The 72,089-nt window shown below is 43.0% G+C and overlaps 1 protein-coding gene and 1 long non-coding RNA gene across 2 annotated transcripts; both read right to left on the bottom strand.

Moving 5' to 3' along the window:
* Positions 1 to 33,924: 33,924 nt before the first annotated feature.
* LOC130070437 (polyunsaturated fatty acid 5-lipoxygenase-like) lies at positions 33,925 to 46,148 on the bottom strand. Its single transcript, XM_056234826.1, has 9 exons — positions 45,980 to 46,148; positions 45,667 to 45,801; positions 45,341 to 45,544; positions 45,005 to 45,091; positions 44,455 to 44,624; positions 44,217 to 44,329; positions 37,382 to 37,482; positions 37,103 to 37,273; positions 33,925 to 34,739 (listed from the first exon to the last, which is right to left on the bottom strand). Exons 1-9 carry the CDS (start codon positions 46,142 to 46,144, stop codon positions 34,560 to 34,562), a joined length of 1,326 nt encoding a protein of 441 aa, XP_056090801.1. The 5' UTR covers positions 46,145 to 46,148; the 3' UTR covers positions 33,925 to 34,559.
* Positions 46,149 to 47,939: 1,791 nt separating this feature from the next.
* On the bottom strand, positions 47,940 to 60,467 carry LOC130070446 (uncharacterized). Its single transcript, XR_008803884.1, has 3 exons — positions 60,319 to 60,467; positions 48,131 to 48,329; positions 47,940 to 47,995 (listed from the first exon to the last, which is right to left on the bottom strand). It is a non-coding gene; the product is annotated as an uncharacterized LOC130070446 (long non-coding RNA).
* Between the last annotated feature and the right edge of the window lie 11,622 nt (positions 60,468 to 72,089).

Here is a 72,089-nt window from a genome sequence, read left to right on the forward strand (position 1 = left end):
TCAACCTAAACTGTCCCTATCTTTCTTCTAATCCAGTAAGCCACTCTGCCCAGTGAGCTTGGTTTAGCAATGATTGATCTGATGATTTTGACCCCCTCTATGGCTTTCCCAACTCCTAGGAAATCAGTTGTAGTTGTCAAATGTATTTGAAACTGCCATACTTCACTTCTGTTGTCCGGGCCAATTTTAATTTTCACACTGCCTGTCCCTACAAAAGTTTGTTGTGATCTAGCTCTAACAGTCAGAGAGGTTTCCCTGACATAATGGCTATATTCTCTTGGCATATAAATTGGATATTCTTCCTGAAAAGACATTTCTTTCATCAGGTCAGTAATCACATCCTGCAAAACTGCCTCTTTATATACCCCATTGATTTTATAGCTCATCGAGTAGTCACCCTCATACAATGAATCCCTTATGACCTCTTTCCAGAGGTCCAGGTCACTGTCTCTGGTCAGTGTTTTATCTAACAGTCCACCTTTCACTAATGGGTCTGAGTCCATCGGAACCGGCCCTCCTGAACACAACAATCTATCCCACAGGAAGGCCTTTTCTGTGTTAGAGGCCAAGGCCAGAGGATTCACCTCCCATTCACTCATGATTTTGTCATCGGCTAGGCAACCTAAGCTAGTCTCACTCTTTCTAGTTTGCCATACCCCTTTCTCGCTGGTCACTACCATCCAGCATTTTTAAGAGCAGCTTGCATCTGACACATTTGGCAAGCTGACATTGGTCATTTAATGTACATTTACATTCTTGGCCACGAAAGATTGTATTTCAATCTGCAATCTGTGCAGTTTTTACATCCACAATTTCCTGTGGTCAGTTCGTATTGCCACACATTCCAAAGTTGTCTTTGTGTCCGGCATCTTCCGCAAACAGTGACGTCTCCCAACGCACAAGCCCCAATGGAATTATCTGTGCTGAACCATTTCGGTAAAATTGTCAGTTGTGCTCTTAGCCAAGCCTGACTTTCTCTTATCTCTCTTGGCCCCTCCCAGAGAAGGCTGCAAACTTCTTGTTTGCTACAGAACACACAGTCGGTAGGCTTTTTCCGGGCTGATGGAGTTCCCTCTCGACAGTCCTTGTGCCATGTTTTCACTAGAAATGAATCACTAAAATCTTTACACACCACAACAATGCCTTCTGCTGGGCACATGACGCCCTTTTGAAAAGACACTTTGGCTGTGTTAATTTTATTCATAGTCTATTTATCAATCTTTGCTCCCCACGAGATTTCTGATTGACCAAATCCTGTTCGCTTCAAGTCTAACTGTTGTGTTAGATGTTAACTCAACTACCCTGTCTTCAGTTCCTGTTTTAGCCCTGAACCTTTTGTCTTTGTGTTTTAGTAGGATGTAAACTATCTGTCCTACCTTAAACGGGTTTTTGCTTGCATCAGTTGGTTCGGGCTTTTGGTTAGGTTTGTCGACCCTGTAATTAAGATAATGCACACAAAGATTAACGAGTGAATCTGAGTCACCTAAGCTTTGATTTTTTACAAAAAACTCTTTTGCAAAACGAACAGCACGTTCCGCCAATCCGTTTGATGCTGGTTGGTATTTAACTACTTTGACTAAAGTTATTCCATTTTCTCTGCAAAATGTTTCTACTTCAGTCCCAGTTAAATTATGGGCGTTGTCCCCACTGACCTGCTCAGGTTTCTCCCGATATTTTATCCATTCTTCGAGACTATTAACAACTACCGCGCTCGTCGCCTGTGAACACGGATATATTTGTATTAAATTGGTACAGTTGTCCACTATCACTAAGAAATAAACATTCTTTTTTCTAGTTTGAGGAAAAATTAGCCCAGCTCAGTCTAAGCTTTGTTCTTCGTGTTCCCTCTCAGTTTTGATATGTCCAAAATCATGATGTACACTTGACATCACTTTTCTGCAATCAGGACACTTAAGCTTAATTTTCTGATATGTTGTCTTTAAATTCTGCACATGCAGACCCATCTGCTTACAATATTTCACAACATATGCCGTGGAAGAGTGATTCAGTTTGTCATGCAGCTCTTGCAGCAAGTTCCCTTCACTCGCTTTGGTAATCACACGTATCCTAACATATTGGTCAACTTCACGGTTCCCAACGGCTGCCGGAGTTTTCTGAATCGTATGGCTTGATTGGTGCAACACTCTCGGTTTCACAATCTTGGCATTTTCGTTTATACTTCTCCACAATTCAGCTTGCGCCAACGGTTTACCCTTAGCATTAAAGAATTCATTCTGTTCCCATGTAGACAGGTTTTGAACAATGCCCAGATACACATATTCGCTATCGGTTACCAATACACACTTTTTCCGGTTGTTATCTTTCATGTGCATTATGGCTTTTGCAACAGCTGTAACCTCAGCTTCTTGTGCACTTTTGTCATTGTCTAGCCTGCCTTTTTCTTTGTGAATAATTTTACCTTTTAATTTGACCATAAATCCCCACCATTTTTCTCCTTTTTCTGAGCTGCCATCAGTGAAGTAACAAATCTGCTCAGGGTTTATCTCAGTCTTTTTGTCCTTTATCTGGGTTTTTTCATTTCTAAACTCGAATTGCTTATCGTTGATAATTTTCGTCAATTTCGACCAAGTAAACACATAAACTCGTTTATTTTCATTAATCAAGTTCTTTGCTTCCCTTGCTAAAACGTCGATTCCTTCACCTTTAGCAACAATGATGATTAATTTTTCAGCAGCTAATGATTTAATTGTGAGCAGATTTTTAGCAATTGTGGCCAAAATATCTACAGGTGACATTATCACATGCTTTCTTTGGTTAGCTGGCTTTTCGTGTGAAATGAACATCACAGGAGATTTTGAATTTCCTTCGTTATATAATATAACTTCCATTTCTTCAGTCGTATTATCAATTTTGACTACAAGGTTTTTATCAGGATTTCTCCTGATAATTCGTCCTGAGCACAAAGCCATGTCAATTATATCACATTTGATTTTTTCAAGTTTTTCATTCCAATTAAAATAATTTCCTGCTGTAGCTTTATACAGTATTTTTGCTTTAGCACTGTATCCTGGAATTAAATCTCTCACAAAATTTAACCTTCCTAACAGGCTTTGTAACTGTCTCAAGCTTGTTATTCGTTCATTTTTCAATTCTTCTAGCCTATCCTGAGTTGATTTCGCTATACCCCTGTCTGTTCCTGAAATTTCAAATGCTAGAAAATCAACTTTTTCTTTTCCTAATTCCAGTTTTTTCAGGTTTAAAAGAAAACCAGCGTCCGCTAATCTCTTGATGGTTTCTGTCAAAACTTTCATGTGTTCGTCTTTGTTAGATTTGACTGCGCGAGCTCTCTCTCTGTTTTTGGTTCCGCTTTTTTGTTCCGCTTTTCTATCTGGGCTTTTCTCTGTTCATCTGACATTTTTGCCCATGTTTCTTTGTCTATATGGCTATTTTTCTTTTCAGACATTTTTTTCTGTACTGGTCTGGCCTGCTGTTTAGGCTTTTGATATACGGGATTTTTTTGAGGGTTCGTTTCTTCCTGGCTTTATTCTATCATTATCATTCACTCTGTTTTTTGATGTCCTAAAGCTAGCTTTTTGTTTTAATCCAACCCCCTCTTGCGGTCTATGCCTGCCTTGACCCGAGTTTTCTTCCCTTATTCTTTTAGTATCTCTGTCATACCTTACCGCGAATTTTGACATTTCAGACCAGTCAGTTCCCTTTCGAGGGAACTCGCGATGCGTCATCGACGCTTTGGGAACGCCCCCAGCGTGAATGCGTCTGAGCATCAATGTCAACTAGTCCAATGGAAAGAATGAGCGTTATCTCCTCCCTTTCTACAAGGGATCCAGTGCTCTCTCGCCGGTCTCGGAAGCCCGCGCTGCGGTCTCTTCCGCCCGGGGAGAGATATCAGTGCTTCAGTGCTCTACCTCCGAGGAGGTAGATGTACTGGGCATTGAAAGTGACACAATCATGGGGGAAGTGGATTTGCCATCTCTTCCCCAGCGTATGAGAAATATATATAGCCTATATATATATATATATATATATATATATGATAGTTTATATATTGTATATAAAATAAAGTGAATATATATAAAGAATGTATATATATATATATATATATAAAATAATAATAATAAGCTGGTGGAGGTGTTTACTAAGGCTGTAGATAAATTAAATATTTAATGGCCAGCAGAAATAAGGGGGCACTCGTCCTTAAAATAAATTGAACGAGTTTCCTTCCCTCTATTTTTCCACCTCCATCACGGGGCCTTCCATTTTTCCCGATCTGCACAGCGAGCTGTCTAGATCATGGAAAAAGCCTTACTCATCTTTTAGCCCCTCATTCATGTATATTCAGATATTTGGGGGTTAAGAGAGTATGGCTATGGGGCAATACCCTGGGTAGAACAGACACTTGCGAGCTATCTGTCTCCCGGTTCAGTATCGTCCCTGAAGGCGTCGGCTTCTCTCACTAAACCATTAAAGAAAACTCTTTTTTAATCTAGTTGGAAAAGCATAAATGGCAGTGGGTCTAGCATGAGCCTTCTTGCACACTATAGCAGTGCTGCAAGCATATCAGGCTGACCTGCTGTGGTATTTGGACAGAAGTGAGGGAGTTTGGCCCGATGGGGTTTGAGAACTCCGTCGGGCCACAGATTTATCTCTCAGGGATGGCAGCCCTGTGGTCACTGAGAGACACCTCTGGCTCAGTTTGATGGGAATCATGGAGAAAGATACAAGATAATCTCTCCCTCGCTATGTCCAACCCCCTGGGGCTGCTGGGCGTGAGCAGCTCCAGCCGGCTAGTTTCTCATACACAACACAGCAGCCAAAGCCTTCAAAGCAGAAGCCGGATCCGAGGACCGTTCTTCATGCTGAGAAGACTGCGGCTCAAAAGAAAAGGTCTGGCGCCACCGGCTTCAGACCGGTGAGGGCAGCCCCAACCGGGGTGGAATGGTGTACACCTCATTATACGGTGCCCTTTCCATCTCGGTGCCCTCAGGGGACCGTTCTGCCAACCCCGCCACCCTTGGTGCTTCGGGGCGCAGCGTTCTCCAGCGAGCTTCTGGCGCAGTGTCAACTCGACATTGCGTCGGACTCGCGCCCTCTGAGGGGGGTTCGAAAACAGTCAGTGCGGGTGGTTCCTGCCAGTATGCTTCAGGTCCCTGAACTGGCTGTCTTTATTACACCAGAGGCCAGCCTCGAGGGGCTGGTTCCCTTGGTAGATTTTCTGGCAGCGCGGAAGCTACTGCCAAATATATCTCTATGGGTAATGGTAATCTCTCTGGTAATAGAGCAAGAGGTAAAGGCCCTGTTAGCAAAGAAAGCTATAGAGCAGGTGTACTCACCCGACATTGCGTCGGGTCTTTACAGTCGTTATCTCATTGTTCCAAAAAAGGATGGAGAGCTGCGTCACATACTAGATCTTCGTCTGTTGGAGTGTTTGGTGCTGGAACTCAAGTCCAAGATGCTGACACTCAAACAGATCGTGACTCAAATCAGATCCGAGGACTGGTTTGTCACGATAGATCTAAAAGACGTATACTTCCATATCTCCATCCTCCCTCAGCACAGGAGGTTCCTGAGGTTTTCTTTGGGGCAAAGAACACCAGTATCAGGCACTTCCTTTCGGTCTAGCTCTATCACCCCGCACATTCACGAAGTGTGTAGACGCAGCTCTGGCCCCGCCAGGCTGCAGTGTATACGCATTCTGAATTGCATAGATGTTCTCGCTCATATGCAGATGTTGGGGTTGAGGCTCAATGCGAAGAAGAGTGTGCTTTCTCCAGTACAGAGAACCACTTTCCTTGGTGTGGTATGGGATTCAGTGACGATGCGGGCCACTCTGTCGCCCGTTCGTGTAGCTGCTATCCTAACAGCCACAGAAGAGCTGAGGCTAGGCCAGTCACGCACTGTAAAACAGTTTGAGAGACTGTTGGGTCTTGTGGCAGCAGCGTCCAACGGGATACCTTTTGGCCTGCTGTACATGAGACCTTTACAGTGGTGGCTCAGGACCAGAGGGTTCTCCACGAGGGGAAACCCACTTCGTATGATCAAGATCACGCGGCGGTGCCTTCGTGCCTTGGTTATATGGAGGAAACACTGGTTCTTAGCCCAGGGTCCGGTGTTGGGAGCTCTTTGCCATCGAGTTGTGATCTCGACAGATGCTTCCCTCACCGGCTGGGGAGCGGTATTGGAAGGCCGCTCAGCTCAGGGCTTGGGAGGAGTCATCATCTCGCTTGGCACATGAATTGCCTAGAGATGATGGTCGTCTTCAATGCGTTGAGACATCTCCTCCCAGACCTGAGGGGCCATCATGTGTAGTTCTGAAACAGTGACTGTTAGGCCTCAGGGCAGCAGCGTTCAATGTGATACCCTTTGACCTGCTGTACGTGAGACCTTTACAGTGGTGGCTCAGGACCAGAGGGTTCTCCCTGAGGGGAAACCCACTCCGTACGATCAAGATCACGGGGCAGTATCCCCGCGCCTTGGTTATATGGAGGAAACTCTGGTTCCCTTTCGAAGGGAACTCAACAATACGTCATTCGACGCTATGGGGAACGCCTCAGGCGTGACAGGTGTCTGAAATCACTATCAAATCACGTCAATCATATTGACCGGCGACAGCCCGTGAATCATTAGCGTGAATGATTAACGTGCGACCTGGAAGTATATAAGGGCGCCTTGCAAACATGACAAATCATCTCATCGTCTTCAGGGACTGTTTGTATGAAACGCTATTCAAACTTACGTCAGAAAAAGGTAAGAGAAATGAAACGCACAGCAAAGGCGGATTGTTTTCGTAAGTGTGCCGACCCGTGTCCGAGGTTTCTGACACCGGCTGACACACACGAGCTGTGCGTTTTTTGTTTGGGAGAAGAGCACGCACGGGAGGTTCTCGAGGGAACCTTCTGTGCGAACTGCGAGCATTTTTCTCTTAAAATGCTCCGCTCTCGTCTGGCCCTCTTCTCGAGTGAAGGGGGCTCAGCATCTGTTCCCCGTGGTGCAGGTCCCGCTCGTGCTGAGGCAGAGCGGCGACTTTCATCATGGGGTTCTCAGATGGAGCTCGTCGATCGCCTTGAGAGGGCTGTAAACCTCTCAGATGATTCGACGGCTGACGAGAGCGAACTGCAGGTCGATGATGGGGAAGATTACTCACCGACTGTACCTGCAGTTACGGCTCTTCAGGACGCACAGGAGATGGTTGGGGAGGTTTATGATCAGGAAGATCTTGAACCTCCTCAGCCACCCTGTCCCATGTATGCTGAGCTGGTGGATGTTATGGAGCGCGCTGCTGACAGGCTGCAGTTGCCTTGGCAGCGCGCTAGAGGAGGGGCCGCTCGCGGAAGGCTCGATGATCGGTTTCTCCCTGGCCATACACCACCAGCTCGGGTGAGCCTTCCATTCCTTCCTGATCTACACATGGAGATCGAGAGGGCATGGAAGAACCCATGCTCTGCTCGTATTCACCAACATCAGCGGGCCAGTTTCGCTGATGTTGAGGGGATCAGAGAGCATGGGTATGTGTCAATGCCGCCCATTGACGAGACGTTCGCGAACTATCTCGTGTCTGGGCGGGCAGCGACACTAAAAGCTCCAACCCTGCCATCCAAACCGCTGAAAACGACGGCTCGTTTGAATGGCAGAGCATACACGGCAGCAGGTCAGGCCGGTGCTGCACTTCATACCATGGCGGTGTTACAGGCGTACCAGGCCGACCTGCTGAGGGATCTCGACCAGGGGGCAGGGTTGTCCCCTGAGGCGGTGGCTGAGCTTAGCCGCACCACAGATCTCGCTCTCCGGGCTACCAAGCAAACCGCTGCCGCGATCGGTCGGTCGATGGCGGCGATGGTGGCCACGGAGAGGCATCTGTGGCTAAATCTAGCTGGCATCGGGGAGAAAGAAAAAACCTTTCTCCTCGATTCACCAGTTTCGCCTTCCGAACTCTTTGGCACCTCTGTAGAAGCGGTGGTGAGGAAGTTCAGGGAGGCGAAGGCGCGCTCAGCAGCATTTAAAACATGTATACCGCTGAGATCCGCGTCCGCACCCAGGCAGGCGGGAGAGCCTGGCCCTTCACAGTCTGAGGACCGTAGGCAGGGCCAGCGAGCCAGTGTCGCCTCTCGTGCGCCCCCTCCCTCAAGGAGCAGGTCGCAGAGGAGGCGTGACTCCCGCCACAGAAGAGATTTGAGGGAGGTTATCCAGAACAAACGCTCACGGCGTCGGTAATGGATAACCTCCCCGGAGGGTCACGACATTCTGCCCTCTCTCTTCTGACCCCCAGGCGTTCATTACATCAGGCCTGGGGATGGGCCTATGATGAGAACTATGTTCTGATGGCCCACCCGGGCCTGGTTGGTGGAAACGCCCCTTTCAGGCATGTAAAGTGGCGGTTCCCAGGTTCGTATAGAACTTCTGGCGAGTCTTCACTTTGCACGCCGCAGGTGAGCTGCTGGTCTTTCAAGGAGTATATTTTTTGTGATAAAAAATAACATATTTCTCTTTACAGACCTCGTTCCCTGTATAAAGAGTTATGGGGTCATGTCAAGGTAATAAGGTAAGGTAACTTTATTGGATTATTAGGGCCCTGAAGTTCACCTCAGGGTAGAGTAGTTGGTCTCTCTCTGATAGTATGTTTTACTTAGAGTGTTGACTGACGCTAGAGCTTCAGATAGATCTTATGTCCGGCCCATGGGACCGTTTTGACTTTTCTGAGTATTTCGCCCCTTGAGCTCTGTTGAGTTTTCATTAGGTTGAGCGTTCTGCAGCCCTTTGTATGGAATAATACAGACTATATTCTTTAGTAGGCTGTGGCTCCTCTGAGCCCTCAGATAGATCTATGCTTACAGGTTGGCCCTCACCAGGGCCGCCTCTGTAGCTGGCCTAGGCTGTGCCAGGGATATTAGAGGCGTTCTGCTAAAATTAGCATTTCTTCCTCTGACCCTTCACTTTGTGAATGTAGGTTTTGGCATCCCTGTATAATCAGCCTCCTCCCATGGGAGTCGTTAGGGCAAGGCCCACCCCCTTCTCTGCATTCTGGGGTGACTAGAGTAATGCAGCATGGTGCAGAGGATGGTTTATAAGGACATGGTAGGCCTCAGTTAGGCCTCCGTGGTATATAAGTCCTTTTGAGCAGGGTTAGGCCGTGTTTCGCTTCACGAACAAGACTGAGTCTTCTGCCCGACCCTGCCGTGCAGAACTGGCCTACGGATTTAGGCCGCCAGTGTAGGCTTCACTAATACCTTGCTGAGCTACTGCTCAGGCTTTGGGTTGTAGGTGGTTGGCTTTCATTCAAGCCCCACTCCCCTAGGTTGGGCACAGATATTTTTCTGTTACCCCTAGAGCCGCTGGCAGGCCCGCACCCTGGTAAACTCAGGGTGAGGTGTGAGTATTCCCCTGTGATTCAGGGTAGGTCTGAGCACTTCACTCCCAGTTCTGTTTTTATCCTACCTCGCACTACTATGGCTCGGGTCGAGTATGAAGTAAGCCTTCACTTCTTCTTTGGTCGAAGTTCGCTCCCCTGAAGCCAGAGCATTGCCCTGTGCTGACGCCCATGCATAGATGGTAGGCCCCTGACTAACTGGGGCCTCCAATGAGGCAGAGTGGCGTATGTTGTACTCCCCTTGTTCTAAGGGTATTAGCTCTCTATGCTGAGTACACTGCCATGGGCAATGTGATTAGGCACCAGGATGCTGTAGGCGCTGTGTAAACAGCTTATCTGCCAACGAAGGCTGCGCCATCAGGTAGTAGGCCTCAGCAGGCCTCCTTGTATGAGCAGCCCCCAAGAGGGCGCTATAGGCTACTTCTCGAGAGGATTGGTTGGCCTTGGGGGTTCGGGCAGTTGACTCACCGGTGGGTAGTAGGCCTTAAACAGGCATCCTCGGAGGTGAGTCCCTACATTGTGGGACATGCTTTAATGCCGCTACAGGTAGCTAGCCGTACTAGGCCTCCTGTGGGTGGGCCCAATAGTTACATTGGTGTAGTATGGTTCTCAACAGTGTTCCTTTGTTGCAGATTTGACTTGCTATCAGCTAGTAGGCCCAACCGGGCCTCCCTGATAGGCGAGTCCCCAGCTGGCTGGCCTTAGCAGGCCGCCTTGGAATTGTCACCCGGACTCAGCTACCAGTTGCTATCAGGTAGTAGGCCCCTCAGGCCTTCCTGAAGGTGAATTCCCACTTAAGATGGTTATCAGGTAGTAGGCCTCACCCGGCCTCCCTGAAGGCGAATCCCCACCTACATTGGCTATCAGGTAGTAGGCCTCACCAGGCCTCCCTGGAGACAAGCCCAAGGACAGACAACTGGACAGCTAGCCTGACTTTCTATCGGGTAGCAGAAAAAGCTCCCAGATATTATGGCTGTCAGGTAGTAGGCCTCACCAGGCCTCCCTGAGGGTGAGTTCCCCACGTACTATCGTTATCGGGGTAGTAGGCCTCTCTAGGCCTCCCTGTAGGTGACCACATACTGTTGCTATCAGGTAGTAGGCCTCACCAGGCCTCCTTGTGAGTGGTTCCCTAGCGGTGCTGGGTTCAGGAAGCTAGTGGCCTCTTGCTATCATTTCAGCTTGCCTTATCAGGCAGCTGCTGAAGGCGAGCTTGCGCCCTGGCTCGACTAAAGTGTTCATTCTCTGCTACTGGTTCCCTCTCGGAACCTCTTTCCTGCCTACAGCCTGGTTTTGCCTACCAGGGGGACCATATGCTCCCCTCATTGAGGGTCGCTGTGAGCACGCGGACTCCTGAGTCTGGTCAGACGGTCGTAGGCCTCTCGTGAGGCCTCCCAGTTAGATCAGCCCTTAGGCCTTCACAGGCCTCCTCAGTGTTTGTAACACAAGCACTGGGTAGATCCATGGATCGAGTAGAGAAACTCCCCTCGCTGGTAAGGGTTGGAAAGCACTTGCTGAGTCATACTCTCCGGGATATCCCGTCTCTGAGATCCGGGCCGAGTGGTTCACTGCCAGCTTCGCAGTCCCTCGGGTTGGATGCCTTACTTAAGGCAAGTGTCCAGAGGCTCTGTCTTCGGACAGACAGGAAGTGGCCAGACTAAGTGTCTATGCTCTGACGCCAGGTCAGGCCGTCCTGGTGGCACTTCGGGGTGAGTACGTTCCCCTGAATAGTGACTGGCTGGGGTTCCTTCGGGTTCCCTAGCCACATTCCCTAGAAGGGACCCCTTCTAATTGAAGTTGTGGTCCTAGGCCTTTGAGCAGGCCCAGGTAGTCCTTTCATTTAACTATGTTTATGGAGGTTTTCCTGTGTGGCTTATAGCTTAGGCTATGACCGTAGGGAATGCTGTCACTGACAGCCCAGTGTGACCTGACGGTGAGTGGTTCTAGCGTTTCATTTGAAATTGCTGGTTCTGACAGTTGTCACTGCCTTTGGGCATGCACTCCCTCAGCATGGCGGAGTGGGTATTTCGTTCCCCATAGCGTCGAATGACGTATTGTTGAGTTCCCTTCGAAAGGGAACGTCTCAGGTTACAAATGTAACCTTTGTTCCCTGAGAACAGGGAACGAGACAATACGTCTCCCTGCCATGCCTCGGGGCTTGCCTGCCGTACAGTCCCTTCAGACGATAAGGTGATTTGTCATGTTTGCAAGGCGCCCTTATATACTTCCAGGTCACACGTTAATCATTCACGCTAATGATTCACGGGCTGTCGCCGGTCAATATGATTGACGTGATTTGATAGTGATTTCAGACACCTGTCACGCCTGAGGCGTTCCCCATAGCGTCGAATGACGTATTGTCTCGTTCCCTGTTCTCAGGGAACAAAGGTTACATTTGTAACCTGAGACGTTCTTGACCCACAGACAACACGTTGGTGGCCTATTATTTTGCTCCCTCAGGAAATTATGCTGTCTGAGGGCAGTGTATATTCCAGGGGGGCCAGAATATTGGAGCAGACACCCTGTCGAGGCAGGGGCTGAGGCCAGGGGACTCCACCCCGAGGCGGTGGAGCAAATATCGGAGTTTATGGCCAGGCAGAAGTGGATTTGTTCTCGTCTCAGCATACGACGCACTGTCCACTCTGGTTATCCCTCACTCAACCAGTCCCCTCGGGGCTGGTTGCTATGGTGCAGACGTGGCTGAGGCTACGTCTGTACGCATTTCCCCCTGTTGCTCTGCTCCCAGGAGTTCTGGAGTGATTCCGCCAGGATGGAATAAGCCTATTTAGTAGCACCACCCTGGTCGAGCTGAATTTGGTTTGCGGACCTTATTTTTCTCCTCGACGGACCTCCCTTGGAGGTCCCAATCAGGAGAGACCTTCTGTCTCAGGCAGGGGATGCAATATTGCACCCCCGGCAGGGGATTTGGAAACTGTGGGTTTGGCCTCTGAGGGGGCCCAACTCATAGAGAGTGGTCTCTCAACCGAGGTTGTTGAGACCATTCTAAGCTCCAGAGCTCCCGCTACGAGGAAACTATATTCACTATTTCGAGAGTTTTTCACTTCTTGGTGTTACCAGCGTCAGTGGGATCCGGTTAACTGTTCAGTAATCACAGTATTCGAGTTTCTGCAAGAACGCTTTGTATCAGGTCTATGTCCTTCCACGCTTAAGGTATACGTGGCGGCCATTGCGGCTTTCCACGCCCTGGTGGGTAGTACATTTTTGGGTCGAGACCCCCTGATCACTCGTTTCCTTCGTGGCACTTTGAGGCTGAGGCCTGCAACTTGCACTAGGGTGCTGGCTTGGGACCTTGCAATAGTTCTAGAAGGCCTATCTGGGGCTGCCTTCGAGCCCTTAGATTTGGTCTCAGAGAAGTTCCTTTCTTTTAAGACTATTTTCTGCTAGCTATTTCGTCCCTATAGGAGTCAGACCTTCAGGCCCTTTCGGTCCCCACCTGCCTTGAGTGCACCGGGGATGGCCAAGGCAATCTTACCCGAAACATGGATATGTTCCAAAGGTGCCTACCATTATTCCGAGGCCTATTGTGCTGCAGGTTTCTGTCCTCCTCCTTTGCGGACCAGGAAAGGCTGAACCTCTTGTGTCCAGTGCGAGCACTGGATACTTATGTTTATCGGACATCTTCAATGAGGAAGTCCGACCAGTTATTTGTTTGCTTTGGATCACCTAAGAAGGGTCTTCCTGCTTTTAAACAGACGGTTAGTAAGTGGATAGTTGAGGCTATTTCACTTGCATACGAGTACTCTGACCAGCTGTGTAAACCTTTGGCGGTCAGAGCTCACTCTACGAGGGGTATGGCGGCCTCTAAAGCCTTATTATTTGGAGTTTCTCTTCAAGACGTGTGTGATGCGGCAGGCTGGTCCTCACCGCTCACATTCGTCAGGTTTTACAGTTTGGACCTGGATGCTGCCCCAGGTTCTCAGGTGCTTAGTTTCAACAGACTGACACTCAGGTACTTGGAATTCTGGCGTTTTGGGTATTCTCGTTCCCAAAGCGTCGATGACGCATCGCGAGTTCCCTCGAAAGGGAACGTCTCAGGTTACGACTGTAACCATAGTTCCCTGAGAAAGGGAACGAGACGATGCGTCACCCTGCCATACTTCCTGCATCCCTGTGATCGGCTTGCTTCGACATTTTTGAAGCTAATGCCGGTTTGCACCGGATGTGCTTTTATCCCTTCCTGGTCATGACGTCACCCGCCCGTGATGCTCATTCTTTCCATTGGACTAGTTGACATTGATGCTCAGACGCATTCACGCTGGGGGCGTTCCCAAAGCGTCGATGACGCATCGTCTCGTTCCCTTTCTCAGGGAACTATGGTTACAGTCGTAACCTGAGACGTTTCTGACCCCCACCTCGCTATTTCTTTGCATCCTGGCAGTTCTACGGCCAGCTTTTTTAATTGAGCTAACATTTTTGTTTCAGTCCAACCTTTGTTGGCTCTTTCGGAAAGATATGACCACAATCCTGTAGTTTTCACAACTTCTACTTCTTTTCTCAGTTCTGCTTTTTCGTCTGTTCCTATCACATGTATGTAATGGGATTCTATGGTTTCTAATTTTAATGATATTCCAGTATGATGTCTGATCATTTGCTCTATAAGGCTTGTTGATGCATTTAGGGATTTTCCTAAATCAGCTACCATTTTTGCCTTTTTCATGTTATCTTTTACCCCTGGAAATCTCGTGTTCCCTTTCGTAGTCACTCCGAGTTACGTCGGATGACGGAGAATGGGGGGTTTCGCCAGAAAGCCTATCATCTTCGAGTATTAAAAAACGAGCCTATGGCAATGAAATGCCATGGGTCTGCGGAATTTGCATAATGTATCTCCGCCTCACCGCGTGAGTATTTAAGGAGAGACACCTGCAACAGCAGATCATGTTTTCGCTTCGGAGCCAAGAGCATCTCTTCACTCCACAAGCCAAATCCTGAGTTTTCTCAGTGACTACATCTCTTCGAGACGAGCGAACTCTCCGGTGTTGGTGTGACGGCGGTATCCAGCGAGTTTCATATTGCCTGCGAGCTGAGCAGTGGTCTGCCAGTCTGTGTGTTCTCCCTGGTCGCTTCAACATCCGCGGAGTTTTTCCTCTCACTAAAGAGCTGCACGCGGCACGTCTTTTTAAAGACGCGTCTTTCTAAAGATGATCTGCCCGTGTTTTTCTGAGTGTGGTATTCTGATAGATTCAGCTGATGGGCGCGAGCGCTGTTTTGAGTGTTTAGGCTTTGATCGCGCTCAGACAGCGCTCGTGGGTGTGTCACGTTCTCTCACTGGGAACGTGACCATCGCAATGTAACGGTCGAGACTCGATGAGCTCAATGAGTGAGAGTCCCCTCATCCACACCCCGATCTATTTTTCTCCACGTGAGATAATACTTCGGCTGGTGGCCAGGGTGACCTAAGACGGCAGGTTTGGAACTAAACCGACGAAAAATTCCTCGGTCCACACCCCGTCTTTCACATTGCAACCTACGTGGTCCCAGGTGAGCTCGCCGGCCCGCCCGCGGGCCCGCGGTCTCATTCGGTCACCCGGCTGATGAAATCATGTATCACCGCATCACAAGGTGAGCTGGAGTCCTCTAGAGATGATGGCTCATCTGTGCTGCCGTCCTCGGATGTGCTAGCATAACGAGTTTGATCCAGAGTGCACAGCTATGCTTCCCGGGCTGCCGCGAGTATCGGGCTTGTGTGGAACCTTCTGCCATGTCCCGAGCACTTAAGGCTGTTGATTGGTTTTTGGGGGTGGCGAACCCAAATCCTTTCTACCCGGACGTGCATGAAGAGATCATGAGATTGTGGAAGTCTCCTTGACTTTTCGCGACTGCTCAGTGGCCTCTTCCGCCTTCTCTGCCCTTGTAGAGGCCGCGGCCTAGGGTGCGTGTTATTGCCATCCTCATGGGTGTTCAATGACATGCACGAGGGTAGGGCTGATTCAGGGCTCATCCTTGAGCTGCCTGCCGTCACCGACCTTGCTCTCCGAGCGACGTAGGTGACCGCACGCTCCCTGAGTCAGGTGATGTCCACATAGGTGGTCAGACACCTCTGGCTAACCTGGTTGATGTGCGCGAGGCTGAGTGATTTCGTTTCCTCAACTCCCCCATATCCCAGGCTGGCCTCTTCGGCGGCGCGGTCGAGGACTCTGCCCAACAGTTCTCGGCCGCCCAGAAGTGGACTGTGGCTATTTTGTCTGACCCCGCGGCTTTGCTGCCTCCAGCTGCCGGCTCAGACGCCTCAGTCCGCTTGCTGCCGAATGCGCCCTCCTGCGACTTCCGCCCCCTCCCGCCCGGCCCCCAGCAGCAACGGGCCGCGCCGTGGAGGTGGTCGCAGGAAGGCGCCCCTGCCCGTACCGGTCCCGCAGCCCCGCCAAGGCCAGGCTTGCGGCGCTCCCGTTACGGGCAGCTCAGATGTGGGTTGCAGTTCTTCAGGGAGTGGTTGCAGGGCCACTCCTTCCCCCGGTGGAGGGCTGGGGGAGAATCTTTTCTAAACCAAAGAGCTGCATCCCATCTCTGAGCCCTCAGAGGGCCGGACGACAGTGCGCGACGCTTCCGGGCCTTGCCGCTCTCGTCCCCCCTCTGTCTCTGAGGGCGCGGATGACAGTGTGTGCCGTCTCCGGACCACACCACTCTCGTCCCCCTCTGTCGCCAGACCCCTGGCAGAGCAGACCCCCGTGGAACGCTGGTCCTTCCCTGGTCTCCTCTGTCAGGACGCGGAGCATGACCGTGCCCCCGCACCGGGCCGCTATGCCACCCACGCCTGGGCCGGTCACTCCGCTTCGCTGCCCCTCCGGGGGGACGTCTGTCATTCGGATGTTTCCGCTGGTTCAGTTCTTGGGAGCTTGGTTAGAGCTTCCCTACCTGTCCCGCTGGGTCGCCCGAACTATCAGGTTCGGCTATGCGATCCAATTCGCACGGTCTCCTCCCCGCTTCAGGGGAGTCCGTTTACTTTGGTCGGTGGCAATGCCCCGATCATGAGAGTGGAGGTTGCTACTCTGCTGGCGAAGGGTGCAATCGAGGCTGTCCCTCCAGCCGAGATGAGGTCAGGGTTCTACAGCCCCTACTTCATTGTCCCCAAGAAAACCGGTGGGTTACGGCCAATCCTGGATTTGCGCGTCTTGAACCGCTCCCTTCACAGGCTGCTGTTCAAGATGCTCACGGCCAAACGCATTTTCAAATGCGTGCGGCCACAGGATTGGTTTGCAGCGATAGACCTGAAGGACGCCTACTTTCATGTCTCCATTTTACCTCGACACAGACCGTTTCTTCGGTTTGCTTTCGAGGGGCAGGCATACCAGTACGCAGTTCTACCATTCGGGTTGGCTCTGTCTCCTCGCGTCTTTACGAAGGTCGTCGAGGCAGCCCTTGTTCCCCTGCGCGAACACGGGGTTCGCATCCTGAATTACCTCGACGACTGGCTAATATTAGCTCACTCTCGAGTCCAGGTTTGCGAACACAGGGACCTAGTGCTCCGGCACCTAGCCCGTCTGGGCCTTCGGGTCAACTGGGAGAAGAGCAAACTTTGCCCCGTGCAGAGGATCTCTTTTCTCGGTATGGAGATAGACTCGGTCGCCATGTCCGCGCAGCTTACGAGCGAGCGCGCACACTCACTGCTGACTTGTCTTCGACAGTTCGAGGGCAAGAGTGCGGTCCCACTGAAACTTTTTCAGAGGCTCCTGGGGCATATGGCATCCGCAGCCGCGGCAACGCCACTCGGATTGCTTCATATGAGACCGCTTCAGCTGTGGCTTCGCGATCGGGTCCCGAGGTGGGCATGGCATCGCGGTACGCTCAGAGTTCCAATAACTCCGACCTGCCGTCAGTCCTTCACCTCGTGGCGGAACCTCAGCTTCTACGGGCCGGAGTCCCCTAGAACGAGATTCCAGGCATGTTGTTGTCTCCACAGATGCCTCTGCCACGGGCTGGGGCGCCATGTGCAATGGACATGCAGCCGCGGGATCCTGGACAGGACCCCAGCGCCTCATGCATGTCAATTGCCTTGAGTTGCTGGCAGTACGCCTTGCCCTGCACCGCTTCCACGCGCTGCTCCAGGGTCAACACGTACTTGTCCGTTCGGACAATACCGCGACAGTAGCGTACATCAACCATCAGGGTGGTCTATGCTCTCGCCGTATGTCGCAACTCGCACGCCACCTCCTCTTATGGAGTCAGAAGCACCTGAGGTCCCTTCGTGCTATTTACATTCCAGGAGAGCGGAACCTTGCAGCCGACGAGCTGTCACGGCTCCGGCCAACCTCTGACGAATGGCGACTCCATCCCCAGTCGGTCCAGCTGATATGGGACCAGTTCGGGGACGCACAGATACATCTGTTTGCCTCCCACGACTCATCCCATTGCGCCCTGTATTACTCCCTGTCCGAGGGCACGCTCGGCACGGACGCACTGGCGCACAGCTGGCCGCAGGGCCTACGCAAATATGCGTTTCCCCCAGTGAGCCTTCTCGCACGGACTCTGTGCAAGATCAAGGAGGACGAGGAGCAGGTCATATTGGTCGCCCCATACTGGCCCACCAAGACCTGGTTCTCTGAACTGATACTCCTCGCGACAGCACCTCCTTGGCCAATTCCTCTGAGGAAGGACCTCCTTTCTCAGAGAAAGGGCACCCTATGGCACCCTCGTCCCGATCTTTGGACACTCCACGTGTGGCTCCTGGACGGGACGAGGCAGGTTTGAGTACCCTGCCACCTGCGGTGGCGGCTACCATCACTTCCGCTAGAGCGTTGTCCACGAGACACGTATGTGGAACCTCTTCGTCAACTGGTGCTCTTCCCGGCGAGAAGACCCCAGGAGATGCTCGATCGGTGTCGTGCTTTCCTTTCTGCAAGACGGGCTGGAGCGAAGGCTGTCTCCCTCCACCCTGAAGGTGTATGTGGCCGCTATCGCCGCATATCACGATGCAGTTGAAGGTAAGTCTCTGGGAAAGCACGACCTGATCATCAGGTTCCTGAGAGGAGCGAGGAGACTGAATCCTCCTCGCCCTCCTCTCGTTCCCTCTTGGGACCTCTCAGTGGTGTTAAATGCCCTGCAGAGGGCTCCCTTTGAGCCTCTGCAATCAGCTGAGCTTAAGTTCCTGTCAATGAAGACAGCGCTCCTGGTTGCACTGGCCTCCATCAAGAGGGTAGGGGACCTGCACGCATTCTCTGTTGACGAAGCGTGCCGGGAATTCGGGCCGGCCTGCTCTCACGTGATCCTGAGACCCCGGCCTGGATATGTGCCCAAGGTTCCTACCACTCCCTTCCGGGACCAGGTGGTGAACCTGCAAGCGCTGCCCCTGGAGGAGGCAGACCCAGCCTTGGCACTGCTCTGTCCAGTACGCGCCCTCCGTGCTTACGTAGACAGGACGCAGTGTTTCAGGACCTCAGACCAGCTCTTTGTCTGTTATGGTGGGAGACTGAAGGGAAAGGCTCTCTCAAAGCAGAGGTTGTCTCACTGGATAGTGGACGCCATTGCTTTGGCATACCAGCAGCAAGGTCGACCATGCCCCCTTGGTGTGACCGCCCACTCCACCCGGAGTGTGGCGTCCTCTTGGGCTTTAGCGCGTGGCGCCTCGCTAACAGACATCTGTAGAGCTGCAGGCTGGGCGACACCTAACACATTCGCCAGAATTTACAATCTCCGAGTGGAGCCAGTCTCCTCCCGTGTAATGTCTTTTTCAAGCTAACACGGGAACCGTTAGATGTCTTCGCTTGCTCGCCACTCCACTCCACGGACTGGATACGTGCGATGTTTCCTCAGGTAGCCTTCCTCTCTGAAGCCCTGAGTTCCTCCAGCACTGTTGACGCTGGCGCCAGTGTCTATTGCCTGGGCGTCGGCTAGGTGCCTCCGTGTGCATGGTTCCTCCTCTGAGTAACCCCCACATGTGTATTTCCACTGTAAGCCTCTTTGAGCATGTGTCTTTCCCTCGGCAAGCCACCTTGCCACTCCTGGAGTTGAAAGTAGATGCCACCCCACGGGCTGGTCACTCCAGTGTTCCTTCATATGTAGCCCCCTCGGGCCATATGTGTATTCTTAAGTCCTCCCTACGGGTAGGCATGCTGCGGCATATCTCCCCTGAGATATGCTTCCCAGTGTACCTTGGTATTCCTGTGTTAAGTAGGACTCCTTCGTCCGTGCCTATACCACGACAGGGAGGGCAAACTTCGCAGGGCACTGGAAGACAGCTGTGAAGGTGGCGTGATTACACGGGGACCCCCATTCTCCGTCATCCGACGTAACTCGGAGTGACTACGAAAGGGAACGTCTCGGTTACGGATGTAACCCTCGTTCCCAGAGTAGGGAACGGAGACGTTACGTCTCCCTGCCACTTCCGCTGTACCGCTGGGTAGACGCCTGAGTTCAGTCTCGGCTCCTCAGCGAAGACATGATCTGCTGTTGCAGGTGTCTCTCCTTAAATACTCACGCGGTGAGGCGGAGATACATTATGCAAATTCCGCAGATCCATGGCATTTCATTGCCATAGGCTCGTTTTTTAATACTCGAAGATGATAGGCTTTCTGGCGAAACCCCCCATTCTCCGTCATCCGACGTAACGTCTCCGTTCCCTACTCAGGGAACGAGGGTTACATCCGTAACCGAGACGTTTTGTAGCAGCTGAATTGAGGAAACCCTGTCGCCCTTGGCATGTCTCGACGGACCTCGCCTAGGTTGAGGACTGTCTTCTTCCTCTTCTGAATTAGATTCTCTTCTTCCCTTTTCTTATAATGCCATTGCGGCTGCAAGAGACAAATCTACCATTTGTTTTAGAGGAGAGAGTTTTTCATTACTTCTGTACTCTCTGTGTCGGAATTCAAATAATCATATTCAGACTGAGAATCTGAAGATTCTCCTTCATTTTCTACACTTTGTCTATATGATTCCCTACCACGCTCCTTCTCGGTATTTCCTCTGACAATTATTTTAGGTGATTTGTTGTTCTGTTTAATTGTTTCTTTGTTTCTCTGAGCTTTACCTCTATTAGGTGTTGGCTCCCTATGCGTTGCCTTTCTCATTTTTCTTACGTCATTAATTGTTGGTTCTTGTTTTTCCTTTTTTTTTCTCATCCAACAACAAGTAACATAATGACTATTGCATACAATCTAACTGTTCGGCCAGCATGTCAACTTTGGCCTTGAAGCTAGTTCCTGGCATATCTAAGATTTCATCTGAGGTTGGTCCACTGGCCAGTTTAGCAATTTTTTGTTGTACCCCGGTAAGAGTTGCTAAATACGAATCTTGCGGATCGAACACCAGACCAGGGCAGGTTAGAAATGTTCTACCTCCTAGGCTGTCATGGTCTCTTTGTAGAGAGCTGCTTCGCCTCTCGCAAAATTGGCCTTTAGATCTCTTATAGTTAATTCTCTTTCTTTTAGGTAACATTTAATCTTCGCTATAGTCTGAACTAGAACTAGATCCTTACTCCTCCTTCACCGGCTTTCTATATTTATCTTTTTTCTCGGTGGAAGTCTGACGCGGCCTAAACGTTGACTTTTTCGTTCCCCATGATTCTCCTTCCCATTTCAGGGGATAGAACCCGGTTACGAAGTTCTGGTGTTTAGGAATTGTTCCTGACTCTATTGGTGTCATTTCACTAGCTCTGTCAATGCGGCTGAATTTACAGTATGAACTGAGGGGGATGGAGATCCAGCTGAGAGTCGAGCTCTCTGGTCTGGAATTCCGACTCTAGTTACCTGTATATCTTTTCCTTGAACTATTGGTATGGTAACATCACTGTCCCCAATTTCTACCGTAATTTTATCACTTTGAGTTTTTTCACTAACAACCTGGACTAGTTTTCCTAATCCTTCAACATTACCTGTGTACAAAGTGCAATCAATAGCTAGTAGTTCTTCATTCTCTTCTAGCCCCGCTTCTCTCAGTCGCCTAGTCAGTTTATCTTGCGGGAGCAAAGCGATATGAGTTATTTTGTCCATGACTGTGTGTCTGTTTCTTAGAGTTTTGGTAATTATCTCTTTGTTTTTGAGGTTCTATAGTTTTGGGTACTCTTGTGGTCCCACCGCGCTGTCCTCAAGATTTATTACCACTTTTCGTGGTTAACAGTAGAAATTTTCTCTCAGGCGTCCCTGAAGATTTTCTACAGTTAACATGAGGAAGTTACCCTCTCAGTAACTTTCTCTCTGCACTATGGAGACACTGTTTTGCGGATTTTAATGGCGTTTCAAGTTTGATAATTATTTTTCACTCGGATTCATTTTATTAAATTAATAATAATGATATCCCGGACGAGCCCCCATGTGGTGAGATCTGGTATTACTCTCAACTCCTGAAGAGCCCCTGGTATAAAAGTAGCCAGGTAGCCTTTTGCTGTCAGGTCAGAATTCTTGGATAAAGATCCTTACTAGCTCATTTAACATATACCAGTAGATCTAGGTGTATCCCTACACTCATGTGAAACAATAAATTATCATCAACAACCATTAATCAAATTCATGCTTACCCTCCTAGAAGAAGAAGCTTCCGTGGAGTCCTGGTCTTGCAAGAATTATTAAAATGCTCTGTCTATTACTTATAGAACTGTCTTTATAAACTGAAGTAAAAAACTGAACAATATTTGTCTTTATAAAATAAAAATTTATTTGAACAAAAGATAAAAGTACTGGTTATACAATGATTAATATTTGTAGCAAAATAATAAAAGGTTACAGGTTATAATACTTCAGCTTATCCAATCTCAACAGGGCAGTCCTGTATGAGTTGAGAAATTACAAAGGCTGTTTACCTTGTATGCAGTTCAAGGAATAGATGAAAAAATAACTTGGTCTCTTCTTGAGCATTTTAAAATGTTAAAAAAGTTAAAATGATACAGCAGAGCAAATTAATCAAAAAGAGTTTCAGTTAAGAAACTGGACTGAAGAGGAATCCTCTTCAGGGATGCACACAAAATCAAAATCTGAGATGTAACAACTTAACATTGAAAAGCAGTCATATTTATACGGAACTGGGTTACATTGTTCCTTAAGCAATTTGGGTTTTTTCCAGAGGAAGTATATCATGTGAGAATAACCTCTTGCCACATACATCATATAATCAGGTCTCTGTTGCTTCCGATGGGGAGGCTTCTGGAGTAGGCACTATCCTCCATGCGTGTGCATTTTTTTCTTCCTTTACGTTTTTTGCGTTGTTTTGGTTTTCTTTTTGAGTTTGTGTGTGTGTGTATATATCTGTACGTGTTTTTGTAAGTTCATTAAAATCCATACAATCTCCTACAGTAGTCAGCATGTAGCTATTAACCAATGTATCAACATACTTTCAGCTAACATTCAGTTCCCTTTCGAGGGAATTTCAACTGCGTCGAATGACACTTTGGGGAACGCCCCTCAGCGTAGCGCCTCTGAAGTATGAATGAAACTAAGCCAATCTCCGATTGGTGTTGCGTCATGACGTAATGTGTGACGGCACATAGGCGGAAGCTATAAAGGGTCGCGCGTAGGCAGCGCGTAGATTAAAGGTCTGCATTGCAATTCAGAATCTAGTGGCTCGGATCTCGCGTTTGCCGAGGCAGCGTGTAGACGGGTCTACTTTTGCAATAAAGATTCTGTGACTGGGATCGCGCGTTTGCCGAGGCAGCGCGTAGATTTAAGGTCTGCATTGCAATACAGAATCTACAGTGGCTCGGATCTCGCGTTTGCCGAGGCAGCGTGTAGATTACGAGTCTACTTTGCAATTAGATTCTGTGACTGGGATCTCGCGTTTGCCGAGGCAGCGCGTAGATTTAAGGTCTGCATTGCAATACAGAATCTATAGTGGCTCGGATCTCGCGTTTGCCGAGGCAGCGTGTAGATTACGAGTCTACTTTGCAATTAGATTCTGTGACTGGGATCTCGCGTTTGCCGAGGCAGCGCGTAGATTTAAGGTCTGCATTGCAATAAAGAATCTAGTGACTCGGATCTCGCGTTTGCCGAGGCAGCGTGTAGATTACGAGTCTACTTTGCAATTAGATTCTGTGACTGGGATCTCGCGTTTGCCGAGGCAGCGCGTAGATTCAAGGTCTGCATTGCAATAAAGAATCTAGTGACTCGGATCTCGCGTTTGTCGAGGCAGCGCGTAGATTCGGTCTACTCTGCAATAAAGATTCTGTGTGGGTGCGAGGCATGCACAGTCAGCTCCTGAGGGCGCTGGCTGTGTTCATTGAGAAATATCTCGACGCACACACAGCCGTGTGTTCGTGTGTTTCAGCCTCACGCCCATTGACTTTCTTCTCGAGAGATGAAAGCCAAATATATTGTGAATGACTCGAATCTCGCCGTTGCCGAGGCAGCGCGTAGATTACGAGTCTACAATAATAAGGACACACAATCTGGGAAATAATACTGTTTTGTGCGAGGCATTCACCTCACACCTGTTGACTTTCTTCTCGAGGGATGAAAGCCAAATATATTGTTACCGCTCGATTCTCGCGTTTGCCGAGGCAGCGTGTAGATTACGAGACTGTAATAATACTAAAACAGTATTTTTTGGTGAAAGAGTACCGCTTCTAGAGCCCCTCCTCAAGGAGCTTGGGGCCATAGACGGCACTCTCAGGCGAAGCCTCAGCCTAAACAGTGCGACCTGAGGGTCGTCCTGCAGGGTTTGAAGGCTTCCTCAAAGAGGTCCTAGCCAGCCTAGGTTCTCTGCGGGCGGCCCCACCCGTGGTGGAGCGACCGAGGTCGTCTCTTTCGCGGAGCCCGCAGGAAATTGATGTTGCTCTCCCGCCGTTAAACACGCTTCGGGACACATCGGTATCCAGCGAACGCAGGCTGCACTGTCCGCCCCACAGGCTTGCGGTCAGGCAGCATTCGCGTCCGCCCATCGAGAATCGTTTTCGGTTCAGCCCTGCCGGGAATCCGCTTCAGGGGGCCGAGAACGAATCCCGATTAATACCCGAAACCAGGCTCGAGAGCCTGGTTCCCTTGGTAAAATATTTCGAGGCATGGAAAAATCTGACGAATATTTCTCCTTGGGCCCTGCGCACCATTCAAAATGGGTACAGGCTGCAGTTCAGTTCCTGCCCACCCAGATTTAACGGGGTGGTCTGGACTGTAGTCGACCCAGTGCAGGGTCGGGTATTGGAACAGGAAGTAAACTCCCTGCGGGCAAAGGAGGCTATAAATCGTATTCCTCCACCGGACAGGGAGTTCGGGTTTTACAGCCGCTACTTCATAGTTCCCAAGAAGGATGGGGGGTTGCGTCCAATAATAGATCTCAGGCACCTGAACCATTCTCTGAGGAGATTCAGGTTCAGGATGCTCACTATCCCCATTATCGTGAGTCAAATTCAATCTGAGGATTGGTTTATCACGATAGATCTACTTCCACATATCCATCCTTCCATCTTACAGGAAGTTCCTGAGGTTCGCTTTCGGGGGCGAAGCTTACCAATATCGGGTTCTTCCGTTCGGCCTAGCTCTCTCCCCTCGCACATTTACCAAATGTATGGATGCGGCTCTGGCACCGCTGAGGCTTCAGGGCATCAGGGTGCTCAATTATATCGATGACTGGCTGATTTTAGCACAGTCACAAGAGCTGGCGGTTCGGCATCGAGATGTCGTCCTCGCCCACATCCAAAGCCTGGGGTTGAGACTCAACATGAAAAAGAGCGTGTTGACACCAGCCCAGAGAACCACATTCCTGGGAGTGGTGTGGGACTCGGTCACGATGCGGGCACAATTGTCTCGCGCGCGGATCGAGTCCATCCTGACCACGGGTGTCCGGGATAAAGCTAGGCCAAGCCATCACTGTAAAGCACTTCCAGAGAGTGTTGGGGCTCATGGTAGCAGCGTCCAATATCATTCCATTCGGCCTGCTGCACATGAGGGCCCTTCAGTGGTGGTTAAAAACCAAGGGGTTCTCCCCAAGGGGAAACCCGTTCCGCATGATCAGGGTTACGCGCAGATGCCTTCGTTCCCTATCTATGTGGAAGAAAGCTTGGTTTCTGTGCCAAGGGCCAGTGTTGGGAGCGTCATGTCGCCGGAGAACCGTTTCGACAGACGCCTCCCTCACAGGCTGGGGCGCGGTCATGGACGGCCGCTTTACGACAGGCCTATGGCAGGACCATCATGCCTCCTGGCACATAAACTGCCTGGAGATGTTGGCGGTGTTCCGAGCTCTGAGGAGCTTCCTGCCGGACCTCAAAGGTTATCATGTCCTTGTGAGGTCAGACAACATGTCGGTAGTGGCCTATATAAACCATCAGGGGGGGTCTGAGGTCTCGCCCTCTATGCAGACTGGCGCATCAGATCCTCCTGTGGTCCCAGGGGAAACTGTTGTATCTAAGATCAACATACATCCCGGGGAGTCAAAATCAGGGAGCAGACATCCTTTCGAGACAGGGGCTGAGGCCCGGGAAATGGAGACTCCACCCGAGGCGGTGGAGTCAATATCTCAGAGGTTCGGCCCAGTGGAAGTGGACTTGTTCGCGTCTCGAGAGACGACCCACTGTCCACTGTGGTTTTCCCTCTCCCATCCAGCCCCGCTGGGGTTGGATGCCATGGTGCAGACGTGGCCGAGGCTACGTCTGTACGCATTTCCCCCGATCGCTCTGCTCCCGGGAGTTCTAGAGAGAGTCCGTCGCGACGGGATCAGTCTACTGTTGGTAGCCCCGTTGTGGCCGACCCGGGTATGGTTCTCCGACATAATTTTGCTCCTGGACGGCCCTCCTTGGGAGATTCCCCTCAGGAGGGACCTGCTGACACAGGCAGAGGGCTCAATATTTCACCCTCGGCCCGAGTTATGGAAACTGTGGGTCTGGCCCCTCAGGGGGCACAGTACCTAGAGGCCGGCCTATCAGCTGGAGTAGTGGAGACCATACTCAGCTCAAGAGCACCATCCACGAGGAAATTGTACGGCTTAAAGTGGAACGTCTTCACCGCTTGGTGTAGGGAGCGTGAGGTGGACCCAATTGACTGCCCAGTGGCTTCAGTGCTGGAGTTCCTCCAAGATCGCTTCTCCACTGGTCTTACCCCGTCCACACTCAAGGTGTACGTGGATGCCATTGCGGCTTTCCACGCTCCTCTGAGTGATGGGCCTCTGGGGAGACACCAGTTGGTCGTACGTTTCCTCCGTGGGGCATGGAGGATGAGGCCTGCGGCTCGTACCAGGGTTCCCACATGGGACCTGGCAGTGGTTCTTGAAGGGTTGGCTGAGGCCCCCTTCGAACCGCTGGAGTCGGCTGAGGCCAAGAACCTGTCGCTGAAGGTCGCTTTTCTGTTGGCCATTACTTCTCCAGGCGCTCTCCATATGTAACGAGTGCCTGGAGTTTGCTCCAGGCAACATTAAGGCCATTCTTCACCCTAGGCCCGGTTATTTGCCTAAGGTGCCGTCCAGTGCGGCACGGCCTACGGTTTTGCAGGCTTTTCATCCTCCACCTCACGTGACGGCGGATGAAGAGAGACTTCACATGCTCTGCCCTGTCAGAGCACTGAGTATTTACATTCAGAGGTCCTCTTCATGGCGGAAGTCGGACCAGTTGCTGGTGTGTTTCGGGTCGCCCAGAAAGGGGCTTCCCGCCTCAAAACAGACCATCAGCAACTGGATTGTCCATGCGATTTCCACGGCCTATCAGGTGCGCGGCATGCCTTCACCTTTGGCCGTGAGGGCTCATTCTGCTAGAGGCATGGCGTCCTCTAGAGCCCTTCTCGCGGGGGCCCCCATCCAGGAGGTCTGCGATGCAGCAGGATGGGCTACCCCTCATACCTTTATTAGGTTTTATAGTCTGGACATTCCGTCAACACCCAGCACCCGGCGCGTTGTGGCGTAGTGGGTACTCGTTCCCCCAAAGTGTCATTCGACGCAGTTGGAGTTCCCTCGAAAGGGAACGTCCTCGGGTTACGACTGTAACCCTTGTTCCCTGAGAAGGGAACGAGAACTGCGTCCCTTGGCCACGCCTTCCCCTGCCTGGGAGCGCTTGCTTCATCACAGAAGCTGACATTTCATGTGGCCGGCGACCCTTTATAGCTTCCGCCTATGTGCCGTCACACATTACGTCATGACGCAACACCAATCGGAGATTGGCTTAGTTTCATTCATTCTTCAGAGGCGCTACGCTGAGGGGCGTTCCCCAAAGTGTCATTCGACGCAGTTCTCGTTCCCTTCTCAGGGAACAAGGGTTACAGTCGTAACCCGAGGACGTTTTCTATAAGTAGCAACACAATTTCAAATGAACTTCTGGTTACTTACACCTTATCCTTAGCTTCTGCAAGGATTGCTCTACTAACTGTTTGTTACATATAAATTACCTTTTAGTAGACTGTCATTTAACTTTGAGGTAAATTCATATATTCACCTTTTGCCACATTTGGCCCATCAAAATGCGGTGAAAATATTAGAAATGCTGTTGAATGTCTCTTACAGGCCAGCATCACAGGTTAAAGTCAGGTGATTTTCAGCAGACAGTCAATAGATAGTAAGTACCAACACTGATGAGCATTTGGTTTAAGATTAAGAAAATAACAGTACCACAGTAAAAGTACATATCTGCCAAATGGGAAATAAATACCAGAGTCATTAGTTTGTCCAGCCAACTGCTTTTAATGAAATGCTGTAAAACATTTTTTTTTAATTGAATTACCAGACTAAAGAGAGGACCAAACATGGATTCAAAAAATATTGTCTGTTTTCAGTAAACTGCTTAGCCTACAATGACAAAAAAAAAAAAAAAAAAAACCTGTAACAATAAAATGTTAGGTCACTGTAGGTTCACTTCAAATAACATTTAACAAGGAAATATCAACATCCTCTTAAGGAACATAGCAAAATAACTTTTTTTTCTTTTACATCACTTATTTAGGCGAAAAGGCAAAAGTGAACCTTTTATTTTCATTGCTAGCACTTTTTCTTTAACGTGGGGTGGTGATGGCGCAGTGGATAAGACACATGCCTTCGGTGTGAGAGACCCGTGTTCGAATCCACTGTGAGACACCAATGTGTCCCTGAGCAAGACACTTAACCCCTAGTTGCTCCAGAGGCGTGCGACCTCTGACATATATAGCAATTGTAAGTCGCTTTGGATAAAAGCGTCAGCTATATGAATAAATGTAAATGTCCTCCACAATGTGTTCTCTGCACTTCTCTGCAAACTCAGCTAGCTTCCCTGGGGTGAAGCTGATGCTGTTGAACTGGACCCTGTCTGCAAAGTTGAGCTGAGACACCCTCTTTTCTGGAGGCTTAGGTCATGGTTGCTCCACGTCGCATTAGCTTGAAAAGCCTTTTGTATCGACGTAAAACATCACGAACATTCTTGGCTGAAAAACAATCAAAACAAACAAAAGTGAATGCCTCACTGAGAGATATACCCTCCCCAACCAAATTATTTTAAATAATATGAGGCAATATGTGTCTTTGGCTGTATTAAACAGCTTTTTAAGCCAAGTGATTTAAAAAAAATGAGTATAAAAGAGTTTAACCCATTTAACCCACTGTGGAAGAAATTTCATCTTTAAGATGTGTGACCATCATATGACAGTAAAAGAGCACACACAATCTATTCTAATATGGAATTGTAATGGAAGGGTAAAGAGTTCTGGTACGTGACAGGAGGGAAATGGTTTTTGAAAATGGTCTCGGTGTAAATAACAAAAATGTGAATTTCTGAAAACGATGACGTCATGCACATGTGTATTACGCATTCTGTCTATAGTGTTTCATCGCCATCCAATGGCCTGGCAGCAGAATACAGCATTTTTAATCATTGTGATCTGTGTGAATGGCGATATGCAAGTAGACTAATGCCAAATGTTTTTGAAACAAAAAGCCTTTTGAATTGCACTACTTGAAAAAAAATATGCATTGCATTAACCCTGCTTGTATTTTAATGCATTGTATTTTTAGGGCTTGCATTTTTATGGAATGAAATTTAGCATGGTTGAATATTTAAGCTGTGAATATTTAAATTCAAAACATTTCAAACACATTTTCATTAGTAAAATTTCAATAATCCATATTCACCTTTTATATTTCACTTCCAAAATATTCAAACTGATTAAAAATACAACCTATAATATTCAACAGGCGGTTTTCGCTCCATTTTATTTCGCTTTGCAAATTCGCTTCCTCAAATTCAGTGGTTCAAATTCGACAGTAATTCAATGTTGACATCCAGGAACTGCAGGAAAAGCAGTAGATTACTGAGCATAATCTCCATCTGCTGTTAGTCAAACTCACCAGCAGGGGGTGCAAGCGGTGTTGTTGACGAAGACCAGGGCAACAGTTAGAGCAAGCCATTCATTCATAAAAACTCATTTATAACATTTATAACTCGTCTACTGCAATAAAGATACTGTGTGGGTGCGAGGCATTGCACGGTCAGCTCCTGAGGGTGCTGGCTGTGTTCACTGAGAAATATCTCGACGCACACAGTTAACGTGCGTTTTTGGGTGTCTCAGCCTCGCGCCCGTTGACTTTCTTCTCGAGAGATGAAAGCCAAACATATTGTGAACGACTCGAATCTCGCGTTTGCCGAGGCAGCGCGTAGATTACGAGTCTACTGCAATAAAGAAAATATAACAGAAATAATACTGTTTGGGTGCGAGGCATTCACAGTCCGCTCCTGAGGGTGCTGGCTGTGTTCATTGAGAAATATCTCGACGCGTATATCCGTGCGCTGTCGGATGTTTCAGCCGCGCACCTGTTAACTTTCTTCTCAAGGGATGAACATGTGTTGTATAACACATATTAAATGTTGTATAACACATATTAAAAAGTATTGTCTGATAATTTTGCTGCATTGAATTTTAAGAAATTTAAATTATGGAATATTATCTGACTTTAGAAAGTTAGATATTTTAATTCAGCCTACCATTCAGACTGTGTTTCACTTATCCTGTGTTTTTGGATGCATTTAATTCTGAGGAATTAAAATGCTTGCGCCTACAAACAGGCGCAAAAAGAGAGCGTCGCTCTCAGGCGAAGTCTCAACAAAGAAGGCTTCGTCAAAGAGATTCTAGCCAGCCTAGGTTCTAAGGTTAAGTAAACTCTCTGCTAGTAAAGGAGGCAATAGAGTGTATTCCTCCACCGGACAGGGAGTCCGGGTTTTACAGCCACTACTTCATAGTTCCCAAGAAGGATGGGGGTTGCGTCCAATAATAGATCTCAGGCACTTGAATCGTTCTCTGGGGAGATTCAGGTTCAAGATGCTCACTATTCCCATCATCGTGTGTCAAAATCAATACGAGGATTGGTTTGTCACGATAGATCTAAAGGACGCATACTTCCACATATCCATCCTTCCATCTCACAGGAAGTTCCTGAGGTTCGCTTTCGGGGGCGAAGCGTACTTCCACTCGGCCTAGTGTAACTGGTCTCTTTTCTGCGTTGTGTTTTTAGTTGGTATCATGAGAAGGACAGGACGGCATTCGGCAGTTTCACTGATCTTTATTTCCTGATATAAAACAAATGTAATCAGCCTCTTAGTGTGAGAGTCGCCCTCGAAATAACTCTATAAAACAAATGTGATGTACACTTATCACGTGTGCTCTCATTTCACATTTAGGCCCATAAGCAAAAATATCGCTTAATCGTGATGAAATTACAAAAATCGCCACACAGATAGGTAAAATAATATTATACACAGGAATTAGAGTGAAAATATAGACATAAAAGCAACAATTAAGATTAGGATTAAAGATGATTATGGGGAGCCCAAAATAACCTCACCTCTCACTGCATCACCAATGCAAAGAGGAAGAGGAGGGGACAGAACCGGAAATTATATTGACTCATGACATCACATCAATTAAAGGAAAAGACACTCAACTTCACTTAGGCAGTAATATCAGGTACATGTCAACAAACCATTTTGTGAGAATTCTAACAAACTTTACATACATTTAACAGTGCACTTTATATACCTGTTAGCTCTCTCCCCTCGCACATTTACCAAATGTATGGATGCAGCTCTAGCTCCGCTGAGGCTCCAGGGCATCAGAGTGCTTGTTAAGGGTAGACGTGACTGAATCGTCATGAGCAGATGTAAGCACTCAGGAGAGGTTGGATGAGTTTGTTCAGATGGGATCTTTTTATTTGTCCCAGTTAAGGCCAATGAAAGGCAATAAAAATTAACAAAAGGAAAAAAAAAACCCACAAAAAAAACACTGTTCAGTAAATAAAGTAAATTGACATGAGAGTAAAAAAAAACAAAAAAACAACAACAAATGTTTACAGCTGTTTTGTAACAGTATAAAGATTAACAGAAGACATTAAAAGTACATGCACCATTAAAACACAATGTTACGAGTGAGCGAGCTGCCTGTGACAAGATGGCCGCCACGTGCGGATGTCGACCTCCATTGGCCAGCAGCGCGGACGAGACATCTAGCCTTTATTATATGATATCTATGGTGCTGCGGGTCTGCAGCTGGATACTATAGGAGAAACGCGCTTTTTGGCCAAGCAAACTTTGTTGTTTTTTTCCACATGCTTTTGCAACAGGACGCGGCATGTGCGGCGGTGCGCTATGAAACCCATTCATTTCAATGGCTTGTGCCGCGCGAGGAGGTTTTGTTGCTTCTTCGACCACACCGCGGTCAAAATTCAAAATAGTTCAACTTTTGCCGCTGTGACGATTACCAGCGCGGCCAATAGAAACTTTTTGGTATCCAAAAAGTTTTGAAAACTGGCGTAGCGCCGCGCATTCCGCGTCCTGTCTTAAAGCGCCGGATCTAGCTAGACCGGAAACACACTTGTTGTGAGCCGGCCAAATAGTAGGTTAACGTTACATTTTGAGTGGATGACGAGCGCGAGACGCCGAAATGGATGCCAATAAGATTCTGAATTGAAAGTTTCCCTTGACAAGACCAACGTGATCTGTGTGTTTTGTCGTTGTGAACTGAGCTATCATCGCAGCACGTCCAGTCTGAAATACCACTTGATGGCCAAGCACACACACACACACACACACACACACACAGGCGCACGCGCGCGCACACACACACACACACACACACACACACACAGCTGATGCGAATTCTCCGCCCCCTCGTCAATATCAGGACCTCGTATTATTTCTTTCACCCATTTATTGATGGACAGTGTTACATTGTGTGAGAGATTATTTGCTCCAAGTGAGAATGTTTTAGTGTGAAATTGAACAGTATTGTCAATGTTGTTTAAAATAAAAAACATTTGCACAAAGCAAGCCGATCCAATTTTTTATGTTGATAAGTGCATTCAAATTAGAAAAAATGATGGGACAAAAAGAAATCAAGAGACATTTAGATTAGATAAAAATGTGCGATTAATTGCGAGCTAACTATGACATTAATGCGATTAATCGTGATTAAATATTTTTATCATTTGACAGCACTACACTAAAATAAAGTGTTACCACTATATCTATAGAAATATATGTGTACCAAATGATTAATTGATTAACCATTAAGATCAGTTGGATTAAATAATAGACACATGTATTAAACTGAACAAGAAGAGATGCAAATCAAAAGTTTGATAGTAATGGCATTATGAAAGGCAGCTACTTTGAATGAAACATTTATGTAGATGAAACAGTTATTTTGTTTTGTGAAAAGGATCATTTGTGATTTTGAGTATTGTACTAAAACAATTTAAAACAAATTGAAAAGTGTCCTTTTGATGATCTGTTGTGATATTAGTACTAAGAGTTTTGAAAATGTACACCTTTAAAATAGTACCAAAGCGAATAAAAATGACTGTAAATTATAACCTGAATAATATAGCCTGGATGCCAGCCCGAACCCCGCCCACAAAATTTTTTGGCCGGGAAGTTCGGTCTGGACTCGCTCCATTGAGGAGTAATTATGATCAGTCAAAAAATGTTCGGGCCAATCAAATTGCCAGGGCGGGCTTTATACGATGATGGACAGATGATCTGCAGGGACGTAATCATCACGTTATCAAAGAGCGCTTAACTGGTTTCCCTCAGAGATGACTGCCGCTGGAGAACTGAGATGTATAGATTACGCTATCGCGTCTGTTGTAAAAGAAATCGACAGCGCATTCATTTTAATAGACGAACAGAGAACTGCAATCAAGCCATTTGTCGATCGGAAAGATCTTTGCCGTCCTTCCTACGGGATTCGGCAAAAGTTTAATTTATCAGCTGGCTCCGATGGTCACTAAGAAGATGGGACGCGATGAAAACCCTGTGGTCGTTGTGGTTTCTCCTTTGGTCGCACTCATGGAGGACCAAGTAAAAGAAGCAACACTCGTTATTTTACTTCTTCCAGCGTGCGTGCATTTGAGTTCTGTAGTTGACAACTGTGCTATGCAAAGTAGTTGACTTACTGCATTGCTCTCATTGGTTGTAGGTCTATCCAATTGAGTGCAGAGTTTTTTTTTTTTTTCCTGGTTCGGTTAAGACACGCCTCATAATCAAAGCCCTATGGAGCAGTATCAGACTCACATCTGACTAGAATATGAGTATGACGAAGTCAGGCTATGAATAATAGCCTTTAAATGTGTTTTTTTTTTTTTATAATGAAAAAAGAAAACAGTTGTCATGATATCACAAAGAAAACAAAATCTTGATAATAGATGTAATGGAAAACATTATTTCCTTTTATTTTATTAAAGCTTTCTTTATTATAAGAGCTTTCCAGGTTAAAAGAGCAAATGTAAGAACCATTTGAAGTGCTGTCAGAGTTGTTCACAATCTCAAAACATTTCCTTTACAGCATTCATGTGTATACAATATAATCATCGCAAAATCAATATAGAAGATAAGATCTGTAAGATCTCAATTTAACTGTAAGGTAAAAAATAAATCAAATGATTATCTAAAATAGACTACAAACAATAGATTATCTGAGCAATAAAGAATATGAATAAATGAATCAAAAGATGAGTAATGAGAATTAATACCACAGTATGGATATATACATTTGCAAGTTTATATGATTAAAGAAAAGAATAAAAAAGAAAGACAATAATAAATGGATTATAGCACAAGTTTAGCTCTTTAAAGCATATAGTCAAATAAACTGTTCTGCTTTCCTGGTGTGAACCAAACAATAACCCCTGAGATAACATACATATGTGCACAGATGGCATTACAAAGTAATATCCCTTACTTCCCAGCAACAGAGTCAAATACAAAAAGAGTTAATGAAACATAATTTCTATAAATCGCCTCAAAAGGCTGAATGCTCTGTGTTTTACAATACTTAAGTAGAGCTGTTCTTCTCTCTTATATCAAGCACACATTGGCCATAAACATTATTTATAGACCTGGCACAATATTTTCTCAAATTGCAACACTGTTGGGGATTTTGTCTGGGGACAAATAACAATAAGCCAATTTTAATTCCTCATTCCGGCTCTTGATTTCTTTGGTCACCTCATCTAGTTCCTCACGGAAAGTCTTTATGGCTTCCTTCACTGGTTCCTCTGTGAAGCCCATCTCTGGATACATGCCTAAGTACCGCTGGGGGGAAAAGTAAGTTCTTCAGAAAGCAGAACAACATCTTTCTTTCTTTCTACAAGGTTAACTGACCCTTCTCTAAGCTCCGCCTCCTTGGTTACTGTCAATCACTCAGACAAGCTTATAAAACTAACAAAGAATTGTGGATTCTTCTGGGATTATTCTTGGAATGAAGTCTGACATTGCAAAGCATTTTTATTTGCCGTGTTTCATTAAAGAACTTGTAAAATAATGCTGACATGATTAAGAACTGCAGATCAGCAGAGATCAGAATGAGTGCAAATGCTTTTTACATTCAGATGAACAGAGAGAAGCCGATTACACCACTGTAAAAATATTATATGACCAATAAGTCATATATTTTCCATTAATTTCACCAATTTTAGCTTAAATTTATAAGTTGTACAAGATTCAACACATTTTTAAGTCAAGATTTTAAATAACGAGTTGATCTGACTTGTACAGCCAATTAATACATTTTTAAGTTGTAGGTGGAAATGTGTTACAGAGAGCTGATAACATTAGTGTGAGTGAACAGAACTCTTTATAATTTACTAATTTATTTAGAAAAAATTAAAATTGAATCTATCTTTTACTAATCTACTAAATAATCACAATACTGGGAACTGTTTTCTTACTAACCCGCCTGTGACCTTAATCAAAACTTATCAAAAATAATTGTCACTGTTATATGTGCTCCAGAAACAAGATAAATGATCTCTTCTATAACTTTTAGAGCATTTAGTTTAAAGCTGCAGTCCGGCATTTTTCCTCTTTGTCGCCATCTCTGTTCGAAATCTGCAATTGCAGTCATTCGCGGAATTATCAACTTTACGTGGGTTGTAGTTCAACACCCTCGACACGGCACAGCGCGGATAAACACAGTGTTTGAGGAGAGTGTGCAGCTGTCAGTCACCGCGCCGATGTGGATATTGTCATTCAGAATCACAGATTATTCTTTTTGGAAGTATGACCAACATAAGAATTTTCACCGGGAAATGTCATCTGAACTAGAAAGAAACATTCACTTTTGTTCTGGTTCTGACATTGCAGTAAATCGCGCTGATTAAATCTAACAATTGCTTATAAGTTATCATTTCACGCAAAACCGTGCAAAGTAGCTATACTATGTTCTCTAATTGTTAATGTTAACAACGTCAGCAAGCATTGCGTGACTACATCATGTAATGTCCTTCCGATATTATCCTTGTTTTCGCATGGTCCGGTTGCAGTCTCTTTTTTTCTGTAGCCACTCCGAAGTCCAAACGAAGTCTTTTGCATGTTACAGCGGGTAAATCTGTTGTCACTGATGATGATCGTTGTTTGAACCTTTCTGGATCCGCCATCAAATTGATAAGTTTAATTATATCAAGTGCTGTGAGAAAAGGCTATAAATCTCTACCTCCAACATCCTCACACGCAATATAGCTTATACTAGCCGAGACTCCTTCTTTATGTGTACAGATGTGACGTAATGCTCGAATCTCCCGCGGAAATCCACCAGTACCACTAAAATTAAAAACATTATTACAAGCTTACCGTTTTGCATCGAGCTAAGGCAAGCAGATAGTTTTGAACACTGGCTGGTTATGTATTTTATCAAATATGTAGTTTGGATAATTTTTAACCCCAAAAAAGCTACGGACAGCAGCTTTAAATATATCCAAACACACAGGACGTCCATTTACTGACATTATAGAAGAGCAAAAGCTTGCCTGTTAGGATTGGAAGAAATGTATTGCACTACAAAATACACAGAATAATTTGCTTAAAATTGAATTTGTAACATATGTATTACTTATTCAACACTGTTTTGAATTTTAAAATGTGTGGATATAAAAGTGTGAATGTGGCACATCATATTTAGTGTACTAGTAGACGTTTCATTCTCAGTTTTTTGCTGCCCTCTTCTTTGCATGCAGACTAAAATTGCGGTGTGCAATGAACAGCGCAGTTATTATTATGATTTACTGTATACTGGACTATAACAGATCAGAGCACCTAATATTTTAAATGCGTAACACCTTTAAGTGAATAGATAAATATTATGTTACTCCCCAAACATGATGACTTTTTAAATTGGGACTTAGCAAAGGGTCAGTTAAATGAATTGCACTACCTGACTGAAATACTTGTATGTTGGCAGTGCCGCAGAAAATATACACTGTAGCAAGCAAACAATCTACAACAATAAGAATTTAAAATGTATTTGAGCCTACATATATAGATTTTTTAAATCATCTTTGGCCTTTTTTTTAACTCATACTTTGATGCTCTGTACCCTCAGCTGGTAACAGGTTAATTCTTTTTCACACTGATTTAGACTAGACTGCTGTCATGTTCTCTATTCAAATCAGACATCAAACCTCATCCGTCTGGAAGCAACTGAGGGCCCAAACTGCTCCTAGAGTCGTCCTGGAACATCCACGATCAGGCAGACTCTCCATGATATACTTCATGTCCACTTTGCCCTTCTGTTCGGGAGGCGGCTTGCGCATGATGGAAGGACTGTTGGGGATGCAGCCATACCAGTCAAACTGCAACATAAAAGTTCACTCACAGATATTAGCTTATAGAAATTATCCATAATGTTGCCTAGCCATTTTTAACTCTCCTGCAGATGATATGAAAGTGTGTAATCTCACCTGTCCAAAGTTTACAGCGGCATGTTGTGCTGAAGCTGTGAATATCACAACGGTCAGGTACTTGACTAACTCCTCTCGAGTTCTCAGAGACTTTGGAAACTCTGGGAACAGGGGAAGTACGCATTTAACTTGTGCACACATTTAAGGGTGACTTGAAACACACAAAGATGCATATAGAATATACATGAATACAAACAATCATGCATGCTTCCACAGACCAACACTGACATTTTGGCCCAGTTTACACCTGGTATTAAGATGCGTTTTGGCTGATTGGATCACTAGTTAATGGAGACACGTTCCCGTTTACACCTGGGGCCTGATTTATAACCGTTTCATACGCACAAAACAAGCCCCGAAAAAGGCGTACGCCTTCCGACGCATAAGTTGTGATTTATAAAAACTTGACAGGAAAATTTGCGCACCTGCACACAAACTCTGACCCATGCGTACGAACATTTTGGAGATGGAGCAGTTTGGTGAGCTGGAGTTAAATGTCTTTTTGGTCACTTTTAGACAGAAAATCTACTGCCTATATCTAACAGCAAAACTTGCAACTCGGTTGCTAGGGTGTTGAACATGATTGCATACGAGTCAACAACCATGTCTGTACGATGTTCTGGTGCTGAGATATAGCTTATTCTTTTTTTTTTGGTATGGTTACTAGGGTACTTTATGTGGTTGCTATGGTGTGATTATACAGTTTATGGGATGATATTTAAAGACTATTTGACAGTCATTTAGATTAAATATGCCATTCTCATTATATGAGTTAGACACTTAAACTACATGAAATCATTACTGAGAAGTTACAACATTTTTTATATTCAATAAATAAAAATATTTGTTGTGAATGCAATACTTTTGAACACTCTTCCTCTGGAATGCTGTGGTTTAATGCTTTAACTACAGAGATAATTGCTTATAATGATAATAGCAGATTGTCTGAGAAAATAGGTTAGTGCAAATAATACACAACAAGGCCAATCTGTTTGCAATAAAAATATAAATCAATTAAAAATAATATTTGGCCAGTGGAAAATATTGAGAAAAACTTTCTCTGAAATGTATTTTATTCTATGTTATGGCAGAATTATTACCACCTCTTCCAAACCAATGAATGCTGCTACTACTGATTTGCTGATTGAAGCGAGCAGGTGAGAAGGATGGACGGGGAGAAACGGATGGACTTTGACCCCAAAGGTCAAAGTACAGGCCGGTTTTAGAGCAAGTAAAAGAGCATGCCCAAACCCTAAAGTTCAGGTTATTATTATGATTTCCTGACTAGAGAAAACTGAACTTTAGTCTATCTATGGGCAGAAGAACAGACCTTGAGATAGGGTTATAAAAAACTGCGCTCCCCCTCCACACTTCGTTCACTTTTGTGTCGCAGACTGTACATTGACTACCTCTGTGGAACAACTGAACCTGTTTCTTGCAAGAAATAAATCATTTTTAATTCTCAGACTGTCTCTTACGCTTTGATGATTGTTTAATAGAAAATTTGCTATTACATTCTATTTGATTTATTTATTTTAAAAAAAGGCAAGGATAGACTACTAAATGATTTTTATTAATGTAATGTGATCCGTATTTCATATTTTCCTAATGTCTTGTACCGTTAAACATGTTATCATGCGGATGAATAATCATATGCAAATGATATGCAGATGAGGATATGTATAGTACAACAAGGCGTTGTAAGCTCATATATGGTTATTTCGGGGAGGAGACGGATGTACGCACAATCTTCCGCTGACTGGGATTTATAAAGTGAATTCAGCGCAGGTTCTGGTCGACACGGTTTTATAAGTCTGAATATTTATATTTTTGGCTTTCAGGCGCACGTACACTTTTAGTAAGGATCCTACGCACAGTTTTATAAATGAGACCCCTGGTGTTTTAATCCGTCTCTTTTGTCCACTTTCAACCACTTCTGTCCTGATTTCGATTTAATGGACGAAATAAGCTTGCTTAATTTACATATGAACGTAAACCTAGACGACGGAAAAACATACAGAGAGCAGCAGCTTTAATTTCTGCTCTTGACTGCCACGAGACCATGCCAAATGCTGAGAGCGCATGCAGAGGTGGGTAAAATACATTTACTCCATTACATTTACTTGAGTAAATTATTGGACATTTTTTACTTTTAAGCAGGACTCCGAACTGGTTCAAGGAACGTAAACTGGAAAAGAACAAAACTTTGACAGGAACAAAACCGGAAATTAAATGTAATCGTTCTGAACAGATACGCTTATTTAAAATGAAACATTTGGATTTGTGGCGAATGAGAGAGGTAGGCTTCAGTTCTACTTTAAAGTCATAAAGTCATGGCCTCGAGATTCTATTTTAAGGGAACAATATATTTTTCCTTGTGTTTTCTTGTGACTTCATATGTTGAGAGGACAACATCTATTTCTCGTGGCCACAAGTTAAAAGAGTAAACAATCCAATGTGACCGGTGAGCTGAGTCTAAACCTGACAATTTTATTGACATTGGCAGGCGGTAGCCTATGACGTCATTAGTGTTGCGATCATGAGTATAAAAGGGCAACCCGCAATTGCTATCCTAGTTGAGCTCAAGGGAGCGGAGGCCTTAGTAAGATAAGTCTTTCTAGCGAACGGGAATCCTAACAATGCTCGCAGTGGCCAAGGAGGCTCACAGAGAGCCAAACACTTAGTGTATTCATCCTATGAGCTCAGACATAGGCTATGTCCTACGCCTGTCAAGGAAGCTACATAACAGGGCTAGCAGCCTGACACAATAATGGGCGGAGCTCAGGAGCGGAGGCCTCTAATAGAACTGATCTCTATAGCGAGAGGAGGCCCAACAACGCTCTAGTTCAAAAGCAGTGACCACTCCCCACCCAGATGCACCAAAGGAGGCTCAGGAGCCTACAACTCAGTATTACTAGCCAACTCTGGCTCTGAGAATGGAGATAAGGTAAGGAGGTTACCTTAGATGTTATTTTGCCTCTGGGAAACTATAACACTCAGAGAGATTAGTCTGGATTACTTCCCTGAGATCTTCTCTTCTCCCTTTTGCTTCACGTCTCCTCCACACTCTACCCCTGGAAGGAGGGGAAGCACGAGAGGCGGTGTTCACCTTCTGGTCTCGCTTCCACTCCTCAGAATAGGACAGCCCAGCCCCCTTCGTGGCTTAAGACGTATAAAGGTCTTGAAAGCCGTGGAGCGAGCCATCTGGTCATAGACTATTTTTTTCATTCCATTAATAGAAATAGGCCTATAATTAACCATATTTAACTTACAACCCTTTTTATATAATGGAATAACTAGCACGTTTAAACTCACTTGGTATTTTTCTTTGTTCAATTGATAAATTTAACATTAATAATACAAAAGGAGCATTTACTCTAGCACACTCACTAAAAAATGTTGTAGGAATATTGTCAATTCCAGGTGCCTTATTTTTTTTTATTTCACGAATACGTGAAATAAATAATGAAGAAGCAGAAGAAGAAGCAGCAGAAGAAGCAGTAGAACAACAGGAAAGAAGATCAATCTGTGAGTGTTTACTTTTCTCATTAGATTTTAGCGCGGCTCTTCGTTGCTAGGAAACATTTTTTTTTTGTTTACCCTGGTAAAACTCACACAGACTGGGCATTTGTTTGTGTGTCGTGACTTTTGAGTTTCGGTTGGCTTAGTTGTGGGGCGTGGCCTGCTGTAGTCATTAACGAGGTATTAGACGTGTATATAACTGCTTAGTGCTCCACGGCAGCGGTCGCGGCAGCCCTCGTGTGAAGCCCTCATCCTGTGAAGACCGAAGAGTGTAAAGACCAGCGACTCTACCTGTGCGACTCCACCGAGCAAGAATCCAGACAAGGCACTTGAGTATTAAATTCTTGTTGTTTATTTTATTTTATTGTTGTTTTCTTTCTATTCTACACAACTTCTGATCTTTCTGTTTGTGAGCTCTTTTACACTGTGTTTTCAAATCCCTACTATTACTAACAGACGTAAATCAAATGTCACACGTCAGACGCAGTACAATCCTAACAACCTGTGTACCTTTCCAGTGTCTTCTAACAATTTATTCTCTTTTCCAATTGGTCTCTGGAACTGCCAGTCCACTGTAAACCAAGATGATTCCATTACATCTATTTCTAGTCATTCAGGCCAGGCTAGTCGATCAGACCAGAGGACACTGCCACACCTGCTGCCCTCTCCACTAACTTCACTTTCTCACACACCCCTCGTCTGACCAGAAGGGGTGGAGGTACTGGTCTGCTCATCTCAAATGGCTGGAAATTTGATCCTTTACCACCTCTGTGTGACAACAGCTCATTTGAATCACATTCAATTACCATCCTATTACCGTCCTATTAAAATCCATTTTGTAGTTGTATATCGTCCCCCAGGTCAACTTGGCAGTTTCATGGAGGAGCTTGATCTACTCTCATCCTTCCCTGAAGATGGTACTCCTCTCATAGTTCTTGGTGACTTTAACATCCACCTAGAAAAACCTCATGCTGCTGATTTCCACACCCTGCTTGCCTCATGCGACCTCAAATGATTATCTACTGCGGCTACTCACAAATCAGGTAACCAATTGGATCTTATTTACACGCGCTACTGCTCCACTCACCATTCATTGGTCACTCCGCTGCACACCTCAGATCACTTCCTCACTCTCAACCTCAACCTGCCTCAGAGCACAACACACACTCCTCCACAGGTCACCTTTCGGCGGAACCTACGCTCACTTTCACCCTCTCGCCTATCCTCTTTGGTCTCATCCACACTTCCTCCACCTGATCAGCTCTCAACACTAGATGCTAACAGTGCAACTGATACTCTTTTCTCCACTTTAACATCCTGCTTGGACAACTTCTGCTCCCTTTCCTCCAGGCCAGCCCGCGCCACACCCTCTACCCCCTGTTTATCTGATGTTGTCCGCGAACATCGTTCTAAACTCAGAGGTGCAGAGAGGAAGGGGCGCAAATCGAAAGATCCTACAGACCTTGGTCTTTATCAATCCCTCCTCACTTCTTTCTCTTTTAATATCTCTACTGCTAAAATGACTTACTATCACAACAAAATTAACAATTCTTCTGACTCTCGCATGCTTTTCAAAACCTTCTGTCCGCTTGATCCTATTTGCATTAATCTACTTCAAGCCATTTCTTCCTCAATTGTACCCACACTCACACACATCATAAACACCTCTCTTCACACTGGTACCTTTCCCACAGCTTTTAAGCAGGCTCGGGTAACCCCACTGCTTAAGAAACCCACTCTCAATCCAGCACATTTGGAAAATTACAGACCGGTTTCCCTTCTTCCATTTGTCGCAAAAACACTTGAACGAGTTGTTTTCAACCAGATCTCTTCTGAGCTCTGAGACTGGCAAGAGCAGCTTCCAAATCCTCAGTTCTTATCCTGCTGGATCTGTCTGCTGCCTTTGACACAGTTAACCACCAGATACTAGGATCTGTGATTCAGAGACATGGCTTTTCCTATCACTGCTATGCTGATGACAAACAACTCTACCTCTCATTCCAGCCTGACGATCCCACGGTAGCTGCTCGTATCTCAGCCTGTCTGACAGACATCTCTGGCTGGATGAAGGACCACCACCTTCAACTAAATCTTGCGAAGACAGAGCTACTTGTGGTCCCGGCCAACCCAACACATCATCACAACTTCTCCATTCAGCGAGGCTAATCATCCATAACTCCATCAAGGTCAGCCAGGAATCTTGGGGTTGTAATTGATGATCAATTGAACTTTACAGGTCACATTGCTAGAACTGCCCGGTCATGTAGATTTGCCTTGCACAACATTAGGAGGATCAGGCCCTTCCTAACAGAGCATGCTACACATCTCTTTGTCCAAGCGCTTGTTCTATCCAGACTGGTATTGTAATGCTCTCCTGGCTGGTCTTCCAGCTTGCTCTGTCAAACCTCTGCAACTGATCCAGAATGCTGCAGCCAGAGTGGTCTTTAATGAGCCAAAGAGAGCACACGTCACTCCTCTCCTCACAAAATTGCACTGGTTGCCAGTTGCCACTCGCATTAAATTCAAGTCACTGACGTTTGCCTACAGAACAACCACTGGCACTGCTCCCTTTTAACTAAACTCATTACTTCAGACTTATGTGCCATCCAGAAACTTGCGCTCTGCAAGCGAATGTCGTATTGTGGTACCATCTCAAAGAGGCACAAAATCTCTTTCTCTGATCTTTACCATGTCTGTTCCCTGCTGGAGGAATGGTCTGCCCAACTCAACCAGAGCGGCTGAGTCAGTAGCCACTTTCAAGAAACAGCTGAAGATCCATCTTTTTCAGCAGCACTTGATCCAGTAACACTAACACTTTCTATTCTATTCTATTTTTTATTAAAAAAACAAAACAATTACATGGACATAGATGAAACTGAGGGGGGTCATAGCACTTGCATATTGTTGTCCTACTGTTAGTTTAACTGTCAATTGTTCTCATTTGTAAGTCGCTTTAGATAAAAGCGTCTGCTAAATGAATAAATGTAAATGAATACATTTAAAAACTCCACTTTCAGTAACTGGTCTTAATCTAAAAGAATCTATCAATTCCACATTGCCCATAAAAAGACTGGTCAGTAGGCGTAAAATAGGCGGTGTTTTAGTGACTGTTCGAATGCATTCGACAACATGAGCGTCTACACTATGAAAGCAATCCAGTCAAATGGGTTTTTTCGACAACCTCTGGAAGTGGTCGAAAGAGGACTAGCTCAAAACATTTAGACCCCGTTTACACCTGTGTTTAGCATCATCCTCTTGTGATGCGATTGACCAGGTGTAAACATGGCCTTTGATAAGTTAAACCTGTTCTCACTGGGAGATTCTTTCATGCCATGGTGACAATCCTTAACAAATTCTTGAATCTCCTCATCTCCTTGAACTTTCTCATCGCTGTCATAGTAGATGTTGACCACAGCAGACACAAAACTACAGAAAGATCAAAAAGATGACAAATTAACAAATTAACAAAAATAACATTTTATTGGAGTGTATGTGAACTAATTTGTACTTTTGCACTAGTAGTACATGATCTGAACTGTTGCAACACCTACTTGTGTATTGCCTCCCAGATCTTCATGCCATCATCTCTATAATAGTACTTGGGCGCATCTTCCATTCCTCGAGCCTCTATGGTCTCAGGGAAGCACAGGGACTCATAGGATAAATTCTCCATGGCTTTTCTAATCACTTCATTTTTCCCTTTGTCAGTGAGGCTACTAATCTGTGGATACCAAGAAATCAGTTCATATTTTGCCTAAATATTTTCGGCACTTATTTAGCCTACTCGTTGACTTTTTGAAATTTAGGAACTATTAGGTCTGTCAGTTTAAGCAAACACCAGCTAACTAAATACAAGGTAGTCTATGAAATAGAAGTAAGAGCATTCAGCAAAAAGACAGAATATCACAAGCCAGAAAGTCAGGTAATGGCTCAGGCCATCATGAAGGTTTGTTAACACTGTGTGCGTCTTTAAACCTATATCAAGGACAGAATTTATGGTTTGCCAGAAAAAGACTAAATAATCAAATATGAATAGAATCGCGTTGAATCCTAACAATATGCTATTTATGTGTGGAAATATTAAATTAGGTGTAAAGCTACCTGGGTGATGATCCCGTCTTTACTGATGAGACTTTTACGAGCCTCTGCATTGATTGCAATTGTGAAACGAACATGAGGTTTCAGTAACTGTAAGAAGCATTTAAACATGTGCATTAAATCATAAAAACTGATTTAAAAGCATAACCTGAAACAGAAAAATGTCAGTGGTTTTCATGTCATTCCCTGGAGGTTTTTGGTTAACATTAAACCATGGATGAAAAGAAGTTAAGGACATCAGAACCAGCAACCCTTCATCAATAAATTGACATGTGAAACTACAATCTTCAGTTTAGCCCTGAATCTAAAAATCATGACTGTGTATTGAGAGACATGTACCTTGTATACAGGATGGACTGCAGGGAGCTGTCTGTACATGGCCATTTCAAAAACCTCTGATATCAGATGTGTCTTGAGAAGGTGCGTCTCCAACTGGTGTACAGTGAAGTCGGCACATTTCACCCACATCTTGGCAAGCATCCAATCATATTTATTATCACTTGGGAGAAAGATTGGGCTCTTTTCCCCTGGGGTTTGATTGAGCTGATTCAGATATAATAAAGCCAAACAGGATATTTTTACTTCAGTTAGTAAATTCACAGCAAAGGCACTTTTATTTTTAATTTATGTTTTCATTTGATACTGATTATTTATGGGACAGATACCTGAATGGCAATTGGCACAATTTGGTCCAGTCTGTTCTTGTACAGCAGGCAGAGGGGCGCATTCAGACACTCCGGATCGTTGGCTGTTAGGACTCCCTCCAGTATGTCATAATCCACTATGTAGATTTTTCCCGCCTGTAAACATGTACACAGGTGCAAAGTTTAGAAGTAATAGTTCATGGGTTGAAATAACATTGATTTGAGTCATTTATGTAAACTAAATAATGTGAAGGATGTCAGAATACACGCAAGTAAGTCTTGAATTTGATAACTGACCGACTGTTCAAGTGATTAATGTCTTAATGTTTCTGACCGTTAATTCCTCTTGTAGTGTGACTCCTTTCTTCAGAAAGCCCTTCACCATCTCAGGTGTGACTGGAAACTTGTCTGGAATTTCCTTGCACTTCTTGATCATGACAGGATTGCAGCCGTTCAAAAACTGATAGCCGAACATGTAATCCTTACTCCAGTCTTGCATCACGGTCACTGTCCAGATTTCAAAAGGGAAGTTTAGTCAACTGTCTTAATAGGTATGAAAAAAAGTGCCTCTGCTTTGTTGGTTTCTTACAACAATTGATTGTTGTTTTTTTGGGGATATATAGTATTTTTTTAAATGAAGAAACAAACCTATTAGAGAGTCCTTGTGATCAAAATTTCCCAATACATTTTTAAAATCAGCCACGTCTTTCCAGGAATTAAATAAACCTCTAACTTTGTCACGAGCTGTTTCCCCAATCCTGAAACAGAGTGCATACTGTATAATTATAGACATTAACACCATTTGCATAAATTTCATTCTGGAGAACTGAGGAAAATCTCAGTAACAAATCAACAAGGACTATGGATACAAACTTACACTTTCACCTTATTGAAGAAAAAATTCCAAGATTTTGCTGAATCAAACTGAACTTTTAGAGTAAGATCCTCCATGCTCAAAGGGAAGCCTTCGGGCGACACTTTCCAGCTTCAACAAGAAAAATGAAAACATTTACTGAAACAGTCACACTGTCATGTACACTTATGTTAAGTTAGTTTCACTTTCATGGACTTAGTTTGTTTATCATCCGTTTCCTGTTTCCTTTGTCTTAGTTTCCAAAAGTCTATCATCACACCAGTTAGGCTTTTGGTTTGTTATCTTGCTTATATATGCTCTCTTGTTTTCAGTTCCCTTATTGTCTGCTATTGTTTGTGCACAGCACACTGTTTGTTTATGTTACATTGGTTTTAGCATGACCTGATTCGGAGTTAGTTAATAAACCTTGTTATTTTGATCCTTTTTGGCATTTCTTCTTCTGGACTAATGTGACAGATACCAAGAATTACATTTAAAGGTGAAGTGTTTTTATTTTTTTCTTAAAGTCCAATTTAGTGTGTAGAAACAATTACAAGTAGCCTAAGACTTTTGTCAGTTGCCTTGTGATTTTCTTTTACAAAAATACAATAAATTGCAATCAATCCTTAAAATATTTTATATTTTACCAATGGCCTATTTTTGGGATTACTCTAAATCGTGTCAGCATTTCCAGAAACCAATTTTCTTGCTTTTCCAGAGTGATTACATGGCATTTACAGCTCAGTTTAACTGGTTAAAAAGGGGGAAAACTTTCCAAAACCGAGCAAATATCCAAGTCAGCGTCCAGTTTAAGTACTGTACTTCCATTGAGATGAATATAAATCCTTCCAACGCACCAACGTTGAGCAGGGGGACGAGTGTCTAAACAATGGCAAATTGCCTTTGGCATCACCAGAATAATTGGTCAAATTGCAAAGACTGAACACGAAAACTGACAAGAAAATTTCTACAAACGCGTTCACTTGTTTGGGCTGTTCCTGCCACGGGTGGTTGCTGGAAGAAGAATACAATCCTATACACCGGTTTATTCACAAACGCTCCAACAGAATGGCGAACGAGAGCAACACACACTTAAAACATAGCCGACACCGGACACTGAACTCATAAAGAACTGAACATATGCAGGTGATAATGATGGTAATGCACAATTGAGAATAATTAGGGTCGTGAAAACAAATGAGTGACAAAAGCAGTGTGAAGACAAAACATAATCCAAACCTGAGTGTGACACACACACACACTTCTGCTAAGGTCTTATGTATATGACAACATACTGTATATGTGACAATATATTTACAATATTATTGTGTCAAGCACACTGAACTGTATCTATGAATGAATAAAGAAAAAACGGCAACAAATGCATATTGTTCAAGAATGTAATTGTTTCTTCAAACCTGAATTGTTCCTGTCTAAATAGCAGTTGTTCTATTCTTTTCTCTTTAAGAAATTCGTTGTCATCCTGAGCCAATCGAGCTAAATGAATGCACAAAGAAATATACAGCACACATTTTACACATAGAAAAGACAGCATTTAAGATCATGATTCAATAACAACTGAACAACAACAAAATTTTAAAATAATAATCATTTAAAATGAATGTAGCCTACCAGTGCCTTCTCGGTAAAACCTTGGCTTTTCGTCAAGTAACCAGGACTGACAGGGGAACTCAAGGCATTTTCCAGAGGGTGTTTTCACTGTGATATGCTCACAAAACCACGAAAAAAAATTAAAATAGCAGTTCTTTTCAAGTTTCACCAGGACAATGTCTCCAAGGTCCTTCTCCACACAGACGTCGAAGGAGAACTCCTTTAATGACAACTTTTATTAGACACATTATATATATATATATATATATGGGATGGGATGGGATGGGGGGGGGGGGGGGGTGAACAAACCATCAAACAAACAAACAAACAAACAATAAACATATCTCCACTAGAGTCAACCGTTTATCTCAATGTTTACTGTTGCAGATTATCAAAGTTGTGTTCACGAATACTGAACACAGTCAGAACGAGCCATTGGAGGAGCGCTAATTTTACTGGATCGAATTATTTGTCTGCATCATCAGCTACAGAAATGAACTAATCTGCTATAACTTTACAAACGGCCGGGATATGGAATAGTGTCGACTTAATAAAAAGAATAATAAAACCTTGATAAATCAATTTATTACATTTGGTAAATGGGTAAATATTAAACCCAATATCGACACGTATGAAACAGACCTGATGCCCAATATTGAGTTGTTACAATACCTTATAAACCAAAAAGCCAAGCGAATATTTGAAACTCTTTCAATAAATACCTATCATTCATCCTCTGACAATGTAATGTTTGTTATTTATTAGGGGCCAAGCACAGCTTGCGGGAAACTTATGATTTTTTGGCAGACATATAAAGGACAGTCTCAATATTAACCATAGTATGTTTGGACGGAGTGTCTCTCAAACCCTCTAGCGCCACCTACTGTCCAACGTTGCACTCACATTTATTCTAGTACCTTTTCAATCGTAAGGACTATAATAAACAGTTTTTTTACACTGATAACCAGAACATAATATCAAAACTAGCAATAGTAATAATAATAATAATAAATTTAAACAAAAAATACAGAACAAAATAAATAAGTTAAAAGTTAAGAGGGCCATTATATTATAGAAAAGTTATTACATGAAGAGCCTCAAAGCAGAGCAGATTCTAAAAGTCTTAACTTTCTTATTAGCAGATGCTGAGATTGCATTGAAATCAGTTTCCATTTCCTTAAGAAGACAGAGAACGCAGGTTTATGGTTTGAAAAGTTGCATTTGTGTACAATTTGCTTAAAAAAATAGTATATTAATAATAAAAATAGTGTTAACTCGATGTCAGCTACAGGGTAAACGGGTAAAGTTACAGGGTAAAATCTGTGGATCAGCTCAAAGGACACTTAATTCACTTTATTTAAAGTATCAGCCATGGAGTTTGTAATGAATGATTTAAGAAAAAATCTGTATCGTTAGTTGGTTGACTAATTAATAGGCTACTTTTGTGTTGCCAATTTTGATACACTTTAAATGATACTATTGATATTTAAGTTAAGGAATTGTGTTGCAATTAAGAATAGATAAGCGAAGACTGGTCATCCTTGTCTAACTCCTTGGTTTAAAGAGAATCTATAGGTGAAGTATACTATAAAAACAAATCCATAAAATAACAGAAAAAGTACTGGCAGCTTATTACCAGGAAATGTAATGACATGTAAATCCAGTAATTTTACAGACATTTCAGTTAACCCTAGAACACAACGCAATTAAGTTCAAAATTCAAAATACAGGTAAAACACCTGTAAAAAAAGAAAGAAAAAAAGTGCCTTTTAAAGTGCCTAAAATAAAAGCTGGTGTTCAATGTGTCAAAGTATGGAAGCTTGTTTCTGCCACAGAATGGCAAATAAAAAAAAGGTAATTGCGACTTTTTTATCTCACAATTCTGACTTTTTTTCTCACAATTGCGACTTTGCATCTCGCAATTCTGACATTTTATCTCGGAATTACGCGATAAAGTCGCAATTGCGTGTTATAAAGTCAGAATTATGAGATTTACACTTGTCGCTCTGCCCACACACGATTTTATTGGTTTATAATACAGCAATCTTATTGGCGTGACTTGAGGCATGAGCATGCACATTCCTATATGTATGAGTTTATTAATTATCTACTAAGCTGTTTGGCCGTAGTCTAGGCCTACTACAGAAATATTTTGTGATAACCATGGCGATTTCAGTAAGGATCAATTGGATAATGTTTTGATGAATTTTATTCAGATCGTAAAGCGCTCATTTCACATAGTTTCAAATCAGCTTTACAAAGAGTCATATAAGCTTTAACATTGAGCAGTTTTTTGAGCAGTTTTAATAATTTACCCATAGAAGTCAGTGCCACCTTTAGTGGGCAATGAGCACGACTGCATGAAATTACTGCCATTGTAAGGGAGAGCTATTTTGTAGGCTGGTAGACAATATTTTCATGTAGGGCTTCGTAATTTTATCATTAGTTCTTCTTCATTTTTCCATTAGGGTCAGTGAATAAAGAATAAACACAAACTGTGGATTTTAAAGCTGCAGTCCGCAGTTTTTCCTCTTTGTCGCCATCTCTGTTCGAAATCTGTAATTGCAGTTATTCGCGGAATCATTAACTTTGCGTGAGTTGTGCATCGGCATGAAACAGCGCGGATGAACACAATGTTTTGAGGAGACTGCGCGTCTGTCAGTCACCGCGCCGGTGTGGATACTGGTATTCAGAATCACAGGTTCTACTTTTTGGAAGTACAGTATGGCCATGACAACATAAGAATTTTCATCGGAAAATGTCATCTGAACAAGTAAGCAGGCCGCCTAACATCCACTTTTTTTCTGATCAACTAAGGGGGGGAAAGCCTTGCAGTAAATCGTGCTGATTAAATATAACGATTGCGTCAAACCTTTCAAATTATACTTTGTTCTCAAATTGTTAATGTTAACAACATCAGCATTGCGTGACTACATTTAATGTGTATTATGGCTACTTGTAGTTCAGTTTCCACTTCTGTGCAGTCTTTCTGATTGCCATACCAATAAATTAATGTTTCTTTATTGGTTTTCTTTTAAATAAATAAAAAACACACACGTAGGCCTATCTGTAATCCGATGCATATTTAAAACTGGAATATATATAATTTTGGAGGCGGGATTGGTTTTCTTGGAGTAGAGGTGAATTGCTCCCTCTCATAGCTAGCACAAAATAATTCATATCTAAAGGGTTAGTTCACCCAAAAATGAAAATTAAGTCATTAATTACTCACCCCCATGCTGTACCAACCCCGTAAGACCTTCGTTCGTCTTCGGAACACAAATGAAGATATTTATGATTAAATCTGAGAGCTGGATGACTGCTACATGGGCTGCCTAAGGGAATGAAACTTGACGGCCCAGAAAGTCATTAAAGAAAATGTTGAAATATTCCATGTCGCAACAGTGGCTCAACTATAAGTTTATCAAGCGACGAGAATACTTTTTGTGCGGAAAAACAAACAAAAATAACGACTTTATTCGACTATTCCTTTTCTTCCTTGTACCGAAACGAGACTTCAAGAGATTTCCACGACGCATGCGCGAGAACTGAACTGAAGTAGTTGAAGGAGATCGCAATTCTCGCGCATGCGTCGTGGAAATCTCTTGAAGTCTCGTTTCAGGCCTACAAGGAAGAAAAGGAATAGTCGAATAAAGTCATTATTTTTGTAAATGAGACAACTGTCTATTTCTGCAGATATATTCGTCATTCAAAAAGAGAAACCGACGCTGCCCGCTGCAGGTACACAAAAAAGCATTAGAGATAGATGCTGTGAAATGCTTCAAATGAACAGATTATACATTTGGCGCGAAGAGTAGCAGTTCAACAGGCTCTGAAGGCTCTAGCTCCCCCTGACTAGCGTTGTGTTACTTAAAATAAATGTTTAAATAGCATTTATTTTTGTATTGTGTTATATTTTTATGCTATAAGTGGTGTTAAAAAATATTCTGCACATTAATGGGCCAATTTGTTATGATGTGGTGGTACGGTGGCCGAGAAAGCTCAACCCGTTGCAACTGAAGAAAACGCATGCAAATAGAAAAAACACCCGCAAATTAAGAAAACATCTTCATCCGTTTCACAATACACGTGTGGTCCAAATACTCACAACACCACCCAAATACATAAACGTGCTGCAAATAACACAGACCACAACGGAAATCTTTCCAGGGGAACCAAATAAGTGACTAAACCCGGCTGGGACCTGCGGACGTGCTGGTGCTTACAGCTTTAAATTCTACTTTATCTATTTATTTATTTTTGTAAAACATACAGAGATTACATTTTTATGACATACAACTTGTATACAGTTTACAAAATGTATTAACAATATGTTCAATGTCATCAGAATACAAATGAGAAAAGAACAATGAGCTGAAAACTAAACTAAATAAATAAAATGATGGAGAAGAAGAACAGGAAGGAAGATATTTATCTTTAATCAGTTACACTGTACAAATTGTTTCATGTTATGTTTAAATTTTCATAAAGAAAAGTTTCATAAGAAATTTTAGGTAATGTGGGGTCCAAAGTTTTAAAGTTGAGAAAGTTGTTTTAAAGCTTTTGAGTTTTAAAAGCTTTTTTGTAAAGTAAAAATGTATTTGCAACCGTTAGGTTAACAGCATTATATTTATGTCGTAAGACCAGCTCTTCAGCTGATGGACACTGTGCTGCGTTGTCATGGGAACATCCCAGGTGAAAATAATGAGGAAATTGTTGTCTTTCGTTGCTCCCTTCATCAAGTGCGTTTCACACGCTACATAACAGCACACTACAGCCCTGCTCCCTCCAAAGTCCCACTTTAAGGGCTCTGCCGTCTGCCCTTCGAATGGAGTAGGGCATAAGGAAGCTCACGAGCAATAAGCACGTCCCAGCCGGGTTCGTCACTTATTTGGTTCCCCTGGAAACATTTCCGCTGTGGTCTGTGTTATTTGCAGCGTGTTTCTGTATTTGGAGCACACTGTGTTGTGAAACTGATGATGATGTTTTTTTAATTTGCACGCGTTTTTTTTATTTGCATGTTTTGGCTTCAGTTGCAGCGCGTTGAGCTCTCTCGGCCACCGTACGGTGGGCTGCTGTGGGCCAGAAAGTCCAGGGCCACTTTTTGGTCCAGTCCGCCCCTGCTTCCCCCCATCTTAGGCTACTTCAATCGATTGGGTCACGAAAAGTAAGTACTTGTCAAATATGATCTATAATTCACAATAGTTTTAGTTTTAAGTCTGATGTCTTTATTATGTAGATAAAGTTATGTAACTCGTATGGCCAGATCCCCTGCTCCTGTCAGAGCTGCCCTGGTCAACGCTAGATCGCTGGTGAATAAAACCTTTATTTTAAAGGAGTTTTTTTCCCAGCATAACTTGGATTTTCTATTCGTGACTGAAACTTGGTTAAATGTTGGTGAGTCGAGCCCTTTTTCTGAACTTCTACCGCTGGACTACACATATTTTAACTCCCCGAGGACTACTGGTCGAGGAGGAGGTCTTGCCGTTATTTTTAAGGAAAAATACAACTGCAGGCAGTTGCCAATGATAGCATTTTCGAGCTTTGAGTTAACAATGTTTGAATTGGGCAAATTTCAGCCCGCTCTGTGTGCTCTTATCTATCGACCTCCTAAATATAACAAGCATTTTATCAGGGATTATTGTCTGAAATTATGCCAAAATATGACCGGATCTTAATTATAGGAGATATGAATATTCATGTATGCTGTCCCACGAATCTGTTGGCTAAAGATTTTTTAAAACTAATCGATTCATTTAACCTTACACAGTTTGTAAGTGGTCCAACACAGATTCATGGCCACACCTTAGATCTAGTCTTGTCATGCAGTTTGCCTATTTTAAATATTGAGATACAAAAGGCTGTTTTTTTTTTACCATGCACCAATTTTATTTGATGTTTCCCTTCCAAACAATACTGTTAAGCAATCTGCTCCACCTCGTATCTGCAGGATGATTAAACCTGCCACTGCTGCACAATTTTCTGAAGCATTTAGTAATGTTACAGAGACTATAGAGTCGTCTGCTTTCCTATGTACAGATGAGCTCATTTCCTGTTTTTCATCCACCTGTATAAATATTCTTGATAAAATTGCACCACTAAAGCCCAGGCGCTCCAAACCTAATTCTGAACCGTGGATTAAGGACTTAACTCGAGCGGCTAGGCAAAAGTGTAGGAAAGCTGAACGCCAATGGAAAAAACATAAATTGCAAGTTTTTTATGATATCCTAAAGGATTGTTGGCGTAATTATCAGAGAATTGTTAAAACTGAAAAGGCTAAATACCTCTCTGATGTTATCGTTAAAAATGGCCATAAACCTCATGTTCTTTTTAGAACAATTAATTCTGTTCTTCATACCCCCCAATATATAATGCAGGAAGAATCTACTTTGGCCTGTGAAAAATTCCTCCACTTTTTTGTGGAAAAGATTACCACTATTAGAGCTAGCATTTCACCTCCAGCCTTTGATCCTTCCATTTCCATAGAGTGTGCTGCAGTCCTCATTGAGTTTGAGCCTGTTTCCGTCTTGGCCCTTAATGATATTGTTACACATTTAAAACCTTCAATCTGTCCCAGTGATATCATCCCACCATGTATTTTTAAAGAGGTATGGAACACTATTGGACCAAACATTCAAGCAATCATAAACAGTAGTCTTACTTCTGGTTATGTGCCACTTTGTTTTAAAGAGGCTGTGGTGCAGCCCCTTATCAAAAAACAAAATCTGGACATTTCAGTTCTTTCAAATTATCGTCCGATTTCTAAACTTCCTTTTGTGTCCAAAATTTTAGAGAAGGCAGTCCTAGTGCAGTTACAAGCCTATTTAGATCTGCATGGTATTCTTGAGGTGTTCCAGTCTGGTTTTAGAGCACTTCATAGCACAGAGACTGCACTTATAAAAGTTTTTAACGATCTTTTGATTTCAACAGATTCTGGAGATTCTACAATTCTGATGCTTTTAGATCTCACAGCAGCATTTGATACGGTTGACCACAGTATTCTTTTCTCGCGTCTCGAGCACAGCGTGGGTATTAAAGGTACTGTATTAAAATGGTTTAGATCATATCTCTCAGAGAGAGTGTTTAAAGTTGGATACGGGGGCTCTACTTCACCAGCAGCACCAGTGACATGTGGAGTACCGCAGGGCTCTATTTTGGGACCGATTCTCTTCTCCCTTTACTTGCTTCCTTTAGGATCCATCTTAAAGAAGCATAATATTAGTTTCCATCTGTACGCAGATGATTTACAAATCTATCTGCCTATAAAAAGTAACGTTGAGGATTCGATAAAAAGGCTGTTAGATTGTTTTTATGACATTAAAGCATGGATGGCTTTAAAGGTTTTACATTTTAATGAAAGTAAAACTGAAATTATGATTTTTAGACCTAGCAGTTCTACTAGCACCTCCAAATTAGACCTGGGACCCCTGACTCCCTACGTCAAGTCTATGGTAACGAACCTTGGTGTAAAGATGGATAGTGATCTACACCTAGAGAAACAGATAAACTCTGTTGTAAAGGCTAGTTTCTTTCAACTTAGGCTACTTACAAAATTGAAGCCATTTTTATCTTTCAAAAATTTGGAGAGGGTTATACATGCGTTTATCACCACTCGCCTGGATTATTGTAATGCTTTATATATAGGAGTTAACCAGGCCTCTCTCTCTAGATTGCAAATAGTTCAGAATGCTGCCGCTCGACTTCTTACAGGAACCCGTAAACGAGAGCACATTATGCCTGTTCTTGCCTCTCTTCATTGGCTACCAGTTTGTTTCAGAATACAGTTTAATTTTATTGTTTTATAATTTTATAAAGATTTTATTGTTTGTTTTTAAATCTCTTCATGGTCAAGCACCAGCTTACATAGATGATCTACTGAAGATGCATGCTCCTCTGAGGTCATTGAGGTCCGCTGACCAACTACTCTTATCTGTTCCTAGAACACGACTTAAAAATAGGGGAGATCGAGCATTTTCAGTCATGGCACCGAGACTGTGGAATGATCTGCCTATGCGAATCAGAGTAGCTCCCAGCCTTGACATTTTTAAATCACAACTTAAAACTCACTATTATTCATTGGCTTTTAAACCAGCCTGAGAGTTAATTAATGCATTTTATATATTTTTTAGTTTGTCACTTGTTTAACTGCAGAATGCGTTGCAGCTTAACTGTGCTTTGTGCTCATGTCATGTGTTTAAATTTGTCTGAAATTATGTCCAGCACTTTGGCTAACCTCGGTTGTTTTAAATGTGCTTTACAAATAAAATTGTATTGTATTGTATTGTATAAAGTGCATATCTGCCCCTGCAGCAGGCTAGTGTAAACAGCAGATCGGTAAATCCGCGGGTGACGGAGCGCAGCGAGCGCTGCTGCAGTAGCCTAACTGGAGTGCGCGCGGACTCGTCTCGGAGGAAGAATGCGCTCGTCTTGTCCAGACTGGACTCCGAGTGGCCTATAGTTGTGAGAATCTCCACGAATACGAAAGCAAATTTTTCATTTGAATCGCATATTCTGACTGGTGTAATGGTATTGAAATTGTCATTCAAATCACAGTGATTTCAGGAGACAAAACTTGACAAAAAAAGCACGTGGGGAAATGTTTTCTTAACTATATAAATGTTTTTAAATTAATATATTAAAAGCTTTTTATTTAATTTTACATAAACATAATTAAAACATATATTCAACATTTAACATATCTCCAAGATGATCTTACTTGGTTTGGGATTAATTACTAATTGCTATTAAAATGTAAATTTATCAAAAGCAAACATAGCCTAAGCAAATATTAAAATGGCAAAGCAGTAAAATGCCTGTGCAAACTAAATAATATTTAATAGGACAGTGTTCGTCATATAGTGATGTCACTGGCATATCTTCACCCCTCGCCCATTCTTTAATCTTTTCACCAAAAATACAACATGTGGCAGGCCCGCGACCACCAGGCTGAAGCCGTTTAGACTTTTCTCTTTTTAATGCACAGAAACAGGTAAAGTCAATCGTGTGTCTATCTTGCTCGTTAATCTAAAAAAGTTACCTGAGTGGTGGTTGTTATAATGACTTACCGGTATGTATATTTTCAATCAATGTAAAGTTGCTATCGTTAGCTCATTAGGCCTATACGACGACATTGTCCGCGGCGACACAAGTGGATTTTTTTGAAAGGGCAAGTAAAAGACAATTACTTGCCTGACCGGACAAGTAGCCTGATTAAAACTTCCGTGAGAAAAATAACTACGAGAAAAGCGAGAAGCGGTTCTGATTTTATTACATTTAGACAGCGATTACAAATGGATAACAGTGTATTTCTGGTAAAGCTGAGGCCAGCGCAGCCTGTCTCTTTGTGAGAGACTTTAGTGGAGAAATGAAACCAAATGAGCAGAACAAAACACACACAAGAAACTCACAGAAGAAAGATACATTCAAAATGTTGAGTTTATTATTAAAAACATGATGACTATGTTTTGCCGAATATTATTACGATTCCAAATGTTACATTGATTTAAGTTAAATAAACAAGTAGTTCATATTAAGTTACTTGCATTTTAGACACATTATTAACTGTTTTTGTTCTATTTTACCATCGAAAATAGTTCTAAACAAAGAAAAACAGCACTCAACGGTGTTTTACTAAATGATTCATCGTTTTGAATGAATCGGGTGAGTCAATGACTCAGTTATTAGACTAAGTGACTTGCTGCCACCTACTGGCAGTTTAGTTTGATGTTCAAAAGTATCAAAATTTTTTTTCCAAATTAAAACATTAATCTTATAACATTATTTATTGCATTTGTAATTTCGCAGTATACATTATTTAATTTGATTGGTATATTGCTATAGTGTGTTAGTATTAACACGTGATTTATTGATCAAATGTAAACATTTGACATGAAAGATAATGCATACATTAAATAAGGTTTTAAAATTGGCCTTCATAAAAATAATTACCGCCATTGGATAAATATAAAAAATATGTGAAATATATAAACATTTAGATAAAATATGCCATTCTCATGAATGGTGTTAAACACTTAAACTGCATGAAATCATTACTGAGAAGTTACAACATTTTTATATTCAATAAATATAAATATTTGTTGTGGATGCAATGCTTTTGAACACTTTCCTCTGGAATGCTGTGTTTTAATGTTTTAACTACAGAGATTAATTGCTTATCATGATAATAGCATGATTGTCTGAGAAAAATAGTTTTGTGCAAATAATGCACAACAAGGTCTATCGTTTTCCATTAAAAGCAAAAGCCTATTTTTATCAATTGTATTATATTATAATTGCACAGATTAACAGCAGTGATTTTTTTTATGTTTGCAGCTAGGCCTATATGTGAGTGTTAATTATAAACTATATTTATAATTACAGTTCATCCCGTATACGCAGATTGAAACTTGAAGCAATGATAAATAATTGGACCTGATGTCACAGTCACGTGAGTCGTTAACCGGTTCAAGTCGTTGTTAACCGGCTGACACACTTATTAGAAAACTGTAATCTTTAAAAACTATAACATATGGCTTTACAGAACCAATATATGCCCTCATATTTTATGGTAAACAAGGACAAACGTGTTTGCCATTTAACAATTTATTTGCACTTTGTACCAAATAATGCAAGCATTGGACAACAAATCTCGTAAAAAACATCAACTACAAAAAACGGCCGTGCTTTAGAATTTAAAATCAGCTGCTTGCCTTCGGGTTTGTCCGATGTCTTTAATAGGCTACAGTGAATTGTCATAATTTGCGTAAAATCCCGTGTTTTAACTGATCTACTGATCTTGATGGAAATTTGAAGAAGCCAAGTGAACGGCAGCTCTATTAGCCTTACACTGAGGTGGAGTCACCAAGCGTTCATATAAACCATAACTTTATCGCTACAATAAAACATTAGCCAACATATCTGTACTTAATTTACCATGGTAAACCGATAATAAGATAGGGCCTAGGCTACATTTAAAGTAAGCATTTAATATTTATTTAATACGACCAAATCATTCACAAAAACGTACATAAAGGAATGTCATGCTCAGACCTGAATCGTCTACAACCAATGGAATTGCTCATTGCTGTATTATAAACCAATTAAATTGGGAGTGAGCCCAATGTGTAGCCCCGCCCCATCGTCCAGACTGCACTCTGGGGTAGCCTACTACGTTATGATCGCCATTGTGTCGAGAGTCATTGTCTATCTATGGAATATATTCCACGCAAAAAGAATCATAAAATTACATAGGAACGACCATCCAGTGTTTAACCAGAGTATTTGTTTAAATATGCAATTAGGCTACAAAAAAAAATCCATTTAAATTCCACATCCGTAGAGGTAAAATATAGGAAATAGCCTATGAAACACTGTTAGAGAACATGCACACTGATGAGAGTGACGGTACGACGAATGTAAATGTGCTGCGCGCTTTGAAATGCAAATAAAATCCCTTGAGATAGATCAACGTTCTAATGAATAAAACACACACACACACACACACACACACATATATATATATATATATATATATATATATATATATATATATATATATATATATATATATATATATATATATAGGCTATATAGAATTGAATTCTACAAATAATCAATAATGTTGACAAATAATAAGTTGATAACAAAAGATAGCCTATAATTAGCCTATAGCCTACACTTTGCATGAAAAATAGATCGTTATCCAGAGAGCACTTAGTCTATAGGCAGACTTTTTCCTTCTAAATATTTTGAAATTGAGTGCCTACAGTTAACTAATTATCTCCAAATGTAGTTTCGAGAGTGTTAGAGTTAAGTAATTCGTTTCAATGACATTTTTATTGTTGAAAATGTCTATCTTAGCTATATTAGAATGAATGCTTGCAAAATAACGCATCAACAACATTAAACAGCATATAAAACAAAACAGCCTAATGTTACTGAATGTAACGACCCAGGGCGAGCTTTAGGACTGTTTCTGAATTCGATGAGGATGTAGCCTTTAACACGTGATTTTCTCAATTTGTGCTCAAAATGTTGCTTTTTTGAATGAAACTTACCCATCCATGTGTTGATAAAAATAAAAATAAACTTTAAAAAAAAAAACACATTAAAAATAGTAATGTTTCCAAACTTTTGACCACTATATAATAATGGAAATAAATAATAATAATAACTTAAAATAAAAATAATCAAGTCTTTAAAGTACTTACCCTTTTAGACCAAACAAAACCACCAAAATAGGATTTGTTGACCAGGACTCTGTCACTGCTCTGCTCCTTTGAGTTTATCAGCGTCAGGTAAATTCTGTTCGTTTTCTCAGGAATCATCTGTCTGGAAGTAGAAACAGTCACCTTGTAGGTCAACATCTTGCCTGAATGAAAGATGTAAAATCTCTGGATCCTCAGTTTATTCTTAAGCACCTTTATATGAAGTTCACTTCCGGCGCTACTCCCCCCTCCTGTGACTTTATAATGTGGGTTTGGTCTTTCAATCAAAAATGTCATGTTCATACCTGCATATGTGATATAAGTTTCTGAACTTCGAGAAGAGACATTAATAGCCTAGAGGTATTCCTATGGTACAGACAATCCCCTTTCACTCATACACTTTTACAATCACAATTGCCACTCCTACCCTTCTCAATAATATCATTAATATAAAAGTGAAGAGTAATATAAGAGTGTACATTAAATCTAATTTAATTTTGATATACTACGTTCAAAATGCCCTCCCGCAATGTAGCCTACAGTATGTGGGTCAAAACAAAGGGTAAAAATCTCCGGCCGAATAACTTACTGTTTTCTTTTTTTTTTTTTGGTCAAAAACCAAGGTCGTATGGTAGCCTAATTTAATTGTCAACTTAATCCACATGACTCAATTACAAGAAGAGATCCATTACTTTTTGACCACTGCCTAGCCCCATATAGTAGGCCTAACTGTTGCGCTTCGCTGTAATTTGCATTTTAAAGACGTATCTACACTTTTATTACTGAAATGCTGGAAAGTATTTACAAGAACAATATTTCATCACTACAAGAATATACACTACAAAGTGAAACTCAGTTCTTTCCATAATTTAATATGGCAGACATCCCAATTTCCCGGAAGCTCCTGGAGTCTCCCCCATTGATAGCGGTTCCCTGATGCCCGCAAATTAGTTAAAATCTCCCGGAAATCTAGAGCGAGCAAGAGCGCGCATGCGAAGCAGTGGAGACTGTGCTAGAAACAGTGTAGTGCGCAAACGGCGGAGAGGGAGAGAGCGAGAGCGAGAGCGAGAGACCTTGCGTGTGTGTGCGTGTGTGCCTCATGAAGCGCATTCTCCGGTAATTAATTAAAGCGCATGCTCATTAACTGACGCAGCCGGCCAAACGTGATTAGAAAGGCATTTTACTAAATATTTTTTTCTTAACAATACACTTGTAACGCAAGGGTCCTGCAGATAATAGAGAAGGGTTACAGAATTCAGTTTGGTTCTCCTCCACCTCGTTACAACAGGGTGTTACTCACGTTAGTGCATTCCCAGCAGTTTCTGGTAATGGAGCAAAAGTAGAGTCTCTATTAACGAAGCGAGCTATAGAGCAGGTGTACTCACCCGACAGAGAATCAGGGTTTTTTAGCCGCTACTTTATTGTTCCAAAAAAGGATGGGGGATTGCGTCCCATTTTTGATCTTCGGCTGTTGAATCGTGCAGTCATGAAACTCAAGTTCAAGATGCTGACACTCAAACAGATCATGACTCAAATCAGATCCGAGGACTGGCTTTTCACGATAGATCTAAAACAGTGGTTCCCAACCTTTTTTGTTTGAGACCCCCTTTTTCCCAAGAAAATATTTTAGGGCCCCCGTTCACATTTAATGATATTATCGCTCTTGTAAGCTTGCAGCAAGAATGACAAAAACATTTGTTTTCAAACAAATGGTATGTTTATTACCATAACCAGATATATTAATGCAAAAATAATAGCCTATAGTATACTATTGAAAACTGACGCATCAGCACTCGCCCTCTGGACAGCCAACTCACGTCAGTGTGCATCAGCAGGGTATGGTAATCAGCGCCTACCTCTTCACAGAGCGCAGTGAATATCCGGGAGTTAGTGGCTCTGGCTTTTACAAAGTTCACGATTTTTACGGCCACATCTAAAACTCAATGGAGACTGGATTCTATTTCTTTTGTAGCAAGCACCTCTCTGTGCAGAAATCAGTGCGTGTAGCTAATTTAGTGTAAACATATATTTTTAAATGTTGTGTGCTATGACAAAAAAAAAGAAGAGTATCCTGGGAGACCCAGCCAGGAATAATAACAGTCCACCCAAAAATGAGAATTATACGGAAGCCCTGAACCGCAACGTAAAAAAAAAAAAAAAATCTGTAAAAAAACAACAAAAAAATAGCATTTTGAGATTAAAGTCGAAACATTTCGAGAATAAAGTCGAAACATTTCGAGAATAAAGTCGAAACATTACGATAATACAGTCTTCCGTAGAAGTGTGTGCATTCATAACAGTGCGCGTCCATTGGCTCAGAGCGTGTGTGTGTGTGTGTGTGTTATCTGGGCTTTCAACAAAATTCTACACAGGTGCTAATCTACCAACAAGAATCACCATGGCGTTGCCTATAGACGAGCGCACAGACTCCGCCGGAGTATCACAATGGTCCAAACTTTATGTGGCAGTGTTTTTGAAGTGTTTTCGTGCTCGTCTAGGCAACACTATCTGGGTCGAGAACACAACAGTAACCGTTCTGTCTCCCTCTTCACCGCAAATACGTTCTGGATACATTTTAAGTGCATCATTCTGTATCCAATCATTTGGCCGGATCCCGTCATTTCCTCAGATTTAATAACCACTAATGGTGGTTGAGGAGAGATTCTCTGATATGATTGTAAAGCGCTTTGAGAGTAGGCCTAGTAGACATATGAAAGCGCTATATAAATGCCTCATTCATTCATTCATTCATTCATTCAGTCATAAAGCTGGATATCTCCATCCAGTCTGAAAAGTGTTTTCCGGGTTGGTTTTTCTATAGGCTAAAGTCTATTCCGACGCAGTATATTTTATAACGTCCTATAATGGTAGCCTAATGCTGGTAGATTGGCACAGGTCTGTTGAATTTCCTTTTGTTGAAACAAAACACACACACACACACACACACACACACAGTGTGAAACACTCGCTATGCACCATTATGAATGCCTGTGTGTGCGGCAATGTGAAACAATGGCAAGCACACACGCGCAACTTCTACGGAAGACTGTATTCTCGTACTCTCGAAATGTTTCGGCTTTAATCTCGAAATGCTAGTTGTTGTTGTTTTGGTTTTGTACAGATTTTTTTTTTACAGATTTTTTTTTTTTTTTTTTTTACATTGCGGTTTCGACTTTAATCTCAAAATATTTAGACTTTAATCTCGAAATGCTAGTTTTTTTTTTGTTTTTGGTTTTTTTACAGATTTTTTTTTTTTTTGTATGTTGCGGTTCAGGGCTTCCGTAGTATTCTGTCATCATTTACACAACACTTCGAAACCAGTATGACTGCTTTTCTTCTGTGGAACACAAAATAATTGTGCCCCTTGACTTCCATTGTATGTACAAAAAAACATTAACAAATTTCGGTTTTTTTTAATTAGCTTCCATGGAAGAATGAGTCACACAACATGGGAGCGACAGAATTTGTATTTTTGAACAAACCTTTAAAAATGGACCCCAAAAAGGGGTCATAAAAAATATCATATTTTTCTTTATTGTATTTAGTTTACAAACATACACAGTCTTGTTTAACAGTTTAGAGAATCTGAGATAAATGACTACTACTAATTATAAATATTATATTAATAAGCATTAGCAGAAATTAGTTAATGCAGGAGGTAAACATAAAGCTGCTTGGTTTATATTTTGTAATGTTCATTTAATATATATTTTAAAATTGAATTGCTTTTCTTTTACTCATTTTGTTCTTAACAGCTCTGAAGCAACTCATAATGTAATAAAGCATAATATAAAACTGCACATATTGTAATTACATTATTAATGTAATAAAATGTTTATAATGTAATACTTTTGTCAAAAAATTATAAAATATTGTGCTCATTGTATAATAAATGCATCGTTGCACCAATAAGGATTAAGCACAGTTTAAAGCTAATCTAAGATTTGTTGATCTGGGCTTTATTTTAAGTCGAGTTGTTTTGCACCACTTAATTTTAAACACATATTAACAAGGTACATCTCTATTGAGATTTAAATCTGAGTTTAAAGTTCTGTAGCAACAGGATTAAAGTTAATCTATTTTAAATATAAATTAAATCCAAGATCAAATATTTGTAACCTGCTTATTTTAAACAAAGCTTATTTTAAACAAGATTTTGTTGGACACGTTTTTTCATTCATTCATTCATTTCGTCATTCATTTATTTAATCATTTAAAAAATATATTATTATAATTTATTTTGTTGCAATTTGATATGTTGCCAGTATAATTGACACACAGTGGGTGTACGTTTGTACTAAACTGAAAACTTTTCAGTTGTATTTCTCAATAATTCTACCTAAAGACTTACAAGAGAAACACAAAGGTGTTAGGCAATAATGCAATTCCATATATTGTATAATGGAAAGGCATAAACTGTCAAAACTTTCTTATGTGTCCTTTCTCATGAAGATTTAACGCTCTATGGCACGGTATTGCCCTCAGGCAACAAACTGTTTGGACCTCACACCACCATATGGTGCATTCAAGCTCTCCTGGGAAGTTTGTTTTTTACAAGTTCAGAAAATTAAAAGAATGCGCATTATGTGTGCCATTTATGTTTCATTATTATTATTATTATTGTTGTTGTTGTTGATATTATTATTATTATTATGCTGCCCCAGCGAATGATGGGAAATGTAGTTTGGTCACTCATGCCCATCAGCTCATAAACTGGCTAGTAGTGTTTTCTGGCAAACTTTATCTTTCTTCTTCATTAACAGTAATGCTTACAAACTACATTGTACTGTCAGCATTCAGAAATAAATTTATCATGTGGCCGTAAGGTATTTTTCAGCAATTACAGGAGTTAGTCGATGATTTTGTTGCCGTCTGAATCAAGAATGTCGTGTTTTTCTCCCACCACCTGCATAACAATCCCAGGCCGAATAACCTTTTTTTTTTTTTTTTTTATCAAAAAGGTTGTGTGGTAATTTAATTGCCACCTCAATCCACATCACTGTGTTTACAAGAAGATATCAATTCAAAATGCATTGTTTAAATCCTTTTTGACCACTGCCGAGACCCTTCGGGTAACTGTTGCACTTCTCTGTAATTTGCATTTTAAAGATGTATACTTTTATTACTGAAATGCTGGAAAGTATTAACAAGAACATAATTTAATCACGTCTCCACCTCAGCGAGTTGGAGCTGTTAAGAACAAAATGGAGAAAGAGAAAAATAGCAATACAATTTAAAATATTGTATTATATTCAATTATAAGCATTAAAAACATAAACCAATCAGCTTTATGTTTACCTCCTGAAAATAAGAGGTTGCATGAACTAATTAATAATCCATACGTTTTTTAATTGACATCCATCATTTTGAGAGATAAAATGCAAGAGAGAAAACCATTCCAAGTTACTATAGCATGCCTGTTTTCCTATTTTTTATTTAAGTAAGAGATTTAAGTACTAATCAAATAATAAATATGATATTATATTAAATTGGAAGTTATTATTTTTATTCAAACAGTTTATTTACAGCAGACAATCGGTGCTGGAAATCACACTTTTAAAATTTCAAGTTAAATTTCCAAGTTTTCCGTTTAAAAAAAGAGCCGAGGGCGCAATTATAAAGAATCTTGTAATTATAGGGCAATTTCGGCGAGGCGTGAACGTGGTATGGAGCTATTAATGTGTCTTTATTACATGTGAGAAAATAAATGATCTGAGAAAAAAAAAAAAAAGTTTGAGAGAAAAAGTTATCACACTGATAGCAAAAAAGCATTTCATGAGAGAAAAAAGAATATTTGAGAGAAAAAGTTCATATCAATAGCAAAAAATAATATTTGAGACTAAAAAAAGTTTTGAGAGAAAGTATTTTCTCATAGAACATAAAAAATATATAAATTTGAAAAATTTTAAATTATTTCTGAGAAAAAAAATCTCTCTCAAAATACTTTATTTAGTATTTTTTTGCTATTAGTGTGAAAACATTTTCTCTAAAAGAAAAAGTGTTTCTCTCAAACCGCTTTTCTTTGCTCTCAATGCAATTTTTTTGCTCTCGTGTCAGGATTTTGCTTTCGCTGTGAAAATTGTGTCATGGGCGGGGCCACGTTCTTTTTTTCCTATTGGAACGTTCCTATTGGTGAATGAATCATTACACCATTGTTAGTGTCCCTTCGCGTTCGGTTCACAGATAGATGCCACCGCTGCCTTAGTTGAGCACGGACACTCCAATGTTTGGGTAAGATGATGACACACACAACTCGATGGGTAGCTGGCTGAGCAAGTTCAGCATCACTGAAGATTAAACATTAAAAAATAGCACTCATGCAACCTAGCATGATGGCTAATTAATAATTAGCTTTACTAGCGATTAGCAAGCTAATAATATAATACTCCTTCAAGAATATGAGTGCTATTTTTAATGTTTAATCTTCAGTGATGCTGAACTTGCTCAGCCAGCTAACATCCAGTTGTGTGTGTCATCATCTTACCCAAACATTGGAGTGTCCGTGCTCAACTTTATGGGGCGCCGTTTGTAAAGCGGCTCACACTGAAAATAACAGCAACATTTTGTCACATTTAGCTTCAAACAATGTTTAAAAAACTGGTATGAATTTTTGACGGTCACTTTTTAGCACATTTACAACAATATTTGTCAACTTAGAGATATTTTAATAGTTAAATCTAAATATTAAATGTTACACCTAACTGTTAAATATTAAATCTAAATATAAATGTTAAATATAAATGTTTCGGTTGAAACTAAATATTTAACTAATATGCAAATTCAAAATGCCGGTAACAGGAAGTGCCAAAATAAAAGCTCGAGGAGGTCAGTGTGTGATTATAGTGTAACGAATAAAAACCATCTCATCCGGGAAAATGGACTCTTGGACATGGATTATCGTGATAATAACTACCTAAAATAACAAACACGTTTGTTATTATTATTATTAGGGCTGTTTTCGACTAAGGATTTTCATAGTCGAATCTGATTCGTTAGAATTTGCCGTAGTCGACTAATAGTCAAACCTTTTTTTTTTTTTTTTTTTTTTTTTTTTTTTTAAGATAGCAGCTAGATTTTTTTTCCATTTCAAACAAAAGAGCTAAAAAAATTAAACGAAAAACATGGTATGTAACAAATACCTTTTATTCAAAGCCAGATGAACAAAACATATCGCACATATATCAAACATCAGAAAAGTTCACTTAAAATAGGAACAAATTGGCTTCAAAAACAACAACGTGCCAAAACATGCCTTTATCTCTCACTTAGGAACCTATGGGCTTTTAATTCACAGTTCACACTCGGGAATCGGGATAAAATAAATAAATCAAATTAAACTTAGTGCAACAGCCTGGCACTAGTCCAAAATGTCATAAACATTTTTCAAAATACAATAAGCCTGCCTGAAAAAATAAAAACAATTACACAACAACGAAAATAAACATAGGCCTAATATAAGTCATAATCGAATGGGCTTCAGAAAGTGCACATGCAGCAAAAAAAAAAAAAAAAAAGGAAAGGATGTCTTCCTTCCTGAGACGCTTCGCACGTTCACATTGTCCCAAAAGAAAAAGAAAAATAATCACTTCTTCACATATGAAAAGTGTTCTACTGCACCTGTGGTTGTCTGATTCTTCTGAAGTTGTGTGCAAGGAAAACCAGCTTGTTCACGTTGGTCGGTAAAAGGGCGCTCCTTGATTTATTGGCAATGAAACCCGCCTTTGAAAAAATCCTCTCTGATGGCGTGGAAGTGGAGGGGATGCTGTGAAATCTCTTAGAAACTCTTGACAACTTTGGATATCTATCCTCGTTTTTCTTCCACCATTCCAGGGGGCCTCCGTTGCATTTAGTGAAGTCCTTCAAATAGACCTTCATCTCGCTCGTCTCAACCTGTTCCTCCTCATCTTCATCACTGGCCAGCAGCATAGCCATTACAGCGTCCTGTTTTGGGGCAGTAGGCCCAGGATCCACCGTGTCACTTTCCTCCTGGAAAAACCTGTCAGTTAGACCTACAGCTAGTTCTGCCACCACTGAATATGTCTCATCTCTTTGGTCATCAGAGAGAAAGGAGAGCTTCTTGAAGCGCAGGTCAAGCACCGCCGCACTGATGTAAACACTTATTTTACGAAGACCCCTCGGGCGGCCAGGGCGGTGAAGACCCCTCGGGCGGCCAGGGCGGCGAAGACCCCTCGGGCGGCCAGGGCGGCGAAGACCCCTCGGGCGGCCAAGGCGGCGATGCCCTCTCAGGACCAGACACCGGCTCGGGACCAAACACCGGCTCCGGCTCAGGAACAGACACCGGCTCAGGAACAGACACCGGCTCGGGACCAAACACCGGCTCCGGCTCAGGAACAGACACCGGCTCCGGTTCAGGAACAGACACCGGCTCCGGCATTGGCTCCGTCTCCGGCTCTGGAACAGGCATTGGCTCTGCCTCCGGCTCTGGAACAGGCATTGGCTCTGCCTCCGGCTCTGGAACAGGCATTGGCTCTGCCTCCGGCTCTGGAACAGGCACTGGCTCTGCCTCCGGCTCTGGAACGGGCACTGGCTCTGCCTCCGGCTCTGGAACGGGCACTGGCTCTGCCTCCGGCTCTGGAACGGGCACTGGCTCTGCCTCCGGCTCTGGAGCAGCAGCCACCGGCTCAGAAACTGCCACTAGAACAGAAATGATCACAAAGACAAACATAAACACAGACACAAACACTGGATCTGGACCGGACACTGGCTCCAGCTCTGGAACAGCAGACACTGGCTCCGGCTCTGGAACAGCAGACACTGGCTCCGGCTCTGGAACAGCAGACACTGGCTCCGGCTCTGGAACAGCAGACACTGGCTCCGGCTCTGGAACAGCAGACACTGGCTCCGGCTCTGGAACAGCAGACACTGGCTCCGGCTCTGGAACAGCAGACACTGGCTCCGGCTCTGGAACAGCAGACACTGGCTCCGGCTCTGGAACAGCAGACACTGGCTCCGGCTCTGGAACAGCAGACACTGGCTCTGGCTCTGGAACAGGTGACACTGGCTCCGGCTCTGCAACAGGCGAGACAGGCACGTCCAGGATTCGAGCTAAACGCTCCAAATAGTCACTTAGTATGCCCCCGATTGAGAGAATGGGTATATCCAGATCCGTTTCTGACTGGTCAGACGGGAGGTAAACAGTCTCTGGCTGGGCAGACGAAACGTGAACCGTCTCTGGCTGGGCAGACGTGACGTGAACGGTCTCTGGCTGGGAAGACGTGACGTGAACGGTCTCTGGCTGGGCAGACGTGACGTGAACAGTGTCTGGCTGGGCAGACGTGACGTGAACAGTATCTGGCTGAGCAGACGTGATGTGAACAGCCTCTGGCTGGGCATACGTGACGTGAAGCGCGGGCTCGGTGTGGCTGACGTGAACAGTCTCTGGTACGGTCTCCGGGCACTTGAGGAGGCTGGAGGTCTTACCCCTCCTCCGCCGTCTCTGACGGCGATGTGCTGATTCCGTGCTGGATGAGATCAACGGCGGATGGAGTTCTGGACTGGACATCACCAGCCCAGGGTCGAGGAGTGATCGAAGCGGAGAGTGGTTCCGGGATTCACCTCTGGCACCTCCTCTCCTGCGACCTCCGCGGGTCCCCGAAAACCTGGCCAGACGAGTTCCCTCGAATGATTCCCTTCTCTCGAAGGAAGGGGTCTCGGGTAACTTTCTCGCCGCGGTCTCCTCCGTGATATGAGCCCACAGAGCGAAACATTCGAAAATGTTCATACGCGGTGACACTTCTCCAGATTGCGACCTCTCCCCTACGGTGGCTGGGGAAGAGGACCAGAACCCCCTACTGCTGGAACTATTCATGACGGAGTCCTTCTGTAACGATCCACACACGGGGAAACAAGGGTAAGTTCCAAAAGCAGTAGTTTTATTAGGGATAATCCAAAATCGTAAACCAGTCCAAAGCAAGGGTCAAAATCCAAAAGGCAATCCAACAGGAACAAAACAAGAAGCAAGGAAACTGGATGACAGAAGTAGCGTGATACATACAAGGACTCCGTGACACGTACTGAAATAGACAGGGTTATATACACAGGGAATCGACCATGATAATGGGGAATAGGCTGAGTGCAATGATCAGTGATAAGGAACAGCTGAGTGCAATGATGAGACAAAGGATCGTGGGAAATGTAGTTCATAAGTGAAGGACACCGTGGGAAAGGAGGACATCTAGTGGACATCAGGGGAACACAAACCCAACACTGTGACACTCGGGGACTCCCGGGCTGTTTACGGGCTGTGGCTGCTACAGCAATCATGGTACAGGATGCTGAAAGGGTTGTTTTATCACATCCACTCACAGTTCATACTAGCCACCAAGTTGGCACGATTATGCATAACATTTCTACGCAACACATGACTGCTCAACGCCATTCGGGCTATGAGGCTATATTATTAGCAACTGCTAATTTAACGTTGAAAGTAACTTCTGTCATTCATGGCCCTACTGTACATTTGTACAGGTTGTTGACGGATGGTGAATTTGAGAGTGACGACCACGACTGCCTGACCAGAATCCAAACTTCGACTGCCTGCAGGCCAGATGTGTCTACATCTGTCCTGGAGGAGGGAGATAATTGGTATATAGACGGATCCTGTTTCAAGCCAAACGACAATTTATACTTGTGTGGTTATGCTATTGTCGAATTACCTGATCGTGTAATTGAGGCATATTCGTTGCTATACAAATCAGCACAAGTTGCAGAATTAATTGCTCTAACGAGAGCTTGTCAATTGGCGAAAGGTCAGTCCATCAATATATACACTGACTCCAAATACGCTTATGGCGTTGTCCATGATTTTGCTAAATTGTGGGAGGAAAGAAATTTCAAAACCTTCGACGGAAAACCAATTTCCCATCACAACATCGTGGCCGAGCTCATTAGTGCGGCACAGCAACCATCGAAACTTGCTGTTATTAAAGTAGCTGGTCATAAAACAGGTGAATCGGATGATGCGAGAGGAAACAGGTTTGCAGATGAAGTTGCGAAATGGGCTGCTAAAGAAGTAATACTTAGTCCAAACGTAAACGAAAAAAGCACCGAAGTGCCTATGATGAATTCTTCGCTGATTAATGATTTGGACATTAAAGTACTGCAAGCTAATCCTACTCAAAACGATTTGGAACACTGGGCAGTAAATGAAGTAACACCAGATCAAGCTGGTATTCTAAGAGACAAGCAGGGTAGAATTGATCTGCCAGCATCCACCGTTGTAATGCTGTGCAGGCATTATCATGGTGTATCACATGTGTCAAAAGAGAAAGTGATACAAAATTTGAATCAATCATACTGCATAGCAAATGTTCGAAAGAATACTTTGTTGATATTGGATGCTTGCCTGGTGTGTGCACGAACGAACAGACACAAGGCAACCCGCCATGACGCTTTGCCGCATCCTGAGCTTCCTTTTCAATATTTACAGATCGATTTTACACACATGCCTCCATATGGAAATCACAAGTATTTACTCGTGATTATTGATCGATTTACTAAGTGGCCAGAAGCTTTTCCGTGTGGCAGAGAAGATGCAAAGACAGTTGTAAAGGTTCTTGCAAAAGAAATTATACCGCGTTTCGGTATTCCAACCGTTATAGCTAGTGATAATGGAACTCCGTTTGCTTCTAAAGTCACACAATTATTAGCCAAAGAGCTTAGAATTAATTGGCATTTTAACATTCCCTATTTTCCGCAATCCTCAGGCAACGTAGAGAGGACTAATAAAACAATAAAAGAACGTCTCAATAAGG

This window comes from Rhinichthys klamathensis, unplaced genomic scaffold, assembly GCF_029890125.1.
Source record: "Rhinichthys klamathensis goyatoka isolate OS25496 unplaced genomic scaffold, OSU_Roscu_1.1 h1tg000406l_1, whole genome shotgun sequence".
In the NCBI taxonomy this organism is placed as follows: domain Eukaryota; kingdom Metazoa; phylum Chordata; class Actinopteri; order Cypriniformes; family Leuciscidae; genus Rhinichthys; species Rhinichthys klamathensis.

Excerpts from the sequence above, each read along its gene's own strand:
- LOC130070437 (XM_056234826.1), bottom strand. The coding sequence starts at position 46,144 with ATGCAAGACTGGAGTAAGGATTACATGTTCGGCTATCAGTTTTTGAAC. Across the intron at positions 45,092-45,340 it reads CAGTCCATCCTGTATACAAG|TTACTGAAACCTCATGTTCG; the intron begins GTACATGTCTCT and ends TGCTTCTTACAG. Across the intron at positions 34,740-37,102 it reads GTTGCTTCCAGACGGATGAG|CGGTACTTAGGCATGTATCC; the intron begins GTTTGATGTCTG and ends TTTTCCCCCCAG.